Genomic DNA, 72,089 nt, shown 5'->3' with positions numbered 1-72,089 from the left:
TCACTGTTCCTGATCTAGTCCAGCCTGTGATGCAAGAGTTTGCAGATGTGTTCAAGGAACCCACTGACTTACCTCCTGCCAGAACATTAGATCATGCTATTCATTTGTTACCAGGAGCTGCACCAGTAAATTCTAAGCCCTATAGATACTCTCCTTTGCAAAAGGATGAAATTGAGAGACAAGTGGCTGATATGCTCAAAGCTGGTACTATAACTCCCAGTCTTAGTTCCTTTCTTCTCCTGTTCTATTGGTAAAAAAGAAGGATGGTTCTTGGAGATTTTGTGTGGACTATAGGAAGTTGAATTCCATTACAGTAAAGAGCAAATTTCCTATGCCAATAGTGGATGAACTGCTGGATGAGCTTAGTGGAACTAAATGGTTCTCTAAGTTGGACCTCAGGTCTGGTTATCATCAAATTAAGATGATACCAGAGGATGAATATAAAACTGCATTTAAAACCCAAAGTGGACATTATCAATTCAGAGTGATGCCCTTTGGTCTTACCAATGCACCCTCCACATTCCAATGCATTATGAATTGGATTTTTGCTAAGCATCTGAGAAAGTTTGTGCTGATTTTTATGGATGATATTTTGATATACAGTGAAAATTTAGAAGAGCATTTGGAACATCTCAGGATTGTGTTACAAATTCTCAGAGAGCATCAGTTTTTTGTCAAAGGCACCAAATGCAGTTTTGCTCAGCAGCAGTTGGAATATTTGGGGCATATTATTTCTGATAAAGGAGTGCAGACAGGCCTTGACAAGACTATGGCTATGGCTCAATGGCCTACTCCCCAAACCACTACTGAATTAAGAGGGTTCTTGGGACTCACAGGCTACTACAGAAAGTTTGTGCAAAGTTATGGCATTATTGCCAAGCCACTCACACAACTTCTGAAGAAGCAGGCCTTTGTGTGGACTCCAGAGGCACAACAAGCATTTGAGAAACTGAAAATTGCCATGATGACCACACCTGTATTGGTGCTGCCCAACTTTGATCAACAATTTTGCATTGAAACAGATGCTTGTGCTACAGGGATTGGGGCTGTACTGACTCAGGGAGGTCACCCTGTTGCTTTTTACAGCAAGGCTCTTGGTGTGAAAAATCAGTCCTTATCCATTTATGAGAAGGAGTTTTTAGCTATCATGATGGCCGTAGAGAAATGGAGAGCCTATTTACAAAGAGGTCCCTTTATCATCAAGACGGATCATCAAAGTTTGTGTCAATTGGAAGATCAGGTTCTCACCACTGATGTGCAAAAGAAAGCAATGACTAAGCTAGTGGGGCTCCAGTTCCAGTTCCAATACAAAAAAGGAAGTGAGAATTTAGCAGCTGATGCTCTCTCCAGAGTGGGACATTTGTTAGCAGTGACAACCACATCTAGCAGCCAGCCTGTGTGGCTACAAGAAGTGATCAATTCTTATGAAGTGGATTCACATGCTCAAGAATTGCTACAAAAATTAGCTATTTCTCCTGATGACACTTCAGAATATTCTCTGGCTAAAGGGGTGATCAAACAGCAAGGCAGAATTTGGATTGGAGCTAACCAAGCTTTAAAAACAAAACTTATTTCTGCATTCCATGCTAGTGCAGTGGGAGGTCATTCTGGCATTCAAGCCACTTACCAAAGAATCAGGAAATTGTTTGTGTGGACGGGGTTGAAACAAGACATTATAGATTTTGTTCACCAGTGTACCATTTGCCAACAGGCCAAACATGAGCACCTCAAATAACCAGGACTGCTCCAACCTCTTCCTGTTCTTGATGGGCCCTGGCAGGAAATTACAATGGATTTCATTGAAGCTCTTCCAAAATCTGAGGGTTACACAGTGATCTTGGTGGTAGTCGACAGATTTACTAAGTATGCTCACTTCATTCCTTTGAAACATCCTTTTTCTGCTCCTGTAGTGGCCAAGGCTTTCCTCCACACATTGGTCAATCTGCATGGACCCCCACACACCATTGTGTCTGATAGAGACAAGATATTCACTAGTCATTTTTGGAGAGATTTGTTCAAACTGTGGGACACTAAGTTGCTCATGAGTACTGCTTATCATCCTCAAACCGATGGACAGAGTGAGCGGGTGAACCGGTGTTTGGAGATGTTCCTCAGGTGTGCAGTTCATGATACGCCTACTAAGTGGCATGCTTGGCTGCCCTTGGCAGAATTCTGGTACAATACAAATTATCACTCATCTCTGGAGTGCTCTCCCTTCAAGGCCCTATATGGATATGAACCAACTTATGGAGTCTTTCCTAGTCTGCTACAGTCTGACAACATAGATGTGGCGCAATGGCTGCAGGAACATCAGGCCCATATTGTTGTACTGAAAGCACACTTGTTTAAAGCCCAAGCCAAGATGAAGCACTACGCAGACAAAAACAGAACACCCAGAATGTTTTCTGTGGGAGATGAAGTGTTTCTCAAGTTACAGCCCTATGCTCATACCACTGTGGCTAATCGCCCATGTGCCAAATTGTCCTACAAGTTTTATGGTCCCTTCCCAATTGTTGAGCAGATTGGACCAGCAGCATATAGATTGCAGTTACCACCAGCTGCACAAATTCATCCGGTCTTTCATGTCTCGCAACTCAAAGAGTTTGTTCCAGATCATACTCCTGTCTTCTCGATATTACCTGCTCCTGTGGACCTCTCCAGTCGCGATGTTCAACCTGGTGCTATCCTAGAAAGGAAACTGGTGAAGAAGGGTAACACGGCTCTCTTGCAGGTTTTGATACAATGGACAGGACTACCGGCGGAAGCTGCTACTTGGGAGAACTATGACACGCTCAAGCTGCGTTATCCCACTGCTCCAGCCTGGGGACAGTCTGAAGCTCAAGAGGGCGGCAATGTCAGTACTAGCGCTCTACTACTGATAAGAGATGTGCCAATGACAGTGCAGACGAAGTTGATCGACACAGAGTGGGTGAAAAGGCATGAAGACAAGTCAAGAGGCGATGGGCCATTGGGCCAGGTGGAGAGATTAGGCCTGTAGGAAGCCCATGCGGGTGAAGGGTTAAATACCCAGCAGGTAGCTAGCAGTGGAGGGCAGCGAATGTAATTGAGATCTGATCCCCCTTTTCTTCCTCGACTAGTCTTCTTCTTCTTCTTCCCCAAGCTGTACCTCTCCTCTATGATCCCCTTTCCCAAACTCCTCCAATTACTTGTATCCGGCATTATTAAGTGAAATTGTGAGCAGAGGGATCTGTCCATCACACCTAACTGAACCCAGCACTCTCAAGGTCGCATAGACACTTCGCCAGTGTTAATACTGTTTATACCACTGAAACATTCACCGTTTTATATTTTTTTTCTATGACTTGAAAGCTGTTTGTGGGAATTTAAAATTACAATCCAAATTGAAATGTTTTCTTTTAAGGTCTTTTGAGTTATGATTTTATTTTATATTAATTTGATTCTCATTTTCCCACTGAAATTCCTTCTCCTTTTTTGCGGAAATCCTCTGCAAATTCCTTAAAGAGACTGCTAAGGAGTTTTGAATCCAATTTGAATGACCTAAAATCATTAGAACTTAAAATAAACAATATACTTACCAAAAAATGGAGAAAATATTTTTGGTACCCTAAATTAGATTGTATGCAATAACTTTTAGATTTAATGAAGCAATCACAAAGACTATACACTTAAAACAGGTGAGATATGATCTATTTAGACAAAAACTGCATAGCTTTTTCCCATTAGTAAACGTGATGCAATTTTGTCTAAACAATTCTTTATTTATCGTACTTTAAAAGTTCGACTTGAGATCATGCTAGAATTTCAATTAATTTGGAGGCGGTAACGTAGGATTTGTACACCACATGGATGCATGCCTCGTCTCTTATATCCATAAAAATCATGAATTTTGATTTGCTTTTAAAATAAATTGAAAATATTTTAAATGATCTTTGAATAGTTAAGTACTCCCTCCGTCCCAAAATAAGTGACTCGAGTTTGTACTAACTTTGTACTAAAGTTAATACAAAATTGAGTCACTTATTTTGGGACGGAGGGAGTATTATTTAAGTTTCCTAAACAGGAGTGAGTTTTTCTCTTTTGGTTAAAAAGAGAAAAGACACCCCACCCCCAAGCCCCTCTCGCGCTGCTCTCGCGAGCGATCGAGAGGGTGAACCCTACCCGTCGCCGAACCACCTCCCAGCACTCCTTTCCCTCCCGTCGCCGCAGTCGGGGTGTAGTGGGACGAAGCCCGTTGGCTTCGGTAGCGGCGGGGCCTTCTCTCCCCTCCCCTTGTTGTACAACGGCGTGTGACAATACATCGTTCTCGCGCTTCCTCCTGGGTACGACAGTGCAACGGCGGGCTCCTGCGGCACGACCAGGGTGGCCTCCCAGTAGCGTGGATGGCTGGCGCGCGTCGGGCGCTCTCGTCTGAAGCGCGATCATGGCTATCAGGCGGCAGTGCATGCGAGGGCACGATGCGGTGGTGGTAGATGTAACATGCGACAGTTACTTGCTGCACGAGCTAGGAGCGGTGCAGCTTGCTGACCCCGGGGTTGTCGGATGGGGCTGCTGACGGCGGTGGTGTTTGGGCTCTTCTCACGGGCGTGGATGCAGGGCAGAGGTTAGTCGGTGGTGACCATGGTGTTGGACAGAGGTTACGAGACTTGCGTGGCAGAGCTGATGGGGGGCACGGCAGATCGGCGGCCGAAGTTGTCGGCTGCCATGAGCGACCCCCTTTTGGATCGAAAGTTGCCTCATCTGATGGGGTGCCGTCCGCCTTTTCTGGGTGCGTTTACTGGCAGTGGGCCGGTGACACACTGATGGAGTCCTGGATTAGGGGGTATCCGGACAGCCGGATTATATCCTTTGGCCGGACTGTTGGACTATGAAGATACAAGATTGAAGACTTCGTCCCGTGTCCAGATGGGACTCTACTTGGCGTGGAAGGCAAGCTAGGCAATACGGATATGTATATCTCCTTCTTTGTAACCGGCCTTGTGTAACCCTAGCCCCCTCCGGTGTCTATATAACCGGAGGGTTTTAGTCCGTAGGACAACATGCAATCATACCATAGACTAGCTTCTAGGGTTTAGCCTCTCTGATCTCGTGGTAGATCAACTCTTGTACTACTCATATTATCAAGAATAAATCAAGCAGGACGTAGGGTTTTACCTCCATCAAGAGGGCCCGAACCTGGGTAAAACATCGTGTCCCCTGCCTCCTGTTACCATCTGCCTTAGACACACAGTTCGGGACCCCCTACCCGAGATCCGCCGGTTTTGACACCGACACACACACTTGCCGCCATATCAGGAGTTTGACGTGGTTCCCCTACCCGAGGTGGCCGGGTTGCTCCTAACGTCAGTTCTGGCACGATGTTGCCTTGGAGTTAGGCTTCTCGGCTCTAGGTCACCATCAGTTAAGCCAAGGTGGGGAGCTTGTGGGTCGGTTGGGGAGGAGTCTTCATGTTGTGGTGTCGGTGAAGCTCCGTGGAGCTTGTGGACGGAACAACGTTGTGCCAACTGTCAGATCAGTTCTTCAACCCATGGACTTGGCGTCGTCTGAGTTAACTACTCAACGATGGCCGTCAGCAGTCATGGGTCATGCCCCCCCCCCTAATCCACCGGGACTAGAGGGGACTGTTGGCGTGGGTGCCCCTACAGTGGGGGTGCTGACCTTGGCTCAGTGACTGATGACGGGCTTTTCCTGGCACAGTTTGGGCGTTATGAAGCAGGCGGTCCTCTCCATGTCAGGGTTTCAAGTGAAAACCTTTATGTGGTGGACTCTGTAGCGGCGCCGCTTTGCGTCGTTCTTCCTCTTGAGGGTGTTGTCATGGAGCTTAGGGAGTTCTAGGGCTTAGCGGGCATTGTACTCTGATCTTCCTAAGTTACTTTAAATAGCGTAGTTACGTGCGTGCTACTTGATCTGATTACTCTAGGATAGGCTTTGTGAGAAGGTTGCATCATCACGTTATATCGTTCGGCCATGTATGTTATTCGGTTGTTGCTTCATATATAAATTGGTGTGTAAGCCTGTTTCGAAATTGTGGGGTTATTAGTCTATAAATCTAAGGACTCCTGCAAAACTTTTGTATAATCAAAGAAGATTTTCAAAAAACCTGCGGGATCAATTTAAAATAACATTAAATATAAATTATATAGTTTAAAAACACAAGTTTGATTCAAAGTAGGATTAGGGATCGGTGTCCCGCTGAGTCTACAAATCAGTTGACCACAGGTTACACGCAGCTCTACTACATGGTTAAGATCGACTGACTGCATCGTCGTAATTGTTCGATCGATGGAGTCCGTCGTCGTCGACGCATCGGAGCTCGCGTGTCCATGGGTCTTTCTCCCGACGGACCTGCTCCTCGAGGTCTCCGGCTGCCTGTACGACGCTCGCGACTTCGTACGCTTTCACGCCGTCTGCCGGCGGTGGCGGAACGCAGCACCGGCAGCGGCCCGCCACAAGTTCTTTCCATGGATGCTCTCGCAGCACGTCGGCCGCGGCGTGCTCATGCACATCCCCGTGTTCTACTCGGGGAGCGTCACTCCCGAAGCGATTTCGAGCTATCACCGCTGCTACGACGGCAACGTTCTCCAGTCGCTCGACGACACAGCTTGGGTGGCCGGCCCGAACGGCGAGGCCGTCTGGCGCTTCAGTTGGCATCCCAAGCCAACACTCCATGACATTGTCACCGGAGCCGTCTGCCCGTTGCCGCACTTTCCCGCTGACAACTATGAGATCGTGCGGCGGCTGCGGAACCCTCTTGGCATCTTGTATGGCGACGGCACGATTTTTCTGTAGAGCTTTGCCGAACTCAATATTTACATGACTCCCTTCACGGCGGCCATCCTGCGTCCGGGTGACACGGCATGGATGATCATGGAAAACAGGTTGTTGTATGGGTCGGCGACATACAATGATACAATAACAACTGTGCCGCATATCACGATGGCAAGGTCTTTGTGTGGACGCGCACACACTTCTACTGCTTCATGACACATGATTTAGCAAACAATGGTGGTCACATAGACGGCATCAGGCTCGAGATGACAGAGGATAGACCCGAGCACAAACGTTACATGCGCTACTACAACTACGTCTTCGAGTCTTGCGGCAAGCTGTTGTGGGCGTCCGTCTTACTCGAGCATGAATGGCACCATAAAAACATGGACACCTTGGCCACCAATGACCCCGTGGTACCAACGCTAGCGGTGATGGTGCATGAAGCGGAAGAAGAAGTGGACGGTGGCAAGATCAAGATGCGATGGGTGGAGAGAGATGGCCGGAGTTTGGGTGATCATGTCCTGTACCTTGGGTTGCCCACAAGTTTCGCTGCAGACTCCACCCAGATAAACATGGACGGTGGGTGTGCGTACTTTGTCTTTTTACATCGCTTGTACAGGTACAACTTCATCACCGGCGAAACCAAACTCGTGGAGTCGCCACGTACCGGATGGATTTCTCCTGATGCACACCTGTGGCTCCGGCCACGACCTGTGATTTCTCCTATTGAAGAAATTCAAGAAAGACTTAGGATCCGGCCAAACAGAAAAGAAGAGCAAAAAGGGAAAATGTCTGCAATTCAGTGGGTGTATAAGTGGTTTTCAGGAATTTCGTAGTACATGATGAATTTTATCTCCAAATTGTTTGCAGAGTTTCGACTGATTTTGATATTATCAAAACATAAACATTAGTTTCTTCGCAGTTTAACTTTTAGTATGGAATTGCAGTTAGGATGCGTGACATTCGTGGTAGAGAGAAACTGGATGCTTAGAGGAAGAACTGCAAGGGGCTTGTAGCCTGCTTATGTGGCATTTTGCCTATAAAAACGAGAGACATGAAAAAGTAATGCGAGTTGACTCTCATGCAAGAACCCACCTCTTTGTGTGCTCCTATGCTAATGCAGTCTCCCCTAAACTTACTTTTTTTTTAAATATCAAGAGAGGATAGTTTCATAGTTCGTCGTCCCCTCCCCCTGAATTTCAACGGGTGGGTTGTGTCCTCAGTGTATAAACCCAATATGAAACGACCGTAGATCTAGCTTTAGGGCATCTCAAAGGGAGACACTCAAAATTCCGGTATATGTCTAGATAGTGGTGTTTGATCCACTTTTGTGAACTTATATTATCCAATGGATACCCCAATCAGTCCGTGAAGTGGTCTGAACATCATTTTTCCCGTAAACCAAAAGCAAATTTGCGGCTAGTTTGAAAGTGTCTGGACATCCTCTTGACCAACAAAAATCAATCATGTGGTGCTTCTCTCGAGTCTCTCTCTCCTTTCAACCAGCCACCACACCACAATATCCACCAAAATCAACCACATACATGACCCTCCTCTCCTCTCTCTCATTCTAAACGGATAAATAATGTTAAATTTGTGAATAAGCGTTGGATGGCTCACTCCCACATCATGTCCGTGGATCACGTCCGCACATGAAAAATGACATTTGCGGTGCCTTATTTGGGGTCAGCCTCGGAGATGCCCTTACTCGTCTACATAACATGGCAGCTGCATATAGTCATAGCACACCTAGAGCTATCTGTAAGTTGTGATTTAGTAACTCAAATTTAGTTTTTTGTCTCAGAATTATTTTGGATGAAATTGTGATTTTAGTTTGGAACCATATAATTTTAGGTTGACAAAAATTTCATTTTCATTAAGTTGCCAACTTTTATTGTAAACTACTCCCTCTGTTGCCAAATATAAGTCTTTTTAGAGATTTTAATATAGACTATATACAGATCCGTATGTAGTTCATATTGAAATCTCTAGAAATGACTTATTTAAAAATGGAGTGAGTACATGTAACCCTTGTAAATTCGTTAAATGAAACGTGGAGTAAATGAAACACAGGAACGGAAGTTGTAAATCAGATGAGCTTTGACTCGTATCCAGCATGGTTTCCTTCTGGACGCCGAGGGTCTGGATGTGTCTATGAGTTAAATCTCAATTCCTCGTGCACGATCGAGACCCGCCGAGATCCATGTATGCGTTGCACTTGCTCCAAGCTTAACTGATCTGGACGCCTGAATCACCACCCATCGCCGGCCTCTCGCCCGACCTGCTCCTAGACATCTCCGGTGGTCTGCGCAAGCGCAACGTTAGAGCATCTACAGCCGGACGCCTTAAACCCTCCTCAAACGTCTGGACAAACCGCCCGATCATTGACCAGTCGCCGGCAAGAGATGGAGGCACAGCATGCCGTGGAGGAGGCGGAGATGCTCGCCTACATGTATGAGGTGGAGCAGGAGTAGGATGAGCCGGGGCCCTCCTACCCACCCGTCCAGTCGGCGCCCGGCATCGTCCTCGTGGACATCTCCGATGACGAAGAGTAGCTAGGGTAGTATGTAGGGTTTATTTTGCATGTTTTGTATGAATCTAAGGGATGAAATATGAGAGAGGAAGATGCAAAGTGGCTTATTTAAGGTGTGACCGATCACGATTAGGAGAAGAAATATGAGAAAGGCGTTTAAGGGACCAAATTTGCAAAGTCCATCTTTTTTTGGAAAAGGAGGAAGACCCCGGCCTCTGCATCTTGGCAATACATGCAGCCACTTTATTAATTATTCACAAAAGACCTTACAAAGTAATACACCAGTAAGACTGAAGCCACCATCTAGGCAACATCTGTCGCTTCTCCTATCCAGTTGATAAAGGGATGCTGATAGTCTGGGCCTAATACCAAACTGACCTCCTCAGCCAAACCTAACATCTAAGACCTGAGGCCCCAACCAAGCCAACTGCTGGGTATGGGGCACCCATCGGTCCGGCGCACATTCAGAGGCCGCTGCCGCCAACTGCCGCCAATCCATTTTCAGAGCTATACTGACGCATCAACCTTGCCTGATTTATTTGTCGTCCATCAACATACGCCCAGCAGCGAGACCCCACTAGTAGAAAACAGGGCTTTGGTCCAGGCCGGGGTCAGCCCATTAGTCACGGTTCAGTCCAGAACCGGGACCAATGGGGGCACTGGACCCGATTCGTGAGCCCAGGGGGCCGGCCGGGCCACGTGGGCCATTGGTCCCGGTTCATCCGGAACTTTTGGTCTCGGTTGGTGGGACGAACCGGGACCAATGGGCCTCGCTCCTGGCCCACCATCATTGGTCCCGGTTGGTGGCTTGAACCGGGACCAAAGGCTCCCCTTTAGTCCCGGTTCATGCCACCAACCGGGACCAATGAGGTGCCTATATATACCCCCTCGCGTAAGAGCAGAGCACACTGCTCTATTTTTTTCTGGCCGAGGGGGAGAGGGCTAGGTGGTGCTCTAGCTCACCTCCTATGCACACAAGGTGTTCGATGGAATGCCCGAGCCACACTACTTAAGCTTTCTCCACTCCAAGCTCGACCTACAAGCTCCATTTTCCTCAATATTTGTCTAGATTTAGCGGTCCGTCACGCCCCGTCCCCGTCTTCACCGCCGTCGATCACCCGCGCCGAGCTCATCGCCGGCTCCATTTTCCTCAATATATGTTGTTAGATGAGAACTATGTATGCACTTTGGTTTTAATGTGATGATGAACTTCTATTAATTTGGACACTTAATTATATATAATGCACGCAGATGAACCTGCAATGGATGTACGGTGACAGACACACCTCCGAGTACATTAAGGGCGTGCATGAGTTTCTCGATGCGGCTGAGGCAAACAAGCAGAATGGTTTTATGTGTTGTCCATGCACTGAATGTGGGAATACGAGGTCTTACTCTAACCGGAAAATCCTTCACTCCCGCCTGCTTTACAAGGGTTTCATGCCACACTATAATGTTTGGACGAGGCACGGAGAAATAGGGGTTATGATGGAAGACGGCGAAGAAGAAGAGTACGATGACAACTATGTGCCCCCTGAATACGGTGATGCTGCAACGGGGGGAGCTGGTGAAGATCAAGAGGAACCAGACGATGTGCCCGATGATGATGATCTCCGCCGGGTCATTGTCGATGCAAGGACGCAATGCGAAAGTCAAAAGGAGAAGCTGAAGTTCGATCGCATGTTAGAGGATCACAAAAAAGGGTTGTACCCCAATTGCGAAGATGGCAATACAAAGATCGGTACCGTACTGGAATTGCTGTAGTGGAAGGCAAATGCTGTGGCTGACAAAGGATTTGAGAAGCTACTGAAAATATTGAAGAAGAAGCTTCCAAAGGATAACGAATTGCCCGACAGTACATACGCAGCAAAGAAGGTCGTATGCCCTCTAGGATTGGAGGTGGAGAAGATACATGCGCCTTAATGACTGCATCCTCTACCGCGGTGCATACAAGGATCTGAACACATGCCCGGTATGCGATGCATTGCGGTATAAGATCAGACGAGATGACCCTGGTGATGTTGACGGCGAGCCCCCCAGGAAGAGGGTTCCTGCGAAGGTGATGTGGTATGCTCCTATAATACCACGGTTGAAACGTCTGTTCAGAAACGAAGAGCATGCCAAGTTGATGTGATGGCACAGTGAGAACCGAAAGAAAGATGAGAAGTTGAGAGCACCCGCTGATGGGTCGCAGTGGAGAAAAATCGAGAGAAAGTACTGTGATGAGTTTGCAAAGGACCCAAGGAATGTATGGTTTGCTTTAAGCGCGGATGGCATTAATCCTTTCGGGGAGCAGAGCAGCAATCACATCACCTGGCCCGCGACTCTATGTATGTATAACCTTCCTCCTTGGATGTGCATGAAGCGGAAGTTCATTATGATGTCAGTTCTCATCCAAGGCCCTAAGCAACCCGGCAACGACATTGATGTGTACCTAAGGCCATTAGTTGAAGAACTTTTACAGTTGTGGAATGGAAACGGTGTACGTACGTGGGATGATCACAGACAGGAGGAATTTAACCTAAAGGCGTTGCTGTTCGTGACCATCAACGATTGGCCCGCTCTCAGTAACCTTTCAGGACAGACAAACAAAGGATACCACGCATGCACGCACTATTTAGATGACACTGAAAGTATATACCTGGACAAATGCAGGAAGAATGTGTACCTAGGCCATCGTCGATTTCTTCCGACCAACCATCAATGTCGAAAGAAAGGCAAGCATTTCAAAGGCGAGGCAGATCACCGGAAGAAGCCCGCCATGCGTACCGGTGATCACGTACTTGCTATGGTCAATGATTTACACGTAATGTTTGGAAAGGGTCCCGGCGGACTAGCTGTTTCGAATGACGCTGAGGGACACGCACCCATGTGGAAGAAGAAATCTATATTTTGGAACCTACCCTACTGGAAAGACCTAGAGGTCCGCTCTTCAATCGACGTAATGCACGTGACGAAGAACCTTTGCGTGAACCTGCTAGGCTTCTTGGGCATGTATGGGAAGACAAAAGATACACCTGAGGCACGGGAGGACCTGCAACGTTTGCACGAAAAAGACGGCATTTCTCCGAAGCAGTATAAAGGTCCTGCCAGCTACGCTCTTACGAAAGAAGAGAAAGAAATCTTCTTTGAATGCCTGCTCAGTATGAAGGTCACGACTGGCTTCTCGTTGAATATAAAGGGAATAATAAATATGCCAGAGAAAAAGTTTCAGAACCTAATTAGAGTCTCATGACTGCCACGTGATTATGACGCAACTGCTTCCGGTTGCATTGAGGGGGCTTCTACCGGAAAACGTTCGATTAGCTATTGTGAAGCTATGTGCATTCCTCAATGCAATCTCTCAGAAGGTGATCGATCTAGAAATCGTACCAAGGCTAAGGAGTGATGTGGCGCAATGTCTTGTCAGTTTCGAGCTGGTGTTCCCACCATCCTTCTTCAATATCATGACGCACGTCCTAGTTCATCTAGTCGACGAGATTGTCATCCTGGGGCCCGTATTTCTACACAATATGTTCCCCTTTGAGAGGTTCATGGGAGTCCTAAAGAAATATGTCCGTAACCGTGCTAGGCCAGAAGGAAGCATCTCCATGGGCCATCAAACAGAGGATGTTATCAGGTTTTGTGTTGACTTCATTCCTGGCCTTAAGAAGATAGGTCTCCCTAAATCGCGGTATGAGGGGAGATTGACTGGAAATGGCACTCTTGGAAGTGACTCAATAATATGCAGGGATGGATATTCTTGGTCTCAAGCACACTACACAGTTCTACAGAACTCTACCTTGGTGACCCCGTATGTTGATGAACACAAGAACAGTCTGCGCTCCAAACACCCGGAGCAGTGCGACGACTGGATTACATGTGAACACATCAGGTCTTTCAGCAGTTGGTTGGAAACACGTCTTAGAGGTGACAACACTGTTTGTGATGAGTTGTACTTGTTGTCCAGGGGACCATCTTTGACTGTATTGACTTACAAAGGATACGAGATAAATGGGAATACATTTTACACGATCGCCCAAGATCAAAAGAGCACCAACCAAAACAGTGGTGTCCGCTTTGATGCAGCAACCGAGAGCGGAAAGGACACATATTATGGTTACATAGTGGACATATGGGAACTTGACTACGGACATGATTTTAAGGTCCCCTTGTTTAAGTGCAAATGGGTTAATCTGTCAGGCGGCGGGGTACAGGTAGACCCACAGAACGGAATGACAACAGTGGATCTAAAAAATCTTGGGTACACTAACGAACCGTTCGTCCTAGCCAATGATGTGACACAGGTTATCTATGTGAAGGACATGTCTACCAAACCGAGAAAAAGAAAAGATAAGGAAGCGAATACATCATACGATGAGCCAAAGGGCCACATAGTTCTTTCAGGAAAAAGGGACATCCTGGGAGTGGACGGCAAGACAGACATGTCTGAAGATTATGAAAAGTTTCATGAAATTCCTCCCTTCAATGTCAAGGCTGACCCAAGCATCCTGATAAACGATGAAGATTATCCATGGTTACGGCGCATTAAGCAAATGACACAAGCGAAGAAAAAGTGAAGACTTTCTCCCGCAACTATTATGATGATACCATGCCAACTTTGTAACACACGAGTATGCTATGCCAACTTTTTCAGAGTTCATTTGAAAACTATGAATTTTGGGTCGAATTTTCTCTATAGGTGCATCTATGTTCATTTTTTAGTAACGTTAATCACAAACTTGTGATTCACACAAATTTCAAACAATTCAAATTTTAACTATTCAAATTTAAAAACTAATGGCACTAACAGAAAGTTTATAATTTTTCTAAAACTAATGGCACTAACAGAAAGTTTATAATATTGCTGACCTAAAAGCAAAAAGAAATAATAAATAAAGCAAAAAACAAAAGAAAATAAATAATGTAGAAAACAAAATAAAAAATCTGGAAAAAAATAGCAACAATAAGTATTTTTTTGTAAATAGAAACAAAATAAAATAAATAAAGCAACAAAGAAAACAAAGAAACTAAAAAAGTGTTTTCAAATTTGAAAACTAATGGCACTAACAGAAAGTTTATAATTTTTCTAAAACTAAAAGCAAAAAGAATAAAAAAAATAAAGCAAAAAACAAAAGAAAATAAATAATGCAGAAAACAAAAAAACTGGAAAAAAATAGCAACAATAAGTATTTTGTTGTAAGTAGAAACAAAATAAAATAAATAAAGCAACAAAGAAAACAAAAAAACTAAAAAAGTGTTTTCAAATTTGAAAACTAATGGCACTAACAGAAAGTTCATAATTTTTCTAAAACTAAAAGCAAAAAAGAATTAAAATATAAAGCAAAAAACAAAAGAAAATAAATAATGCAGAAAATAAAACAAAAAAATTGGAAAAAATAGCAACAATAAGTATTTTGTTGTAAGTAGAAACAAAATAAAATAAATAAAGCAACAAAGAAAAAAAAGTGCCACCTACTAGGCCCCCACGGCCTGAATACGACTAGAAACCCTACCATGGGCCAGGATTCAGGCCCGCAGGAGGCCCAGTAGGCCCACAGGCACACAGCGCAGGGTTAGGCCTGAAAGCCTGCATTTGAGAGGAGCTCGAGAGGGAAGGCGCAGTAGCGCTTATAAACCACTCTCGAGCTCTCTCAGCTAGTGAGATGGGACTAAAGTTTTGGTGCGGGGCAGCACAAGGCCTTTGGTCCTGGTTGGTGCCAGCAACCGGGACTGAAGGGGGCATTGGTCACGGTTCGTGGCACCAACCGTGACCAATGCCCCCCTTTAGTCCCGGTTGGTGCTACCAACCGGGACCAAAGGCCGCCGCTTCCCGCCCTTTGGGCTGCTGAAAAGAGGCCTTTGGTCCCGGTTGGTGGCACTAACCGGGACTAAAGGGGGGCATTGGTCACGGTTTGTGCCACGAACCGTGACCAATGCCTTTGGTATATAACCAGGACTTGTTAAATTTTCAGATTTCCCTCGCCAGTTGCCCCCGACGACGCCGACCTCCTCGACGCCGCCAGGCTGCCCCCACGCCGCATGCCGCCCCCGCCGTCGCCGTCGCCCGCACCTATCGTCGCCGTCGCCCGCACCCTCGCCGGCTGTCACCGGCGCCCGTCGTCGCCGTCGCCCGCGCCCTCGTCGCCCGCGCCCGTCGTCGCCGTCGCACGCGCCCATCGTCGCCGTCGCCCTCGTCGCCCACGCCCTCACCGGCCGTCCCCTGCCCCGACGCGTCGCCGCCTCTGTGAGCACCGCGCGTCTGCCGCCCCCGCCGCCGCCGCCGTGCATTTTTTTAATTATACATGTTTTTTACATGTTTTTAGATTTTCATATATATATGTATGTATGTATCTTTTAGATATATGTTTTTGTATGTATTTCATATATGTTTTTTTATGTATGTTCATATAGGTATATATGTATGTATTTTTTAATTGTAATGATGTTTTAAAAATACATATATGCAAAAGTTAGATTTTTTTATTAGAAAAGTTTTATCTATATATGTTCTCTGATTTAGTACATTTTAGGTTAGTTTCATTTTAAAAAAAGTTTTATATATTTAGGAAGAAGGAATAGAAGGAAGAAGAAGGAAGAAAATGTTTTATATATGAGGGTCGAGAGGGGGTCGACGGTCGAGAGGGGGTCGTTGAACACGAGAGGAAGAAAAGGATAAAAAAAGAAGAGGAAGAAGAAAAAAAGAGGAGAAGAAAGAATAGATCTTCTCCGCTATTCTTTCTTCTCCTCTTTTTTTTCTTCTTCTTCCTCTTTTTTTTATCAGGAACGAGGGTCGTCGAGGGTCGCCGAACATGAGAGGAAGAAGATGATAAAAAAAGAAGAGGAAAAAGAAAAAAAAGAGGAGAAGAAAGAATAGAGGAGTTCCTCTCCTCTGTTCTTTCTTCTCCTCTTTTTTTTTCTTCTTCTTCCTCTTTTTTTATCGGGAACGAGGGTCGTCGAGGGTCCCCGAGGGGTCGAGGGTCGAGAGGGGGTCGATGGTCGCCGAGGGATCGAGGGTCGAGAGGGGGTCTAGGGTCGCCGAGGGGTCGAGGGTCGTCGAACATGAGAGGAAGAAGAGGATAAAAAAAGAAGAGGAAGAAGAAAAAAAGAGGAGAAGAAAGAATAGAGGAGTTCTTCTCCTCTTTTTTTCTTCTTCTTCCTCTTTTTTATCGGGAACGAGGGTCGTCGAGGGTCGCCGGGTAGTAGAGGAAACCCTAAATAGCAAGTATCGTCGGTGTGAGATACATGTGGCCGTCAGTGTCGGACAGTACATCCACGTCCCACAAGTGACGCGGGCTTCGACGCCCACGTCACTTGTGGGACGTGGATGTAGTGTCCGACACCGACGGCCACATGTATCTCACACCCACGATACTTGCTATTTAGGGTTTCCTCTACCGTTCGGCGACACTCGACGACCCTCGTTTCCGATAATAAAAAGAGGAAGAAGAAGAAAAAAAGAGGAGAAGAAAGATTTATTCTTCTCTTTTTTTTCTTCTTCTTCTTTATTTTATCGGGAACGAGGGTCGTCAAGGGTCAGGGTCGCCGAGCGGTAGAGGAAACCCTAAATAGCAAGTATCGTCGATGTGAGATACATGTGGCCGTCGGTGTCGGACACTACATCCATGTCCCACAAGTGACGCGAGCTTCGACGCCCATGTCACTTGTGGGAGGTGGATGTAGTGTTCGACACCGACGGCCACATGTATCTCACATCCACGATACTTGCTATTTAGGGTTTCCTCTACCGCTCAGTGACCCTCGACGACCCTCGTTCCCGATAAAAAGAAGAGGAAGAAGTAGAAAAAAAGAGGAGAAGAAATAATAGAGGAGTAAGAACTCCTCTATTATTTCTTCTCCTCTTTTTTTCTTCTTCTTCCTCTTCTTTTTTTATCCTTGAAGCCACCCCAAACCCTAGAGAAGCAGCGTTGAGGCCACCCCAAACCCTAGAGAAGCAGCGTCGAGGCCACTAATTAATATTAGTTCTACGTTTGCCACTAATATATCCATCTGTCATGTTTGAATAATAATTGCCATGTTGTAAATATTTGTAGAAACTATGGACACCGCCCGAGATGAAGTACAACAAGAGTTGTTGGGGGACATAATCGCACGAGGAAGTGATGCCGTCTGCTTGTTGTTTCTCAACGACACCGATGGTCTGGAAGCAGATGGATATGATTATGATGGCTCCGGTGACCTAATGCCGGTGCAAGAAGGAGACCGTGAGGACGGCTCCGGTGACCCAATGCCAGTGCAAGAAGGAGATCTTGATGACGTCTCCGATGACCGAACCGAGTCCGACCAGGTATATATATTAGTTAAGCTTCTGCTAACTAGCTAATTGATGCATTCATTGTTTTGGTATGTACACATATTAATTAAGTCTTTGTTCTTTTTTCTAGCCCTCCGGATCGAGCACAACTTCGGTAAAGAGACGAGGCCCGAAGAAAAAGTTGAGCTCGGATGAAAAGTTTGAGATCATAGCAATTGCGCCCGACGGCCAACCGATTGAACCCCTCCAGACAAAGAGCGCATTTGTTGCTCAGTGCGGGGTTTTAGTTAGGGACAAGATCCCGATCAGCATCCAGCAATGGTTAAAGCCGGCTACAGAAGACCCTGAGGTGTCTTATGTCAATGATATGCAGAAAAATGATCTTTGGACTGAGCTGAAGTCAAATTTCACCCTATCGCAAGAGGATGATCCGGAGAAGCTAGTTAAAGAGCAATTAATCAAGTCTTTTGCTCTTAAGAGGATGGCAGAACTATTCAGGAGGTGGAAGAAAGAGCTGAATAAGTTTGTCAAAAATAAAGAGACACCAGAATTCAAGGGCAGATATGGGAAGATCAGAGATCACTGGCCCGCATTTGTGGCCCACAAGACATCGGAAAAGAGTAAGAAGATTTCGGCGGCAAACAAGCAAAATGCTGCGAAGAAGAAGCATCACCATCGCACGTGGTCAGGTGGCTACCTCATAGCCCGGCCTAAGTGGGCCAAGACTGAGAATGATCTGGATGATAAAGGGATCGAACCAGAGACAATTAACTGGCCAGACCGTTGCCGGACTTGGTTCTTCGGGGCTGGCGGAACCTTGGACCCTGTATCAGGGAAGTGCATTTGGACGAACGATCAAATGGACATACCAGTCAAGAAGCTTCACTAGTATATCGAAGCAGCGCAGCAAGGGACGTTCGTTGCAGACAGAGAGAACGACAAGCTCACAATGGCCCTCAGGAATCCTGAGCACCCTGGACAGACACGAGGCACGCCAGGCTCCATTCCGTGGAAGGTTGGGTTTCCGGACGCAGGCGGTTACAAATGCCAGGAGAGGAGGAAAAAGTGCAGCAGACCCAAATGCAGGCGCTGCAAGCAAGGGTACAAGCGATAGAGGAACGACAAGCAAATCGCAGCAAACGAACTGCCGAAGCTTCCCCCGAAGCTACCCCGCCATCTCAGCGGAGAAGCAGCGTGGCTTCCACCGAGCTGCTTCAGCCGGAGCATGTCTTAACGGCTCTTGCCAGCTATCCCATGGATGCTATCGCAGAGTCTCAAAATTGCCACCTTATGACGCAATGGATTAATATGAAGGTCAAGGCGGCTGTTGGCTCTGTTTTTCCTACTGAACCCGCACTAGTAGAAAAAGGGTCAAACATGAAGCACATTAGTGTCGGTTTGTATTTGAGCCGGCACTAATGTATACATTAGTGTCGGTTCCAACGGCTAGTTGGGCCACTCTCATTAGTACCGGTTCATGGCGAACCTTTAGCACCGGTTCGTGCCACGAACCGGTACTAATAAGAGTGGTGGCAGGATGTTGTCAGACTGGGGCCCCTCCAGCCCCTTTAGTACCGGTTCTTGGCACGAACCGGTACTAAAGGTCGTCCTACATAAACCCTTCGTCCACCCGAGCTCGCTCTGTTCTTCCCCTTTCCCCTCTCCTCTATGTTCTTCCCCTCTTCCTCTCAAGCTCATCACACATTTTGCCCAAAAATTTTCAAGATTTGAAGGCCCCCATCCATTCAAATGATCACAAAGGTTAGCAACTTTGTCCTTTCATCTCTCATTGCTAGATTAGCTCTTGCAATGCTTTATATAGTGATTAATTTGTGAGTTTAGTAATTTGGGAGGATATATATATATGTGTGCTAGTATTTGATTTATATGCAATTTGAGGTCAAAAATAACACTTAGTTTGCATATGTAGGTGTGGTTTACTTAGTGCCTTCTAAATCTCCGTCGTAACCACCGTCGATCGCCCGCACCGTCCCGTCACCGGCACCACCTTGTGGTGAGCCTCTTGTTCATGAAATTTTATATAAAAATTGATGTTTGTGTGATTTGTATATATAGTTACTCATATAATTATCTTACCCCGTACGTTGTTTGTTATACGTATAATGCCATGGTTTTGATATCCGTCCCCGTCGGCCCTCGTCCTTGTTATGATTCGGATGTGGTATATATATTCTCTTTTAAAACTAGTTGCATTTCGTGTTTATGACAAATTATGCCCATCAAGTTGACATAGAAAATTTTTCTAGGAGGTATGTGAACCGGATATTCCAACCGACCCTATTGTCGAGAGGTTAAATTTAGTTGAAAGAGAAAACGAGTACTTGAAAGAAAAATTGAAAAGAATTGAGGGGGAGAAGATGGAATTGGAGTTGCATGTTGCCGATGTCGTCGATGATCACAAGATCAAGATGGAGAAAATGCGCTTGAAGATTAGAAAGATTAGAAAATATGCCATCGATAGTGAGGCTTGGTATCATTATGCTGTTGGATCCATTGTTACCTTAGTTGCGATCTTGATCGTATTTGTTGTTGCATTTAAATGCTTTAGCTAGAGAGTTATTTGTTTGTTGCATTTAAGTGTTGTATGAACTTTATGTATGAACTTGTATTAATTTGGTCTATTCGGTGTTGTATAATGAAGATGAGCCAGCAATGGATGTACGATGACCGATGCTCTCCCCAGTTTGTTGAGGGCATGCATACTTTTCTGCTTGCGGCTGAGGCAAACAAGCGGGCGGATGGTTTTATGCCTTGTCCATGTGCTCGCTGTAATAATGGTCACAATTACTCTACGTCAAGAACCATTCACGTCCACCTGTTTAAGTCCGGTTTCATGCCCCACTATAATGTTTGGACCAAGCACGGAGAAAGAGGGGTTATGATGGAAGACAATGAAGAAGAAGAGGACGACGACAGCTATCCTGGCCATGGGTTCCCTGAATATGATGATACAACAATGGGGGAAGAAGCTGAGTCGGTAATGCGGGAAGAAGCTGAGCCGGCAATGCAAGAAGAAGCTGAAGAAGAGGCATCAAATGAGCCCGTTGATGATCTAGGTCGGGCCATTGCCGATGCAAAGAGAAACTGCGCAAGTGATTTGGAGAAGAAGAAGTTGCAGCGCATGTTAGAGGATCACAAAAAATTGTTGTACCCGAATTGCGTAGGTTACAAGAAAAAGCTGGGCACCACACTGGAATTGCTGCAATAGAAGGCAGAGAATGGTGTATCTGACAAGGGATTTGGAAAGTTGCTGGTAATGATAAAGGATATGCTTCCAAAGGACAACGAATTGCTCGAGAGTACGTACGAAGCAAAGAAGGCTGTCTGCCCTCTAGGGTTAGAGGTGCAGAAGATACATGCATGCCCTAATGATTGCATCCTCTACCGCGGTGAGTACGAGGATTTGAACGCTTGCCCGGTATGTGGTGCATTGCACTATAAGATCAGCCGCGATGACCCTGGTGATGTCGAGGGCGAGCGCCCCAGGAAGAAGATTCCTGCCAAGGTGATGTGGTATGCTCCTATAATACCACGGTTGAAACGTTTGTTCCAAAACAAAGAGCATGCCAAGGCGATGCAATGGCACAGAGAAGACCGTAAGAAAGACGGAAAGTTGAGAGTACCCGCTGACGGGTCGCAGTGGAGAAAAATCGAAAGAAAGTACGGGAAGGAGTTTGCAGATGACGCAAGGAGCGTATGGTTTGGTCTAAGCGCAGATGGCATTAATCCTTTTGGGGAGCAGAGCAGCAACCATAACACCTGGCCTCTGACTCTATGTTTGTATAACCTTCCTCCTTGGTTGTGCATGAAGCGGAAGTTCATTATGATGCCAGTGCTCATCCAAGGCCCTAAGCAACCCGGCAACGACATTGATGTGTACCTAAGGCCATTAGTTGAAGAACTCTTACAACTGTGGAATGGAACAGGTGTACGTGCGTGGGATGAGCACATGGGGGAAGAATTTGACCTAAAGGCGTTGCTGTTCGTGACCATCAATAATTGGCCTGCTGTCAGTAACCTTTCAGGATAGACAAACAAGGGATACCGCGCATGCACACACTGTTTGGACGATACCGACAGTATATATTTGGCTAATTGTAAGAAGAATGTGTACCTGGGACATCGTCGATTTCTTCCGAGCAGGCATCCCGTAAGAAAGAAAGGCAAGCATTTCAAAGGTGAGGCGGATCACCGGACAAAGCCTCGCCACCGTACTGGTGCTGATGTACATGATATAGTCAAGGATTTGAAGGTGGTCTTTGGAAAGGGTCCTGGTGGACAACCTGTTCCGAATGACGCTGACGGACACGCACCCATGTGGAAGAAGAAGTCTATATTTTGGGACCTGCCCTATTGGAAAGACCTAGAGGTCCGCTCCGCAATCGACGTGATGCACGTGACGAAGAATCTTTGTGTGACCCTGCTTGGCTTCTTGGGCGTGTATGGGAAGACAAAAGATACACCTGAGGCACGAGAGGACCAGCAACGTATGCACGGAAAAGACGACATACATCAGGGTCATGCAAGCTACGCTCTTACCAAAGAAGAGAAGGAAATCTTCTTTGAATGCCTGCTTAGTATTAAGGTACCGTCTGGCTTCTCGTCGAATATAAAGGGAATAATAAACATGGCAGAGAAAAAATTCCAGAACCTAAAGTCTCATGACTGCCACGTGATTATGACGCAACTGCTTCCGGTTGCATTGAGGGGGCTTCTACCGGAAAATGTTCGATTAGCCATTCTGAAGCTATGTGCATTTCTTAATGCAATCTCTCAGAAGGTAATCGATCCAGAAATCATACCAAGGTTAGAGAATGATTTGGTGCAATGTCTTTTCAGTTTCGAGTTGGTGTTCCCACCATCCTTCTTCAACATCATGACGCACGTCCTAGTTCACCTATGCGAAGAGATTAACATTTTGGGTCCTGTATTTCTACACAATATGTTCCCCTTTGAGAGGTTCATGGGAGTCTTAAAGAAATATGTTCATAACCGTGCTAGGCTAGAAGGAAGCATCTTCAAGGGCCGTCAAAATGAGGAGGTCATTGAGTTTTGTATTGACTTTATTCCTGACCTTAAGCCGATTGGTGTTCCTGAATCGCGGCATAAAGGCAGACTGGATGGAAAAGGCACGCTAGGAGGGGAACAAATAATATGTATGGACGGACATTCTCTCACTAAAGCACACTACACAGTTCTACAGAATTCCGCCTTGGTGGCTCCGTATATGGATGAACACAAGAATTTGCTACGCTCCAAACACCCAGAGCGGTCTGATGACTGGATTACACGTGAACAAACCAGGAGTTTCGCCAGCTGGTTGCAGACACGTACCATGCATGACACCTCTATTGAAGATGACCTGTACTTGCTGTCCCAGTTACCATCTTCGAATATAATGACTTTCAAAGGGTACGAGATAAATGGTAATACATTTTACACGATCGCCCAAGATAAGAAGAGCACCAACCAAAACAGTGGTGTCCGCTTTGATGCAGAAACCAAGACGGGAAAGGAAACATATTATGGTTATATACAGGACATATGGGAACTTGACTATCGACGTGGTTTGAAGGTCCCTTTGTTTTGGTGCAAATGGGTCAATATGACACGAGGCGGGGTAACGGAAGACCCGTAGTACGGAATGACAACAGTGGATCAACAATCTTGCGTATGCAGACGAACCATTCGTCCTAGCCAATGATGTGGCACAGGTTTTCTATGTGAAGGACATGTCTACCAAGCCAAGAAAAAGAAAAGATAAGGAAGCGAATGCATCGTACGATGAGCCAAAGCGGCACATAGTTCTTTCTGGGAAGAGAAACATCGTGGGAGTGGATGACAAGACAGACAAGTCAGGAGATTATGAAAAGTTTGATGAAATTGCTCCATTCACAGTGAATATTGACCCGAGCATCCCGTTAAATGATGAAGATTTTCCATGCTTACGGCGCAAAGGGACACACGCGAAGAAAAAGTTTCACACCCAAAGATCTGGGATGTGATCGGCTTCACTATCATCACTTTCTTCTGTGTTTCACACCCAGAAGGGAATCTCTGTAATAGTTAGGGTAGTTAATTTTGTGTTTTGGCATTTGAAACGCGAAGAAATTTCATGTGCAAACAAATTCTTTCATGCCTTTACTGATTTTTAAAGTTAAGTTATTCACAAACTAGTGATTCACACTAATTTCAAATAATTCAAAATTTGAACTATTCAAATTTGAAAACTACGGACACTAACAGAAAGTTTGTAATTTTTTGTACCTAAAGCAAAAATATTCACAAAGAAACTCTAAATACACAAAAAAAAACAACTCAAAAATAAATGAAGCAAAAAAATAAATAAGCCCGCCTACTAGGCCAAAGCGGCCGGCATACGACTAGAAACCCAACCTGTTGTTGGGCCAGGATGCAGGCCCGCAAAGGCCCAGTAGGCCAACAGGGCAGCACAGAACATGTAGGCCCAGTAGACCTGCTTTGTAGAGGAGCTCGAGAGAGCTACCGCACGGGGGTTTATAAACCAGTGCGGTCGCCCCTCGGCTAGCGAGGTCGGACTAAACTTGCCGCACCGCACCTGCGCCAGCGCACCCCCTTTAGTACCGGGTCGTGGCACCAACCGGTACTAAAGGGGGGGCCTTTAGTACCGGTTGGAGCCACCACCCGGTACTAAAGGGGGTCGCTTCCCGCCGCTTGGCCTGGCGAAAACAGGCCTTTAGTACCGGTTGGTGGCTCCAACCGGTACTAAAGGCCCCTCCTATATAAACAACACTTACGAAAATTTCAGTTTCTCATCTGCCTCTTCTCCTCTGCACCGTCGCCCGCCGCCCCCCCCCCCCCCCCCCCCCCCCCCCGTACGTCTCCATCCCTCGTCGCCGCCCCCGTCGCCGCCCCGTCCCCATCATTGCCGCCCCGTCGTCCCCGTCCCCGTCGTCACCGCCGCCCCGTCCTGGCCCATCCCGCGTCGTCCCCGTCCCCGTCGTCGCCGCCCCGTACGTCCCCGTCGTCGTCGCCGCCCCGGCCCGTACGTCCTCGTCCCCGTTGTCGCCGCGCCCGTCGCCGTCCCCGTCGCCGCCCCCCGTCGCCTCTCGCCTCGCCGGTGAGCGCGCGCGCACACACACATACATTTTTTGTTTTTTAGTTATACAAATAGTTAGAAATTTTTCTGTTTTTTAGAAATTGTTAGAAATTTTTCTGTTTTTTAGAAATAGTTAGAAATGTTAGAATTGTTAGAATAGTTTGAAATGTTAGAATTGTTAGAATAGTTAGAAATGTTAGAATTGTTAGAAATTTTTCTGTTTTTTAGTTATAAAAAAGTTAGAACTGTTAGAAATTTTTCTGTTTTTTAGAAATTGTTAGAAATTTTTCTGTTTTTTAGAAATAGTTAGAAATGTTAGAATTGTTAGAATAGTTAGAAATGTTAGAATTGTTAGAAATTTTTCTGTTTTTTAGTTATAGAAATAGTTATAAAAAAAGTTAGAATTGTTAGAAATTTTTCTGTTTTTTAAAAATTGTTAGAAATTTTTCTGTTTTTTTAGAAATAGTTAGAAATGTTAGAATTGTTAGAATAGTTAGAAATGTTAGAATTGTTAGAAATTTTTCTGTTTTTTAGTTATAGAAATAGTTATAAAAAAGTTAGAATTTTTTCTTTTTTTAGTTCTAGAAATATTAGAAATGTTATAGAAATGTTAGTTATATAGAAATGTTAGAAATTTTAGTTATCAAAATCCAATCATTAAAAAAATGTTACTTTTTGCGGGCATATAGCTAGTATTTGTTCTCGATGATGCCCCGGCCCGCATCCTCGCCGTCGACCCGTCCGCGACGACGTCCGACTGACCCATGTCCGGGACTGGGCTCCGCCGGGCTGGCACTGGGAGGTGCTGCCTGGAGGGGCGCGCCGCTTGATGAGGAACCCGACCCCGGGTCCCGTCGTCGACCCTGATCTCATTTGGTGGCGTTCGTGTGGGCCAGTTTCGGTGCGGAGGGAGCCGGCCCCGCCGGAGGTGGTACATCGCCGTGTCAGGGAGGAGGACGAGCACGTCCATCGCTACATGGTTGCGTTAGAGGGCGGCAGCTTCTCCAATACCTGGCAGTTTCTTCAGGGATCTCACTTCAGCTATGATCCTGTGAGGGTTCCTTCTCTTTGGGTGTCCACCGCCCGCGCCGCAGGAACCGCGAGTGTCCTAGATTCTTCTGTAGTATTCGATCTTTATTAGCTACCTAGCCAGTGATGTACTCGATATATAATATTCAAGATGATGTATTCGAGATTATATATTATTCGAGACGATGTATTCGAGATTATATCTATTATTCGAGATGATGTATTCGAGATTATATCTATTATTCGAGACGATGTATTCGAGATTATATTTATTATTCGAGATGATGTATTCGAGATTATATCTATTATTCGAGACGATGTAATTTGAATACTAAATTGTTTTATATTTCTTTTGGCATAGTTAAATAAAAGCTATGGCGGACAATACCAACAGAGAGGGAGAACAGATCATGTTCGATATAATACGTGGGCCAGATGATGATCAGAATGAAGAAGATTATGACGGCTCCGAATTTCTAAACAACACTGGAGAGGGTGGTATGATATTCGATTGCGACGACCGAATTGATGAAGTCATGAACTACGATTATGACAACACCGGAGAGGTATATATATTTATATAAGCAGGCATCTGGTGATCATCACATGTTTTAAATGAGTTGAAGATATATTAACGAATCGATCTTTCTTCTTTCAGCCATCCGGATCGAGCAAATCTTTAGGCAACAGGACGAAATGAGGCCCGAACAAAAAGTTGAAGGAGGGCGTAAAGTATAATATCGAGGCAATCAAACCTAATGGCGAACCATTAGCGCCTAAGAAGATTGCGGACAAGTTCGTTCGTTAGTGCGCAGTTCTTGTGAAGGACCAACTCCCGATCTCCCTTCAAGAATGGAGAAAGCCAGTAAAGCCACGTCCAGATCTTACTTTTGTCGACGACAGACAAAAAAGTCTGCTTTGGGATACTCTCATGGAACATTTCACCCTACCAGATCATTTCACAGAAGCAGATGTGCAGAAAGTCAAGGACGCTGCTCTTAGGAAGATGGCGGTTGCATTCAAGAACCACAAGAATCGTGAATGGGACAAGTACGTCAAGGGAGGAAGGAAGACTCCAGTATTCGAGGGAACACTAGAGAATCAAAGTGCTCATTGGGACGATTTCGTGAAATTCAAGGATTCAGAATTATCTAAGGAACGGTCAAGAATAAACAAGGCCAATGCCGCAAAAAAGGATAAGTTCCATAAGCTGGGGCCAGGTGGCTATGCGGTGGGAATGCCTAAGTGGGATAAGTCTAAGAAAGAGATGTTGGATGCAAGTGTCACTCCAGAAACATTGAGCTGGCCCCCCAGGTGCAGGACTTGGTTCTATGCGCATGGGGGGGAGTTGGAACCGAAGACAGGCAAAGTTTCTAAGAAGGCATGTCTGGACGGAGCCGAAGATAAGCTACTTGTTGCAATAGAATAGGCTCGATCCGGGTTGTTCGAGCCCAACAGAGAGAACGACGAGCTTACGCGTGCCCTGGGAAATCCTGAACACCCGGGAAGAACACGAGGCATGGGCGCTATTCCGTGGTATGAGGGGTTTTCGGACTGGAACACCGACTACAGAACCCGTGCGAGTAAGAAGATTGTGGAGAAGAAGAAGAGGAAGATGGAGGAGGAGCAGAGGAAGCTCGAGTATGAATGCCTTCAAGGCCTAGAATCAGCGCACGCGGACTTGGCAATCAAATTCCAGCGGCAGCAGGAGCAGATCGACTCACTTAGCCAGCAAATGGGGTCTCAGCAGCTGCAGCAGTTAGCGAATGATCCAGCATTGGATACCACCGCCCCATCCATGCCGAGAAGCAGTGTGGGTTCCGCCTCGTTTGACGCAATGCTGGATAGATACCCCGTGGATGATATCGCGGAGAACACTAACTGCGAGCTACACTTCAAAATTAAGAACATATCCTTGAAGGTGGCGGACGGCGTTGCTTATACAAATTCCCCCGATGCAACCTTCCATTGCAACCCGATTCCAGCAGGCTATGCTCGTGTTGTGGTTGATGAGGTGGTGGACCAATATTCGGGGCTAGAGCTTGACATTCCTGGAGGTGACGAGGAGCACACACTCGGAGATGCCAAACATCGTATCATCCTATGGAGAAAGGATTGCATCATCTTTCGAAGGCCACCGACACCGTGTCACCCGACTCCTCGTCGAAGTCCGCCACCGAGTCAGCAGACTCCCGCTCCTCCAAGTCCACCAACGCGTGAGGCCACTCCTCCTCCTCCAAGTCCGGCAAAGTGTCAGGCCACTCCTCCTCCAAGTCCGACACAGCGTCAGACGTCCACTCCTCCTCCAAGTCCGGCACAACCTCAGGCCACTGCAAGTCCGGCACAGCTTTAGGCCACTCCTCCTCGTCCAACTCAGCCCCGTCAGCCGTCTCCGCCGCCTCAGCAATCGCAGAAGAGACACCCCGCAGCTATGGTGCGTAGCGGTATGAGTCGAGGTCATAGTACAGGAAGTACAGGCGGAGGCAAGCGATATAAATATGGTCCAAACCTCACTACTCCTCTTCCTGAGAGGGCTTACGACAGGACCGAGGAGCAAACCAATGCCATAGTGTGAGCAGAAGTCGACGCCCATTTTGGACCGAAACCGCCACCGCCGCCAAGGGAGAAAGTGCCTGTGGAAGTAGTTGACCACTTCATTCGTATGGCTCAACCACCAGCTCCTAAGCCTGTTGACACAGACTATGAGCGCCACATCAGGAAGTTACATCGACAACGTCTACAGAAGAAGGCGAGCTCGAGCTCGAGCAAACAACAAGCAGCTATCAAAAAATGCGAGAAAACCGTTGCCCAGCTAGGAGAACAGGCGGCGCAATCGATCCCCCCACTTTTTGTGCCGCGAACAACACGTGACAGTACGCGCGCCCAATATTATTGTGGGCAAACAGTTTACGTTCCCAAGGTGGGCGATGTGGTAACAACCCAGGAGCATATAATGCAGGCTGAAACTCTCAAAATCATTGTTGGATAACTCCTCGAGATCGAGGACATGCCTGTGCTTATAGAGGAGGAAATAAAACAAAAATATGCCCGGGGCCAACCTTTGGTCAAGCTAGAAGAGGTCAAGAAGCTCCCAACGAGAATGTATGAATTGCATCAATGGTACATGGACATTACCAAGAGATTCGATCGGGAGTCCCTCAAGGCGCAAGTCAAGAAGGATCATTACTACCATGAGAATGCTGTGACCGTTGAGTATTCTGAACTGTTTCAGTTATACAATCAAGACGCACTCGACAAATCTATCGTCAGTTGCTATTGTCTGTAAGTGATTTCTTTCTGTAATTTAAGTCTCAAGCTAGCTGTAGTGATCCTTTTGATCAATCATTACCTGTAATTATCCTCACTATATTCTTTTCTGTGGTATTATGCAGGATGAAGATGTATGAAATGAGAAAAGGTGGACGCTATGGCATTGGGTTCATTGACCCAAACACCGTTAATGAATACACATGGAAAATAAACAAGCATTATGAAAAGCAGGTAGAGGACAGCATGCTAGAGTTCTTGAAGCGCCTCAAATACAATGAAGATATACTACTTCCTTACAACTTCCAGTGAGTCACACTTTCTTGTACTACAAATTCTCTGTTTTTGCCTACTAGCTAGCTACATGTTTTTGCTTACATATGCCCGCTTAATTAAGACATGCAAACGTGTGTGCATGCAGATTTCACTGGATCTTGTGTATCATTAAAGTTGACGCCGGAACAGTTCAAATACTGGACTCACTACTCAAAGCAAATAGTGACTATAACATCTTGTTTGGGATAGTCAACAGGTAATTTCAATCATTATTAACTATATATCTCGGCCTATTTAGTTCGTCATTTCATGCTATGAAGTATTTAATAACCCCTTTATTCATTTTCTTTGTCGGCGGGCAGGGCTTGGGCAAGGTTCATCAGCGTCACGGAAGGCGAATGGAAACGACAGCTGAAATGGTTTCGACCCAAGGTAAGTAATTAAGTAGTACTAGCTAGCTAGCTAGCTGCCATCTCTTTAATTATCATGTTTGATTAATTATTATCTGATCAAATTAAATTCCATTCTTGTAATAAAGGCCCTGAAGCAGGCGAAGGAAACTATCTGTGTGCATTTTGCGTTTGCGAGAACATTCGCATAATGGCGTCCGAAAGGAGCAGATCTCAAAGACAGGAATGAGTACGCTTGTCAGAACACTATTCACAATTTTTACACCATTATCGATATCTAGTCACACAACTAATACACATGCATATTGATCTCCTTCTTAACAGTTCAAAGAGGTGCGGGACAAGCTCCTAAAAACGGAGCGCGTAGAAGCACTTCAAGAGGAAATAGCGGGATTTTTGCTCGACCAGGTCATAAATCCGAATGGAGAATACTATTACCCGCTACCGCCCCCATCGACCAGGTCATGAACCACTTCCAATTGTCATCGTGCTCCGAAGGCACCAATTAGGCTAATGCCACTGGCTCCAAAGGCAACATGCATATGTAGGAGAAATTGTATATAGCTATACATGTGTGTATGTGTGAATTAATATGGTGGTTTGTGAGACATTGATGATATATATATGATTGGTTCTACTAGAAATTCTATATATATATATATATATATATATATATATGCATAACGTGTACAATGTGTAGTATCGTAAAATACCAGCAAACGAAAAAGAATTAAAATGGAAAACACAAAATAAATGAAAAAGAAATCATAAAACCAAAAAAACCCCAAACATGTTAGTACCGGTTGGTGTTACCAACCGGTACTAAAGGGCTCCTGGCCCCCGGAGCTGGCACGTGCCACGTGGTTGCCCTTTAGCACCGGTTCGTGCTGAACCGGTACTAAAAAAGGGGGGGCCTTTAGTGACCACACTTTAGTGCCGGTTATGGAACCGGCACTAAAGGGCCTTATGAACCGGTGCTATTGCCCGGTTCTGCACTAGTGCCGGCGCAACTTTTCACTGCCGGCCGATTCCAGAAGAATATGCTAGGGTGATGGTGGATGAAATAACAGAGGGATTTTAGGACCTCCAGCTTGACCATCCTACCAGTGAAGGGGAGACTCGGCTGGGTTCTGCTCTGAAGACTCCATGCCTATGGCGGAAGGAGCTCATCAACCTTCCGAACTGGACGCCTCCGCCTCCTCCTCCTCCTGCGGCGAGTCAGGGCACTCCGCCTCCTCCACCGCCTCCTCCACCGCCTCCTCCTCCGGCGCGTGACGATCAGGGCACTCGGCCGGCTCCTTCTCCGGCGCGTGGTGGCACTCCGCCTGCGCCCGCGCGCCCGAGCAGCCAGCCTCCTCCTTCTCCGCCTCGTCAGCAAGGGCGGAAGAGACCTGCCGCTGCTCCAGCTGCTCCGGCGCGTCTTAGTCCTTATCCTCCGCCTCGTAAGCAAGTAAAGAAGACAACCGCTTCGTCTGCTCTGCCGGCGTCTAGCAGTACAGCCAGAAGCGGGAGGACATACAGATTCTGTCCTTCTCTGAAGACTCCAGAGAAGTTACCATACGAGAGGACCCCGGAGGAGAATGCCGAGATCGCGCGAAAAGAAGTGAGGAACTTCTTTGAAGGGGTGAAAGCAAAGAAACATCCACCTTCGGAGGAGAAGGTAGATCCGGTGAAAGCGAAGCGCACTCTGGCTGCCCTGACAAAACCACCCAAGTCTCCGCCGAAAGGAAACTATGAGCGCATTATTGGAAAGGAATTTGCCGAAGCGGAGCGGTCGAGAAGTACTGTCAGTGATCAAAGGCTGAAAGAACGACGAGCTGGGAAACAAATTGCACAGCTCGGCGAACAAGCGAAGCAATCGTGCCCCCCGCTCAAGGTGCCTAGCGACATCGTCGCTAATGATCCGAGGATGGTGCCCGGTTATAGCAATCTTGGAGATTACCTGCCCGACGATGTACATTATAATTTCATGGAGGTGCAGATACAAAGATACGAGTACGGGAAGCCTCTCGTCAAAGATGAAAGATCTCTATCAACGATGGTGCGAAGATTGCATGATTGGTACTTGAAAATCTGCAGAGAGTCTGGGGGGAGGAGTACTTTGTATGTGAGAGTTAAAAAGGAGCATGACCTCGTTGGAATTGATCTATTGCCTGTTCCATTTGAGGAGTTCTTTCAGTTTTTCAATCAATTGGCCCTCGGTAAAGCAACGGTCACCTGCTACTGTCTGTAAGTAGTACTACTTCTGTCATTAAGTCTCTCTATATAGCTCAGCTCTTTCATTGCATGTATTTATAATTATCCTCACTATATTATGCAGATTGAAGATCGTCGAATTGAAGAAACGACAAATCGGTGATATTGGGTTCATTAACACAAATATCATAGATGCAACTCAGGTTAAATTTCATGCCGCAGATACCGAGGCCAACTTGCTACGATCGTTGGTAATAAATGAAAACAAAGATATAATACTATTTCCTTACAACTTCAAGTGAGTGTTACTGTCTTGTGCGTATTCCGTTTCCCTTATATATTAGTCAAGGTTATAGTAATGTAATTGATGAGTTATGCATGCGTGTGTAGTTTCCACTATATTCTCCTAGAGATTAAGCTTGAGCAGGGGCTAGTAACCGTCTTAGACTCAAGACGAAAAGATTCCCAAGACTATGCGGACATGACTCAAATGCCCGAGAAGTAAGTTAAATCGATCATTATCCACCATATCAGCAACTTTGTTCATTTCCTGATATATCAAGTAGTTTTCTTTGTCTGCCAGAGTTTGGAAAAATTCACCAAAAAAGCTCCGGGACTTCCGAAGAAGCTGCAATTTAGACACCCGAAAGTAAGTACTATAGTAGCATGTTCCGCGCATCTCCTATTGATTCAAGCGCTAGTTTCATCAATACCATTTGACATTCTTGCTTATCAGTTTAATTGACCTCTATTTCTTGTAAAGTGGTTGTGGCAGGAACAAGAGAATGATTTCTGTGGATACTACGTTTGCGAGTCCATCCGCCACACGACCTGTGAGCGGGGCTACTCTGACGAACAATATGAAGTGCGTAAATAACAATATTCACAATTTTATTTTATTACCATCATTTGTGTTGAGTTTCATTCATTCATTCATATATATATATATATATATATATATATATATATATATATAGGGTCGCGCTATTCGTCACCCTGGGTGAGGAATAGTTATTCTTCACCCCCCTTCTATTTTACCATCAATGCCCCGTAATTTTACGTTCCGTAAGTTGTCTTATTTCCGACGCAAAAAGGGACCGTAAGAAAATATATAATCACCGTAAAAAATATTTTATATTATGTAAAATTATAAACATAAAAACATAGACTAAAATACACATAAACTGTAAATTTTCTTGTCTTATGACCTATATTTTTATTTTCTTATGTCAAATTTTACGTAGTGAATCAATATGAATGTAACTATTTGAATTCGAAATGTAATTTAATTATGAAATGATCGTAAGATTACCTCAGATGAAGAATAACTTATTCTGCAGCCTGGGTGATGAATAGTAACATTATATATATATATATATATATATATATATATATATATATATATATATATATATATATATATATATATATATATATATATATATGTATTGACCCCCTTCTTCAAATTAGATGTTTCGGAAGCGGGATGAACTCCTAGCACCAGCTCGCATGCGAGCAATTCAAGAGGAATCGGCGGCATTCTTTCTTGACCATGTGATCGCTGAAGACGGATAATACTATGTGGACCATGAGTCCGTATGTTAGGAGATTATATTTGTAAGAGATAATTATTGAATATATGTAGCCGGTAGTGTTGGATAGATATACGAGAACTTGTTGTTCGACCAATCTCTCAGAGAAGGAGAGGTGGTCGATATCACTTCTCTCTGTATGCATATATGTTCATGAGGATCCTCTGTTTCCTTCGTTTGCTTACTAGCTAGCTAGCGTGTCTAGTCCTCTCTATACGTATGTATAGTACGTAACGTCGACCAAGCACGGACATAAAAGAGGACACTTCTCTCTATTAATTATAGCTAGCTAACACAATATATGAAACACCTAAATTAACCCCCCAAAACCCCCACCCCCCCCCCCCCCTTTTAAAAAAAAACAAAAATCCCAGCCACAGAAATGCTGACGCGTGGATGTCGATTGGTCCCGGTTGGTGCCACCAACCGGGACCAAAGGCCCTCCTGCCTGGGCTCCGCGCACAGGCCACGTGGAGGCCCATCTGTCCCGGTTCTGGATTGAACCGGGACTAAAGGGACAGGGCATTAGTACCGATCCTTTAGTCCCGGTTCAGGAACCAGGACAAAAGGCCCTTACGAACCGGGACAACAGGCCCTTTTTCTACTAGTGCCCTTCTGCTCCATGCCGCTGGGAACCGCCATTGTCGACGTGTCAAATGCAACGCCACACCTCCTTCGCAAACACCACCTGCCGCCATTGGTCCCATCCCCTCCACTTGCTGTTCCTCTGCACTCCCAACCGAGCCCCAAGACCCCTGACACCACCTCTAGGAAGGGGACGACGTGAAGCACTGCTGCTGCCAAATCCGAAGAGGATTGTAGGGTTTCACCCGACATAAGATCAGTGTGGGTAGATTGGGCCCTCAGATGCACCTTCATGATGGAAAGCGGCGCCCATGGACGTGGCCTCCGCTGGGCCGGTCAGACCGGCCAAGATTTCCACCGGACCCAAGGTACACCACCAGGGCTCACTATCATCAAAGCCTGCAGCCGCAAACCACCGGGATGACGAGAGAGGTAGCAGGAGGGAGGGGAACCAGCAGATCTGACGTCGCGACCACCGGAGGATCACCGGCTGCCCGATCCGATCCCTGTCGCGCCCGGACGAGGAGGCCGGCCTAGGGGCCGCCGCCCGGATCCAGCGGCCTCCGCCCCAGATCAGGCAGAGCATCGCCAAACTGCCGCCAGGGCCGCACCTAGGAACCGTCCGGCCACCACGCTACCGCACTCATGGAGACCGCCGTGGGCCAGATCAGCGCGGCTGCCATAGATCAGGGCCTCATCCTTAAGATCAGGGATCCCACGCATCCCTAGCCTGGAGTGAGAGGGCGATGCCTCCGCCGCCGTCGCACACACGGGGTTAGCCCGGCGCCGACCAACGACGGCGACAAAGGGGAGAGCAGGAAGAAGGAGGGGGCCGGCGGCGGAGGGTTGGGACCTCTCGGTCGCCCGCGCGGGGCGACGGAGCGGGAGGGAGAAGGGGGATTTGCACTTATTGCCTTCGTCCGCTTGCTCGCCGTCTGCAAGCCACGCCGAGTAATCAGCAGCAGCAACGCCATGCACAATAAACACTCGTAGCCAGCAGCAGCACGGCCGCGCGAAGTACAAACAGCAGCAGTATGCTAGGAGCCAGCAGCAGCAACACCATGCACGTGCAAGGAGACAGCTACAGTAGTGGTGCAATGCATACTACACCACGCATACGCATGAGGATAGGCTGGTGCGCGCCAGTTGCCAGGTGGCTTAAATTAAACGTAGACGGAGCCTATTTGGGGCACGCAGGTAGTGGAGGCACTGGCATTTTCACCTCGTGTCGTCATCTATTCACATGTGATAATGCACATTCTGCTGAACTTAAAGCACGCAAGGAGGGAATTGCGTTGGCACTGGAATGGAGGTCACTTCCGTTCATCATCGAAACAGATAGTGCTGAAGCTGCTGCAATGATCTCCAGCACCTCTGTGACAGGTCACAACATGCTGCCCTTGCCCAGGAAATCTCAGTTTTGATCAGTGAAAAAAATAGCATCAGTTTTGATCAGTGAAAAAAATAGCACGCTATAGTGTTTTGAGAAATGTCTCGCTAAAAAAATCTATGTACAATGTCTCGTTAATAGCACGCTATAGCGCGATATAGCACGCTAATAGCATATTTTTAGAGCGACACTATTTTGTCATACCATGCTATTCTTTTTCATTGGTTTTGATGAGAGGGGACAGAGAGATTAAATCCACACTATTAGGAGGGAGTGTAATCGTGTAAGCCATGAACTAGCTCAGATTAGGAGGGGTGAAATTAGGATGGACGGGTCCTAAAAGGGTTGTAAAACTGTGTGGACTATATCTTCTTGATCCAGATTAATTAATACAAGTTGGTGCACCTGCACGCGTGCGTGAGTCAGGGAGCGGGCAAATCGAAACGAACAGAGGAAGCGAGGGACCTTGACGAGTGAACATAATATAACACCCTAATCCATACAAATATGATCTGTGGGAGTGAGGGCGTACATGAAGATGTACGTGCGGGTGCTATCCATAAAAGAATTATGGGTTTGACGATTAACAAATCGATATTAATTAAGATGAATTGATTCCATTAACATGATGAATAATAATGGGAATGTGGCTCAGATGGTAGAGCACTATACGCCGAAGGCATAGAGGTCGGGGGATCGATACCTCCCATCTATTTTTCTCTTTGTTTTCCCTATGCAGATAAAATCAATTATTGGCTAATTAAAATACGTACGGATGTCGGAAACTGCATGCATGCATCCGGATTGGAATTGCACGCACGCACACGCACTCCCCTCACTCGGGACGGACCGCCTTTGATGAACCGTTAATTTTTATTTACTTTTTGCGGGGGAGATGAACCGTTAATTAATTACGCTTCTGCACGTCTCAACGCCCCATGACCTCTTGAGCTCGCCGCAGGCACACATTTGTTGGAAAAAGAAAAATCGGCCACCCACATAGTCACCGGAGCTGTCACCCCATTGCCTCCCTTCGCGGACGGGATCGAGCGGAGGGGGAAACCCCATGATGTCACGCATGGCGATGGCACTGTTTTTTGTACAGCTTCACGGCAGCCATCCTGTGTCGAGGTGACACGGCATGGATGACCATGGAAAAGAGGCTGTATGGGTCGGCGACATACAATAACAACTGTGCCGCATATCACGATTGGATGCGCAAACATTTCTACTCCTTCATGACACAGAATGTAGCAGGTGACATAGACAGCATCAGGCTCGAGACACGGAGGATAGACCCGAGCACAAACGTTACATGCGCTATTACAACTACATCTTCAAGTCCCGCGGCAAGCTATTGTGGAGGTCCGTTTACTCGAGCATGAATGGTACGATAAAAACATGGACACCAATGACCCCGTGGTACCGGCGCTAGCAGTGATGGTGCATGCAGTGGAAGAAGAAGTGGGCGGTGGCAAGATCAAGATGCAAATGGGTGGAGAGAGATGGCCGGAGTTTGGGTGATCATGTCATGTTCTTTGGGTTCCCCATGAGCTTCACTGCAGACTCCACCCAGCTAGACATGGACGGTGGGTGTGCCTGCTTTGTATTCTTACATTGCTTGTTAAAGTACAACTTCATCACCGGCGAAACTAAGGTCGTCGAGTTGCCACGTCCCAGGTGGATTTCCCGTGATGCACACCTGTGGCTCCAACCATAATCTGTGATTGTTCCGATCGAAGAAATTCAAAAAAGAATTAGGATCCAGCCAGAAAGAAAAGAAGGCCAAACAGGAAAAATGTGTGCAATTCAGTGGGTTCATAAGTGGTTTTTGGGATTTTCGTAGTACATGATGAAGTTTTGTCTCACAAATTGTTTGCAGAGTTTCACCTGATTTTGATATCATCGAAACAATAAACATTATTTCCTTTGCAGTTTAATTTCATAACTTTGAGTATAGAATTACGGTTAGAAGACGTGAAATTCATGGTAGAGACAAACTGGACACTTAGGGGAATTATAATAAGGGGTCCAACGTGGCATTTGGCCTATGAAAACGAGGGACATGAAAAACTGATGGAAGTTGACTCTCATGCAAAAACCCACCTCTTTGTGTGCTCGTATGCAAATGCAGTCTCCCCTGAAATTTTAAAATTGTTAAGTTAGGATCATTTCATAGTTCGTCATCTCTTCACACTTCCAGCTACCGCTAATATAAAAAAAGGGGCCTCCTCTGCGTGCTCCCATCACTAGCTCGAGGAATCCATCTCTCTTGCACGGCGGATGATAGCTCGAGGACCTGAGGCGTCTTGAGCGATGTGATATTTTTTTTTCACTCGTCACAATGCACAACCATATTTTCTAGTAAATAAGAAAAAAAGGATAGAGTGGAGGTTGCAAAAAGTACTGGTGATGATTATAGATACAAAACTGGTTACTTATAGATTGGCTGTTATAGTTTGCTGATATCTGTGGAGATTATATTGCCCCCCCCCCCCCCCCCCCCCCCCCAAAGGAGACTCTCAAAGCTCTCGTCTGGATAGTGGTGTTCGGATCACTTTTATTATACAATGGATACCCCTACCTGTCCGTGAAACGGTTTAAACCTCTTTTTTCCCGCAAACCGGAAGCAAACTTGTGGCTGGTTTGGGAGTGTTCGGACATCTGCTTGACCAACAAAAAACAACCATGTGCTCCTCCTCTCTCTTATCTCTCTCCACATGCATGGTGGTCCTCTTCCCTCTTTCCTTCTAACTGGACTCCACACCACATGAATGACCCCCCCCCCCCCCTCTCTCCACCAACAGGACAAAAAAGTATAAATTTGTGAATAAGTGTTCACTACTAGAAAAAACCTTATACACAGAAGTTTATTAGTAGCGCAGTTTAAAAGTGGGCGCTACTGCTAATTAGTAGTAGCGAGGGATATAAAAACCGCGCTACTACTAAGTTGATAATAGTAGCGAGGGGTATAAACCCGCGCTGCTACTAAGTTGTCTCGAACAATGCCCCTGGAATAAATCATAGTAGTAGCGAGGGGTGTAAAACCGTTGCTACTACTAAGTAAGTAATAGTAGCGCAGGTAGACTCCCACGCTACTACTAAGCGCGTCCACCCAGGCCCGGTCCACTCCCACCCCCACCACTCTCTCTCTCTCTCATCCCTAAAAAAACTCTCTCACGAACTCACCTCCGTCCACCCCACACCGGCTCGGCTCCTCTCCCCACGATCTCCTCGCCGCCGCCACCACCCACGCCGGCCGGTTCCGGCGAGCACCGGCCGCGCGCAACACTCCCCCAAGCTCCCGCCTTCCTCCGCTCCGATCCCCATGGAAGCCACCGCCGCCGCCTCCCTCGCGCGGACCCTCGCCTCCTCGCTGCTCCCCCGCAGCTCCCGCCGTAGCCGCGTGCGCGTGGCCGTGGCACCGGAGCGGCGGATGAGGGGTAGGGCGGTGCTTGGTCAGTGATCCGTCGCCGCCGTTGGCTTTCCTCCTCCCCTCTCCTCTGCCGCCGCCGCTGGCTTTCTTTCCTGCGAGCGGGGATCGTCCGTGATCCGTCCGGAGCTCACTCCCCGCCTCCTACATGCGTACGTGCTCGACCCCCTCACCTCAATCGTCCGTGATCCGTCCGGGATTCATGCTCGGACATGGCCAGACCCCCTGTTCTTGATATGGCCTAGTAGATATCTAGTTCCTGGTGTTCAGGTCGCGTGGCTTAACGGCCTCCCCCTGAGCCTAGTTGGATTTGTTTCAGGTGCTGCGTTGATTAGGTCCTGGATGATTGGGTTGGGTACTGACCTCTGTCTGTATGTAGCAACAGATACAGGAGAAGTTTTCTGCCGGATTAGTTTACAGTGAATTTTCAGATGACCGAGTTTAAGATTTAGAATTTGGTCAAAGCTAGGCTTTAATCCTAGGGGAAAATCTACTAAAAATAAAAGGAAGAACAAATGAAAGCAGGGAACTAGACAGTCCCTACGCAGATGTAAGGCCACTTCAGATTCACACCTCCTCCTTCAATTCAGAATTCAGAAATTATGATTCCTCTGTTTTTTATTTGCCCATAAAAATTGCAGCCAATTCAAAATGCACATACTATCATCTTAATGGAACTATTCAGTGCCTTCTTGACCTGGTTGACCATCTATCCTTTGCCCTCGTCATCGATATAACATCCAGTGTGTTTTGTTTACGCTCGTCTAACATGCCATTGCTCGCCAAACTGAATGTGGGTGGGAGCAGCATCAATAAACTAAGTCTAGCATGCCATTGCTCTTATCGTCATACCACTGAACTGTGTTGTTGAATTGGATTGTGTAGATTCATTTATGGATGTTTATCCACCATGAACGAACAAACTCTAGGGGCAAATTTATCCTTTTTACCTTTTATTTCTTAATATATGCATTAAACCATGCCTCTTATGATTTTGGCTTCTCAAGTATATTTTTATTGTTTGTGCGTCGTGCATCTACGCTTGTGGAAATATTACAGCCCCACTGTTAGGAGTACAAGTTTAGTCCTGACAGACTGGGCGTAAGTGGATTGGTTTGCCTTTTGATTAGTATAAGTAGATGGTAGCAGACCTGGAGAAATAACATTGGATCTTAATATCTCATGACATTGAGTAGAGGACAAGAGATCGGATGAGTCTTGTTGTCACATGTGGTTCGGATGGTCAAAGTAGATGGTAGTTGGATCCGAGCACCCAGTCAGTGATGCTCTGCCGCCCGATTTAAAATGGTGCTCTCTGGAGAGCCAACGTCGACCCCGGCGCTGGTGCAGGAGGCGTCCATGGGCAACGTCCTCAGCGCAAAGCTCGGCTAGGCCCCGGCCAGGCAGGCCTCTCTCCGCGTCGCCTGCCCAGCACCGTACCCTGCACCACTGTCAACAAAGTCTGCTCGTCGGGGACGAAGGGTATCCATATTTCATCTCTTCACCTGCAATGTCTCCGTAGTTACTTGTCGCCGCTGCTAAAAAACTTATGTTGTTGCCTGTTGGCCTGCTCTTTGCTATCTGAAGTATGTATTTTTTTGTCTATCGCTCATTCGCTATCTGAAGAATTTTCTGAAGGTAATTTTAGTGTGCGTTTAGCTTTCAGTTTTTGCTTCTACTTCACAGAGTCGAAGATCGTAAGAAAACAATGGATGATCTTTAACAATTATTCTTAGAAGTAAACCTGAGCAGTATTTGATGATATATTGTGAGTCACTGTAAATGTATACTGTTTTTTCTTCAGGATATGGATGACTATCTGAAGGGATGCAAGTTTCTTCCCAAACTTAAGAATGAGATACCCGGTGAAAGAAATGCTCCCTAGTCCCTACAGGGAAAGTTTGAGCAGCCTAGAGAATTTAGTACTGATCATGGTAAGGCCGACAAAGCCTGAAATCTCAGTTTGATCCACGTTCAAAGATTACATGCTAGCATATATACTTGAAGTCGGCATGGAATATCAAAATTAAAAATAGACTTCGCCTATTCCCTGTTTTGAAGAGCACTGGGAATCAATTTTCTGATGTCCTTTGTTGGCGATTTCCCTATCCATGAAATGATAAATTTTGAACAGATGTTAACTGTCAAATATTTCAAGCATATGTAGCTCAAATACACTAGTATTTCTTGAATAAACCAAAACAAGAAGATAGCATGAACACGTATAGCTAGGGTATGCATTTAGTAGGTGTTTTCCGTTTTGAAGATTCATAATAGACTAAAAAAGACAGATAATTGAAGAAAATACCCTACTGGATCTGCATGAGGGCGCGAACTAACAAGTTTTCACTTTCTCGACTGGGTGCAGGGTGATCGACGAGGACTATTGCAGCCCGATGGGAGTCGTGCTCTTCAACTACTCGGAGGCAGACTTCACCGTGAAGCCCCACGACCGCGTCCTATAGATTATCGTCCAGGTGATTGCGGCACAGGAGGTCCCCGGGGTGGAGGACCTCGATGCCACCGTCCGGAGGTCACGAGGTGGAGGACGACACCACCGTCCGTAGTTCCTCAAGGTGTAGGACCTCGACGCTTTGTAGATACATCTAGAGAAGTGGTCTGGTTAGGTTGGTGGTGAAATGCTAGGGAAGGTACCAACCTTTTGATGATGGTTGCGTGCGTCCTCGTGATCTCTTCGAGTTGAGATGTTCAATGTTGCATCCATGAACACTGCAAGTGTTAAAATGGTTCTCTGAAATTTATTTTGCACTGGACGTGTCTCTGATCTCCATTCATGAATACTGCATCTATTTTTATTTTTTTAATTCCTAATTTGTTACTAGTAGCGTTGGGAAAAAAGTGCCCTACTAGTATTTAGGATACTAGTAGCGCTGGTATTATAGGCACGCTACTACTACTTCATTAGTAGTAGCGCAGGTCTGTAATAGCAGTAGCATGGGTGGCACACGCTATTACTAACTATTAGCTGTAGCGCGATACTAGTAGCGCGGGTACCCGTGCTGCTAGTAGCCTTTTTCCTAATAGTGGTTGGATGGCTCCCTCCCGCAGCATATCCATAAATCACGTCCGGACGTGAAAAAGGACATTTGCGGTGTCCGGTTTAGGGTTAGCATTGGAGATGCCTGTACTGTTCTAGATAACATGGTAGCTGTATAGCACGCCTAGAATTAAAATAAGGTGAAGCAAGAAGTTTAATGTAGTCCCTCACCGGATTCACGTGTAAACTTTAGAATACATTCAGTTGGATGCCGTTTTGAAGTGATATTATTTTTAAGTAGAACATATTTTTGTCACCGAAGCAAAATTTGATGTACTTAAATATAGCATCTAAGAGAACCTCTAGCGATCCCTTGTAATCAGTTAACTCCTTAAAAAATTATGTTTTATGGATTTAACCGAACCTAGCCAATCCCTTATTTGATTTTTTGGATCAAACTTGACCGATGTGGTGGTTTTTGAATGAACTATATGCATGTTTAATTTGAATTGTTTGATTGGATGAATTACATGCATGTTTATGGTTGATTTGTTGCATATGTTGAATTTGAATCATTCAAATGATTGATGAAATACTGTGCGCAATTCTTTGAAATATATGTGCCGCTACGCGTCCGCCGGCGGATAATATAAAAAGATCCGCCGCCTGCATGACCATTGGATGGAGCTGCGGATGGCGTCCGATCTACCTACGTGACAAGTCATCTTTGCAACAATTGTGTTGTTGCGGTATTTTCTGCAGATGAGATCTTGTTACAATTTTTTTTGCAACAGAGGTTTTGTTGCAGAATTTTTTCGCAACAAAGGTCTTGTTGCAAATCATTTTTATGAGTTTTTCTGCAACATAGGTCTCATTGTAAAAAAAATTCCAACAAAGGTCTTGTTATAGAATCATTTTAACGAGTTTTTCTGCAACAGAGGGCTCGTTGTAATAGATAATGTTGCAGAAACCTTTGTGATAGAGGATATGTTGTAGATATTTTTTGCAACAGAGAGCATGTTGCGGATATATTTTTTGCAACAAAGACCATGTTGCAGATATTTTTTTTTTGCAACAAGGACCATGTTGCAGGAACATATGTAGAATTTCTGGCAGCAAAGGTCATGTTGCAGAATAATTTTTTTATCAAAAATCGTGTTGCAGGATCTGTTGTTGCGTCTCAGCTTGGGAATGCGGCAACCATGGACGCCGGTGCTCCTCTAGGTCGGCGGCGGCATGGAACGACGAATGACGGCAGGCGCGGCTTCAGCGGCGGCGTGCCTCACATATGCGAGCGCACGCGAGGCCGATTCACATCACCGCATGGGGCGGCTTCCAGCATCTACGCCTACTCGCAGGCCGCTGCACCGGCCATCGGCCATGGCGTGCTCGTCGTCATGGACGAGGTCAATGTTTGGATGGAGAGACACATGTGTATCAGCATGCAAGTTAGGTGTGTAGAAGATGAATGAGTAAAGAAAGGAATGAGTGGCTCTCCCTCGTTAGCTGTGGAGACAAGAAAAAGGATGAGAGGTGATAGAAAGCCCACTGGGACGCGCGGCGCGCGTATGAGGTGGCGGACGGGTGAGCTCTAATCGGCCGGGTGACGGGAATCTTTTCCCATAGAATAATTAGTCACCAAAACTTTAAATACGGGTGGTTAGGCCCGGTCACTATTTAACTCATCAAAGTTTAAGAAGTTAAGCTTGACCAGGCTTTTAAAGAGTTAGATCGGCTAGAGATGCTCTAATATTGTGTGGTCTTTTTAGCACTAATTTATCTAGCATATAATATGAACATGAGAATGTTCTAAAGTTGATGGACACGATTAGCAGCCCTAATCGTGATAAGGTGATGGACACTTGAGAGGAAGGTAAAGACTACAGCAGAAGCGCCATGGTTGCCCTTCAAAGCATTATTATTGCCCTTTTTACCACTCCTTTCATTACCTACCACAAAGGAAATTCTTGATAAAAGAGGAGCCTCCCTCTCTGATTTCCGTTAATAGAAACCAGATTTCACTAGAAACAATCACCCACCACAAATAGAGGTCAAATATGGTATGCAAGCTTGTTTGGCCAGCGGTCCTCCTCTCCCCCACACTATTTTCACCCTTCTACCCACACCCGTGTCTCTAGCCAACACTATATATTATCGCAATCTCCGTGGTGGGACTGGAGCTGAATCGCCGCCACCAAGCTTGCCTCTAACAATCCCATCCCTCCCACTTGGCTTACGCTGCCGAATTTGATCCAAGCCGACGTTATTGTTTTTGCATCAACCTGTTAAGGTGACACCACCTGTCTGATATGCTTGAACACCACGTGGATGCGACTTCCCAAAATATTAGGAAGCTCGTGAACCGAAACAAGAAGAAGCAGAAGTTCCATTTTTTTACTTGACAATGCATCCATGGTGGAAATTCTTCTATAGCATAGCTTGGATGTAGTTTTGCGCCAAAGTTAGTCAAAGCTAATTACCAATTGTTTACATAATAGAAATTGGGAAGTTGGACATTGTAGATGATAATTGTGTTTTTTAAGACATCCTACCTCTGTGAGCACCTCTGAGTGACTGAGCCAACAGTTCTTGCTATTGAGGAAGTTAGTCCAGGTGCCTTGTAGTTGACGAGCATGTCATACTGCTGAAAGAGTATCACCGGAAAGCCTAGAATAAATACAGGAACAAACGACCACACATGCAAAGTCTAGAACTTGAAACTGGGTGGACAGGTTCTCGCACAAGGAACCAAGCCATCTGAGCGGTTCAATTTGAATTAAAATGTGAAGGTATATTTCAAATAGGTTTCACACACATTTTTCACCACAGCGCAATGATAGGATGGCGGTTAAGCTCATGGTGTTCGTGTTGGGGAACGTGGTAATTCTAAAAAATTTCCTACGCACACGCAAGATCATGGTGATGCATAGCAACGAGAGGGGAGAGTGTTGTCCACGTACCCTCGTACACCGAAAGCGGAAGCGTTAGCACAACGCGGTTGATGTAGTCGTACGTCTTCACGATCCGACCGATCCAAGTACCGAACACACGGCACCTCCAAGTTCAGCACACGTTCAACTCGATGACGTCCCGCGAACTCCGATCCAGCAGAGCTTCACGGGAGAGTTCCTCAGCACGACGGCGTGGTGACGGTGATGATGTTGCTACCGACGCAGGGCTTCGCCTAAGCACCGCTACGATATGACCGAGGTGGAATATGATGGAGGGGGGCACCGCACACGGTTTGGAGAGATCAACTGATCAACTTGTGTCTATGGGGTGCCCCCTAGCCACGTATATAAAAGAGTGGAGGAGGGGAGGGTCGGCCCTCTTTATGGCGCGCCCTAGCCCCTTTTCCTAGTAGAACTAGGATCCCTTCCTAGTAGTAAGAGTAGGAGAGAAGGAAAAGGAAGGGAAAAGGAGAAGGAAGGAAGGGGGCGCCCCCCTCCCTAGTCCAATTCGGACCAGCCCATGGGGAGGGGTGCGGCCACCCTTTGAGGCCTTTCCCTCCTTTCCTGTATGGCCCATTAAGGCCCAATACGAATTCCCGTAACTCCCCGGTACTCCCGAAAATACCCGAATTACTCGGAACCTTTACGATGTCCGAATATAGTCATCCAATATATCGATCTTTACGTCTCGACCATTTCGAGACTCCTCGTCATGTTCCCGATCTCATCCGGGACTCCGAACTCCTTCGGTACATCAAAACACATAAAGTCAAAATATAACCGTCATCGAACTTTAAGCGTGCGGACCCTACGCGTTCGAGAACTATGTAGACATGACCGAGACACGTCTCCGGTCAATAACCAATAGCGGAACCTGGATGCTCATATTGGCTCCCACATATTCTATGAAGATCTTTATCGGTCAGACCGCATAACAACATACGTTGTTCCCTTTGTCATCGGTATGTTACTTGCCCGAGATTTGATTGTCGGTATCTCAATACCTAGTTCAATCTCGTTACCGGCAAGTCTCTTTACTCGTTCCGTAACACATCATCCCGCAACTAACTCATTAGTTGCAATGCTTGCAAGGCTTATAGTGATGTGCATTACCGAGTGGGCCCAGAGATACCTCTCCGACAATCGGAGTGACAAATCCTAATCTCGAAATACGCCAACCCAACAAGTACCTTTGGAGACACCTGTAGAGCACCTTTATAATCACCCAGTTACGTTGTGACGTTTGGTAGCACACAAAGTGTTCCTCCGGTAAACGGGAGTTGCATAATCTCATAGTCATAGGAACATGTATAAGTTATGAAGAAAGCAATAGCAACAAACTAAATGATCAATTGTTATGCTAACGGAATGGGTCAAGTCAATCACATCATTCTCCTAATGATGTGATCCCGTTAATCAAATGACAACTCATGTCTATGGTTAGGAAACATAACCATCTTTGATCAACGAGCTAGTCAAGTAGAGACATACTAGTAACACTCTGTTTGTCTATGTATTCACACATGTATTATGTTTCCGGTTAATACAATTCTAGCATGAATAATAAACATTTATCATGATATAAGGAAATAAATAATAACTTTATTATTGCCTCTAGGGCATATTTCCTTCAGTCTCCCACTTGCACTAGAGTCAGTAATCTAGTTCACATCGCGATGTGATTTAATACCAATAGTTCACATCACCATGTGATTAACACCCATAGTTCACATCGACATGTGACCAACACCCAAAGGGTTTACTAGAGTCAATAATCTAGTTCACATTTCTATGTGATTAACACCCAAAGAGTACTGAGGTGTGATCATGTTTTGCTTGTGAGAGAAGTTTAGTTAACGGGTCTGCCACATTCAGATCCGTACGTATTTTGCAAATTTCTATGTCAACAATGCTTTGCACGGAGCTACTATAGCTAATTGCTCCCACTTTCATTATGTATCCAGATTGAGACTTAGAGTCATCTGGATCTATGTCAAAACTTGCATCGACGTAACCCTTTACGATGAACCTTTTGTCACCTCCATAATCGAGAAACATATCCTTATTCCACTAAGGATAATTTTGACCAATGTCCAGTGATCTACTCCTAGATCACTATTGTACTCCCTTGCCAAACTCAGGGCAGGGTATACAATAGGTATGGTACACAGCATGGCATACTTTATAGAACCTATGGCTGAGGCATAGGGAATGACTTTCATTCTCTCTCTATCTTCTGCCATGGTCGGGTTTTGAGTCTTACGCAACTTCACACCTTTGTAACATAGGCAAGAACTCCTTCTTTGACTGTTCCATTTTGAACTACTTCAAAATCTTGTCAAGGTATGTACTCATTGAAAAACTTATCAAAGCGTATATTCCAACTCCGAGATGCTTGCACCAGTCCATAGATGGATCGCTGGAGCTTGCATATTTTGTTAGTACCTTTAGGATCGACAAAACCTTCTAGTTGCATCATATACAACTCTTCTTTAATAAATCCTATTAAGGAATGCAGTTTTGTTTATCCATTTGCCAGATTCCATAAAATGCGGCAATAGCTAACATGATTCGGACAGACTTAAGCATAGATACAAGTGAGAAATTCTCATCGTGGTCAACACCTTGAACTTGTCGAAAACCTTTTTGCGACAATTCTAGCTTTGTAGATAGTAACACTACTATCAGCGTCCGTTTTCCTCTTGAAGATCTATTTAATCTCAATGGCTCGCCAATCAATGGGCAAGTCAATCAAAGTCCATACTTTGTTCTCATACATGGATCTCATCTCAGATTTCATGGCCTCACGCCATTTCGCGGAATCTGGGCTCATCATTGCTTCCTCATAGTTCGTAGGCTCGTCATGGTCAAGTAACATGACCTCTAGAACAGGATTACCGTACCACTCTGGTGCGGATATCACTCTGGTTTACCTACGAGGTTTGGTAGTAACTTGATCTGAAGTTACATGATCATCATCATTAGCTTCCTCACTAATTGGTGTAGTAGTCACAGAAACAGATTTCTGTGATGAACTACTTTCCAATACGGGAGCAGGTATAGTTACCTCATCAAGTTCTACTTTCCTCCCACTCACTTCTTTCGAGAGAAACTCCTTCTCTAGAAAGGATCCATTCTCAGCAACGAATATCTTGCCTTCGGATCTGTGATAGGAGGTGTACCCAACATTTTCTTTTGGGTATCCTATGAAGACGCACTTCTCCGATTTGGGTTTGAGCTTATCAGGTTGAAACTTTTGCACATAAGCATTGCAACCTCAAACTTTAAGAAACGACAGCTTAGGTTTCTTGCCAAACCATAGTTCATACGGCGTCGTCTCGACGGATTTAGATGGTGCCCTATTTAATGTGAATGTAGCTGTCTCTAATGCATAACCCCAAAACGATAGTGGTAAATCGGTAAGAGACATCATAGATCGCACCATATCTAATAAAGTACGGTTACGACGTTCGGACACACCACTACACTGTGGTGTTCCAGGTGGCGTGAGTAGTGAAACTATTTCACATTGTTTTAACTAAAGCCCAAACTCATAACTCAAATATTTTACTTCTGCGATCATATCGTAGAAACTTTTATTTTTGTTACGATGATTCTCCACTTCACTCTGAAATTCTTTGAACTTTTCAAATGTTTCAGACTTGTGTTTTATCAAGTAGATATACCCATATCTGCTCAAATCATCTGTGAAGGTCAGAAAATAACGATACCCGCCGCGAGCCTCAACACTCATTGGACTGCATACATCAGTATGTATTATTTCCAATCAAGTTTGTTGCTCGCTCCATTGTTCCGGAGAATGGAGTCTTAGTCATCTTGCCCATGAGCCATGGTTCGCAAGCATCAACTGATTCATAATCAAGTGATTCCAAAAGCCCATCAACATGGATTTTCTTCATGCGCTTTACACCAATACGACCTAAACGGTAGTGCCACAAATAAGTTGCACTATCATTATTAACTTTGCATCTTTTGGCTTCAATATTATGAAAATGTGTATCACCATGATCGAGATCCAACAAACCATTTTCATTGGGTGTATGACCATAGAAGGTTTTATTCATGTAAACAGAACAAGAATTATTCTCTAATTTACATGAATAACCGTATTGCAATAAACATGATCCAATCATATTTATGCTCAACACAAACACCAAATAACATTTATTTAGGTTCAACACTAATCCCGAAAGTATAGGGAGTGTGCGATGATGATCATATCAATCTTGGAACCACTTCCAACACACATCGTCACTTCACCCTTAACTAGTCTCTGTTTATTTTGCAACTCCCATTTCGAGTTACTACTCTTAGCAACTGAACCAGTATCAAATACCGAGGGGTTTCTATAAACACTAGTAAAGTACACATCAATAACATGTATATCAAATATAGCTCTGTTCATTTTGCCATCCTTCTTATCCACCAAATACTTGTGGTAGTTCCGCTTCTAGTGACTAGTTCCTTTGCAGTAGAAGCACTTAGTCTCAAGCTTAGATCCAGACTTGGGTTTCTTCACTTGAGCAGCAACTTGTTTGTCGTTCTTCTTGAAGTTCCCCTTCTTCCCTTTGCCCTTTCTCTTGAAACTAGTGGTCTTGTCAACCATCAACACTTGATGTTTTTCTACCTTCACCGATTTTTGAATCACGAAGAGCTTGGGAATCGTTTCTGTTATCCCTTGCATATTATAGTTCATCATGAAGTTCTACTAACTTGGTGATGGTGACTAGAGAATTCTGTCAATCACTATTTTATCTGGAAGATTAACTCCCACTTCATTCAAGTGATTGTAGTACCCAGACAATCTGAGCACATGCTCACTGCTTGAGCTATTCTCCTCCATCTTTTAGCTATAGAACTTGTTGGAGACTTCATATCTCTCAACTTGGGTTTTTACTTAAAATATTAACTTCAACTCCTGGAACATCTCATATGGTCCATGACGTTCAAAACGTCTTTGAGGTCCCGATTCTAAGCTGTTAAACATGGTGCACTAAACTATCAAGTAGTCATCATATTGAGCTAGCCAAATGTTCATAACATCTGTATCTGCTTCTGCAATAGGTCTGTCACCTAGCGGTGCATCAAGGACATAATTCTTCTGTGCAGCAATGAGGATAAACCTCAGATCACGGATCCAATCCGCATCATTGCTACTAACATCTTTCAACTTAGTTTTCTCTAGGAACATATAAAATTAAACGGGGAGCAACATCGTGAGCTATTGATCTATAACATAGATATGCTAATACTACCAGGACTAAGTTCATGATAAATTAAAGTTTAATAAATCATATTACTTAAGAACTCCCACTTAGATTGACATCCCTCTAATCATCTAAGTGATCACGTGATCCAAATCAACTAAACCATAACCGATCATCACGTGAAATGGAGTAGCTTTCAATGGTGAACATCATTATGTTGATCATATCTACTATATGATTCACGCTCGACCTTTAGGTCTTAGTGTTCCGAGGCCATATCTGCATATGCTAGGCTCGTCAAGTTTAACCTGAGTATTTTGCGTGTGCAAAACTGGCTTGCACCCGTTGTAGATGGACGTAGAGCTTATCACACCCGATCATCACGTGGTGTCTGGGCACGACGAACTTTGGCAACGGTGCATACTCAGGGAGAACACTTTTATCTTGAAATTTAGTGAGAGATCATCTTATAATGCTACCGTCAATCAAAGCAAGATAAGATGCATAAAAGATAAACATCACATGCAATCAAAATATGTGACATGATATGGCCATCATCATCTTGTGCCTTTGATCTCCATCTCCAAAACATCGTCATGATTTCCATCGTCACCAGCATGACACCATGATCTCCATCATCTTGATCTATATCAATGTGTCGTCACATGGTCGTCTCGCCAACTATTTCTCTTGCAACTATTGCTATCGCATAGCGATAATTGTAAAGCAATTATTTGGCGCTTGCATCTTATGCAATAAAGAGACAACCATAAGGCTTCTGCAGTTGCCGATAACTTCAACAAAACATGATCATCTTATACAACAACTTATATCTCATCACGTCTTGACCATATCACATCACAACATGCCCTGCAAAAACAAGTTAGACGTCCTCTACTTTGTTGTTGCAAGTTTTACATGGCTGCTACGGGCTTAAGCAAGAACCGTTCTTGTTGGGGAACGTAGTAGTTTCAAAAAAAATTCCTACGCACACGCAAGATCATGGTGATGCCTAGCAATGAGAGGGGAGAGTGTTGTCTATGTACCCTCGTAGACCGGCAACAGAAGTGTTGACACAACGTAGAGGAAGTAGTCGTACGTCTTCCCGATCCGACCGATCCAAGTACCGAACGTATGGCACCTCCGAGTTCTGCACACGTTCAACTCGGTGACGTCCCTCGAGTTCCGATCCAGCAAAATGTTGAGGGAGAGTTTCGTCAGCATGATGGCGTGATGACAGTGATGATGTTCTACCGACGCAGGGCTTCGCCTAAGCACCGCTACGATATGACCGAGGTGGAATATGGTGGAAGGGGGCACCGCACACGGCTAAGGAACGATCACGAGGATCAACTTGTGTGTCATGGGGTGCCCCTTGCCTCAGTATATAAAGGAGGGAGAGGGGGAGGTGCGGCCGGCCCTATGGGTGCGCCTGGAGGAGTCCTACTCCAACCGGGAGTAGGACTCCCCCCTCTTGCCTTGTTGGAAAAGGAAGGAGGAAGGGAGAAAGAGGAAAGGGGGGCGCCGCCCACCCCCTTCCTTGTCCTATTCGGACTAGGGGGGAGGGGGTGCGCGGCTTGCCCTGGCCGGCCCTCCTCTTCTCCCTTATGGACCATGTAGGCCCAATAACCCCGGGAGGGGGGGGGGTTCCGGTAACCCTCCGGTACTCCGGTAAAATCCCGATTTCACCCGGAACATTTCCGATATCCAAATATAGGCTTCCAATATATCAATCTTTATGTCTCAACCATTTCGAGACTCCTCGTCATGTCCGTGATCACATCCGGGACTCCGAACAACCTTCAGTACATCAAAACACAAAAACCCTAATTACGATCGTCACCGAACTTTAAGCGTGTGGACCCTACGGGTTCGAGAACTATGTAGACACGACCGAGACATGTCTCTGGTCAATAACCAATAGCAGAACCTGGATGCTCATATTGGTTCCTACATATTCTACGAAGATCTTTATCGGTCAGACCGCATAACAACATATGTTGTTCCCTTTGTCATCGGTATGTTACTTGCCCGAGATTCGATCGTCGGTATCTCAATACCTAGTTCAATCTCGTTACCGGCAAGTCTCTTTACTCGTTCCGTAATACATCATCCTGCAACTAATCTTATTAGTTGCAATGCTTGCAAGGCTTGAGTGATGTGCATTACCGAGAGGGCCTAGAGATACCTCTCCGACAATTGGAGTGACAAATCCTAATCTCGAAATACGCCAACCCAACAAGTACCTTCGGAGACACCTGTAGAGCACCTTTATAATCACCCAGTTACGTTGTGACGTTTGGTAGCACACAAAGTGTTCCTCCGGTAAACGGGAGTTGCATAATCTCATAGTCATAGGAACATGTATAAGTTATGAAGAAAGCAATAGCAACAAACTAAACGATCAAGTGCTAAGCTAACGGAATGGGTCAAGTCAATCACATCATTCTCCTAATGATGTGATCCCGTTAATGAAATGACAACTCATATCTATGGTTAGGAAACATAACCATCTTTGATTAACGAGCTAGTCAAGTAGAGGCATACTAGTGACTCTCTGTTTTTGTCTATGTATTCACATATGTATTACGTTTCCGGTTAATACAATTATAGAATGAATAATAAACATTTATCAAGATATAAGGAAATAAATAATAACTTTATTATTGCCTCTAGGACATATTTCCTTCAGTTCTTACCTACACATCAAAACCACAACGATAGTTTGTCAAGTTGGTGTTGTTTTAACCTTCGCAAGGACCGGGCGTAGCCACACTTGGTTCAACTAAAGTTGGAGAAACTGATACCCGCCAGCCACCTGTGTGCAAAGCACGTCGGTAGAACCAGTCTCGCGTAAGCGTACGCGTAATGTCGGTCCGGACCGCTTCATCCAACAATACCGCCGAACCAAAGTATGACATGCTGGTAAGCAGTATGACTTATATCGCCCACAACTCACTTGTGTTCTACTCGTGCATATGACATCTACGTATAAAACCTGGCTCGGATGCCACTGTTGGGGAACGTAGTAATTTCAAAAAAATTCCTACGCACACGCAAGATCATGGTGATGCATAGCAACGAGAGGGGAGAGTGTTGTCCACGTACCCTCGTAGACCGAAAGCGGAAGCGTTAGCACAACGCGGTTGATGTAGTCGTACGTCTTCACGATCCGACCGATCCAAGTACCGAACACACAACACCTCCGAGTTCAGCACACGTTCAACTCGATGATGTCCCGCGAACTCCGATCCAGCAGAGCTTCACGGGAGAGTTCCGTAAGCACGACGGCGTGGTGACCGTGATGATGTTGCTACCGACGCAGGGCTTTGCTAAGCCCCGCTACGATATGACCGAGGTAGAATATGGTGGAGGGGGGCACCGCACACGGCTGGGAGAGATCAACTGATCAACTTGTGTCTATGGGGTGCCCCCTGGCCACGTATATAAAGGAGTGGAGGAGGGGAGGGGTCGGCCCTCTCTATGGCGCGCCCGAGGGGAGTCCTACTCCCACCGGGAGTAAGATTCCCCTTTTCCTAGTAGAACTAGGATCCCTTCCAAGTAGTAGGAGTAGGAGAGAAGGAAAGGGAAGGGAAAAGGAGAAGGAAGGAAGGGGGCGCCCCCCCTCCCTAGTCCAATTCGGACCAGCCCATGGGGAGGGGTGCGGCCACCCTTTGAGGCCTTTCTCTCCTTTCCCGTATGGCCCATTAAGGCTAAAGGAAATATGCCCTAGAGGCAACAATAAATTATTATTTATTTCCTTATAATCATGATAAATGTTTATTATTCATGCTAGAATTGTATTAACCGGAAACATAATACATGTGTGAATACATAGACAAACAAAGTGTCACTAGTATGCCTCTACTTGACTAGATCGTTAATCAAAGATGGTTATGTTTCCTAACCATGAACAAAGAGTTGTTATTTGATTAACGGGATCACATCATTAAGAGAGTGATCTGATTGACATGACCCATACCATTAGCTTAGCACCCGATCATTTAGTATGTTGCTATTGCTTTCTTCATGACTTATACATGTTCCTATAACTATGAGATTATGCAACTCCCGTTTACCGGAGGAACATTTTGGGTACTACCAAACGTCACAACGTAACTGGGTGATTATAAAGGAGTACTACAGGTGTCTCCAAAGGTACATGTTGGGTTGGCGTATTTCGAGATTACGTTTTGTCACTCCGATTGTCGGAGAGGTATCTCTGGGCCCTCTCGGTAATGCACATCACTTAAGCCTTGCAAGCATTGCAACTAAATGAGTTAGTTGCGGGATGATGTATTATAGAACGAGTAAAGAGACTTGCCGGTAACGATATTGAACTAGGTATAGGAATACCGACGATCGAATCTCGGGCAAGTAACATACCGATGACAAAGGGAACAACATATGTTGTTATGCGGTCTGACCGATAAAGATCTTCGTAGAATATGTAGGAGCCAATATGGGCATCCAGGTACCGCTATTGGTTATTGACCGGAGACGTATCTCGGTCATGTCTACATTGTTCTCGAACCCGTAGGGTCCGCACGCTTAAGGTTACGATGACAGTTATATTATGAGTTTATGCATTTTGATGTACCGAAGGTTGTTCGGAGTCCCGGATGTGATCGCGGACATGACGAGGAGTCTCGAAATGGTCGAGACATAAAGATTGATATATTGGAAGCCTATGTTTGGATAGCGGGAGTGTTCCGGGTGAAATCGGGATTTTACCGGAGTACCGGGAAGGTTACCGGAACCCCCCGGGAGCTAAATGGGCCATGATGGGCCTTAGTGGAAAAGAGAAGAGGCAGCCCTACATGGGCTGCACGCCTCCCCCTTCCCCTAGTCCTATTAGTACTAGAAGAGGTGGCCGGCCCCCTCCTTCTCTTTTCCCCCTCCGCGAATCCTATTCCAACTAGGAATGGGGGGGGGGGGGAATCCGACTCCCATAGGGAGTAGGACTCTCCTGGCGCACCCCTTGTGGCCGGCCAGCCTCCCCCTTTGGTCCTTTATATACTGAGGTAGAGGCACCCTAGAACACACAAGTTGATCCACGTGATCTATTCCTTAGCCGTGTGCGGTGCCCCAGCCACCATATTCCTCGATAATACTGTAGCGGAGTTTAGGCGAAGCCCTGCTGCTGTAGTGCATCAAGATCGTCACCACGCCGTCGTGCTGACGGAACTCTTCCCCGACACTTTGCTGGATCGGAGTCCGGGGATCGTCATCGAGCTGAACGTGTGCTCGAACTCGGAGGTGCCGTAGTTTCGGTGCTTGATCGGTTGGATCGTGAAGACGTATGACTACTTCTTCTATGTTGCGTCAATGCTTCCGCAGTCGGTCTGCGTGGGTACATAGACAACACTCTCCCCTCTCGTTGTTGTGCATCACATGATCTTGCGTGTGCGTAGGAAATTTTTTGAAATTACTACGAAACCCAACAGTGGCATCCGAGCCTAGGTTATTTATGTTGATGTTATATGCATGAGTAGAACACAAGTGAGTTGTGGGCGATATAAGTCATACTGCCTACCAGCATGTCATACTTTGGTTCGGCGGCATTGTTGGACGAGACGACCCGGACCAACATTACGCGTACGCTTACGTGAGACCGGTTCCCCCGACGTGCTTTGCACATAGGTGGCTTGCGGGCGACAGTCTCTCCAACTTTAGTTGAACCAAGTGTGGCTACGCCCGGTCCTTGTGAAGGTTAAAACAGAGTCTATTTGACAAACTATCGTTGTGGTTTTGATGCGTAGGTGAGATTGGTTCTTGCTTAAGCCCGTAGCAGCCACGTAAAACTTGCAACAACAAAGTAGAGGACGTCTAACTTGTTTTTGCAGGGCTTGTTGTGATGTGATATGGTCGAGGCATGATGCTGAATTTTATTGTATGAGATGATCATGTTTTGTAACCGAGTTATCGGCAACTGGCAGGAGCCATATGGTTGTCGTTTTATTGTATGCAATGCAATCGTGATGTAATGCTTTACTTTTATCACTAAGTGGTAGCGATAGTCGTAGAAGCATAAACTTGGAGAGACGACAATGATGCTACGATGGAGATCAAGGTGTCACGCCGGTGACGATGGTGATCACGACGGTGCTTCGGAGATGGAGATCACAAGCACAAGATGATGATGGCCATATCATATCACTTATATTGATTGCATGTGATGTTTATCCTTTTATGCATCTTATCTTGCTTTGATTGACGGTAGCATTATAAGATGATCTCTCACTAAATTATCAAGAAGTGTTCTCCCTGAGTATGCACTGTTGCGAAAGTTCTTCGTGCTGAGACACCACGTGATGATCGGGTGTGATAGGTTCTACGTTCAAATACAACGGGTGCAAAACAGTTGCACACGCGGAATACTCAGGTTATACTTGACGAGCCAAGCATATACAGATATGGCCTCGGAACACGGAGACCGAAAGGTCGAGCGTGAATCATATAGTAGATATGATCAACATAACGATGTTCACCATTGAAAACTACTCCATATCACGTGATGATCAGTTATGGTTTAGTTGATTTGGATCACGTAATCACTTAGAGGATTAGAGGGATGTCTATCTAAGTGGGAGTTCTTTAATTAATTTGATTAACTGAACTTAAATTTATCATGAAACTTAGTACCTGATTAGTATCTTGCTTATTTATGTCTGGTTGTAGATAGATGGCTCGTGCTGTTGTTCCGTTGAATTTTAATGCGGTCCTTGAGAAAGCAAAGTTGAAAGATGATGGTAGCAATTACACGGACTGGGTCCGTAACTTGAGGATTATCCTCATTGCTGCACAGAAGAATTACGTCCTGGAAGCACCGCTGGGTGCCAGGCCTGCTGCAGGAGCAACGCCGGATGTTATGAACGTCTGGCAGAGCAAAGCTGATGACTACTCGATAGTTCAGTGTGCCATGCTTTACGGCTTAGAATCGGGACTTCAACGACGTTTTGAACGTCATGGAGCATATGAGATGTTCTAGGAGTTGAAGTTAATATTTCAAGCAAATGCCCGGATTGAGAGATATGAAGTCTCCAATAAGTTCTATAGCTGCAAGATGGAGGAGAACAGTTCTGTCAGTGAGCATATACTCAAAATGTCTGGGTATAATAATCACTTGATTCAATTGGGAGTTAATCTTCCAGATGATTGCGTCATTGATAGAATTCTTCAATCACTGCCACCAATCTACAAGAGCTTCGTGATGAACTATAATATGCAAGGGATGAACAAGACTATTCCCGAGCTCTTCGCGATGTTGAAAGCTGCGGAGGTAGAAATCAAGAAGGAGGATCAAGTGTTGATGGTCAACAAGACCACTAGTTTCAAGAAAAAGGGCAAAGGGAAGAAGAAAGGGAACTTCAAAAAGAACGGCACGCAAGTTGCTACTCAAGACAAGAAACCCAAACCTGGACCTAAGCCTGAAACTGAGTGCTTCTATTGCAAGCAGACTGGTCACTGGAAGCGGAACTGCCCCAAGTATTTGGCGGATAAGAAGGATGGCAAGGTGAACAAAGGTATATGTGATATACATGTTATTGATGTGTACCTTACTAATGCTTGCAGTAGCACCTGGGTATTTGATACTGGTTCTGTTGCTAATATTTGCAACTCGAAACAGGGACTACGGATTAAGCGAAGATTGGTTAAGGACGAGGTGACGATACGCGTGGGAAACGGTTCCAAAGTCGATGTGATCATGGTCGGCACGCTACCTCTACATCTACCTTCGGGATTAGTATTAGACCTAAATAATTGTTATTTGGTGCCAATGTTGAGCATGAACATTATATCTGGATCTTGTTTAATGCGAGACGGTTATTCATTTAAATCAGAGAATAATGGTTGTTCTATTTATATGAGTAATATCTTTTATGGTCATGCACCCTTGAAGAGTGGTCTATTCTTATTGAATCTTGATAGTAGTAATACACATATTCATAATGTTGAAGCCAAAAGATGCAGAGTTGATAATGATAGTGCAACTTATTTATGGCACTGCCGTTTAGGTCATATCAGTGTAAAGCGCATGAAGAAACTCCATACTGATGGACTTTTGGAACCACTTGATTATGAATCACTTGGTACTTGCGAATCGTGCCTCATGGGCAAGATGACCAAAACACCGTTCTCCGGTACTATGGAGAGAGCAACAGATTTGTTGGAAATCATACATACAGATGTATGTGGTCCGATGAATATTGAGGCTCGTGGCGGATATCGTTATTTTCTCACCTTCACAGATGATTTAAGCAGATATGGGTATATCTACTTAATGAAACATAAGTCTGAAACATTTGAAAAGTTCAAGGAATTTCAGAGTGAAGTTGAAAATCATCGTAACAAAAAAATAAAGTTTCTACGATCTGATCATGGAGGAGAATATTTGAGTTACGAGTTTGGTGTACATTTGAAAAATTGTGGAATAGTTTCACAACTCACGCCACCCGGAACACCTCAGCGTAATGGTGTGTCCGAACGTCGTAATCGTACTTTACTGGATATGGTGCGATCTATGATGTCTCTTACTGATTTACCGCTATCGTTTTGGGGATACGCTCTAGAGACGGCCGCATTCACGTTAAATAGGGCACCATCAAAATCCGTTGAGACGACACCTTATGAACTGTCGTTTGGCAAGAAACCAAAGTTGTCGTTTCTAAAAGTTTGGGGCTGCGATGCTTATGCGAAAAAGCTTCAACCTGATAAGCTCGAACCTAAATCGGAGAAATGTGTCTTCATAGGATATCCAAAGGAAACTATTGGATACACCTTCTATCAAAGATCCGAAGGCAAGACTTTTGTTGCTAAATTCAGAAACTTTCTAGAGAAGGAGTTTCTCTCGAAAGAAGTGAGTGGGAGGAAAGTAGAACTTGACGAGGTAACTGTACCTGCTCCCTTATTGGAAAGTAGTACATCACAGAAAACTGTTCCTGTGACACCTACACCAGTTAGTGAGGAAGATAATGATAATGATCATGAAACTTCAGAACAAGATACTACTGAACCTCGTAGATCAACCAGAGTAAGATCCACGCCAGAGTGGTACGGTAATCCCGTTCTGGAAGTCATGATGCTTGATCATGATGAACCTATGAACTATGAAGAAGCAATGGTGAGCCCAGATTCCGCAAAGTGGCTTGAAGCCATGAAATCTGAGATGGGATCCATGTATGAGAACAAAGTATGGACTTTGGTTGACTTGCCCGATCATCGGCAACCAATTGAGAATAAATGGATCTTCAAGAAGAAGACTGACGCTGACGGTAATATTACTGTCTACAAAGCTCGACTTGTCGCAAAAGGTTTTTGGCAAGTTCAAGGGATTGACTACGATGAGACCTTCTCACCCGTAGCGATGCTTAAGTCTGTCCAAATCATGTTAGCAATTGCCGCATTTTATGATTATGAAATTTGGCAGATGGATGTCAAAACTGCATTCCTGAATGGATTTCTGGAAGAAGAGTTGTATATGATGCAACCAGAAGGTTTTGTCGATCCAAAGGGAGCTAACAAAGTGTGCAAGCTCCAGCGATCCATTTATGGACTGGTGCAAGCCTCTCGGAGTTGGAATTAACGTTTTGATAGTGTGATCAAAGCATTTGGTTTTATACAGACTTTTGGAGAAGCCTGTATTTACAAGAAAGTGAGTGGGAGCTCTGTAGCATTTCTGATATTATATGTGGATGACATATTATTGATTGGAAATAATATAGAATTTCTGGATAGCATAAAGGGATACTTGAATAATAGTTTTTCAATGAAAGACCTCGGTGAAGCTGCTTACATATTAGGCATTAAGATCTATAGAGATAGATCAAGACACTTAATTGGACTTTCACAAACAACATACCTTGACAAAATTTTGAAGAAGTTCAAAATGGATCAAGCAAAGAAAGGATTCTTGCCTGTGTTACAAGGTGTGAAATTGAGTAAGACTCAATGCCCGACCACTGCAGAAGATAGAGAGAATATGAAAGATATTCCCTATGCATCAGCGATAGGATCTATCATGTATGCAATGCTGTGTACCAGACCTGATGTGTGCCTTGCTATAAGTTTAGCAGGAAGGTACCAAAGTAATCCAGGAGTGGATCACTGGACAGCGGTGAAGAACATCCTGAAATACCTGAAAAGGACTAAGGATATGTTTCTCGTATATGGAGGTGACAAAGAGCTCACCGTAAAAGGTTACGTTGATGCAAGCTTTGACACTGATCCGGACGATTCTAAATCGCAAACCGGATACGTGTTTACATTAAACGGGGGAGCTGTCAGTTGGTGCAGTTCTAAACAAAGCGTCGTAGCGGGATCTACATGTGAAGCGGAGTACATAGCTGCTTCGGAAGCAGCGAACGAAGGAGTCTGGATGAAGGAGTTCATATCCGATCTAGGTGTCATACCTAGTGCATCGGGTCCAATGAAAATCTTTTGTGACAATACTGGTGCAATTGCCTTGGCAAAGGAATCCAGATTTCACAAGAGAACCAAACACATCAAGAGACGCTTCAATTATATCCGGGATCTAGTCCAGGTGGGAGACATAGAGATTTGCAAGATACATACGGATCTGAATGTTGCAGACCCGTTGACTAAGCCTCTTCCACGAGCAAAACATGATCAGCACCAAGGCTCCATGGGTGTTAGAATCATTACTGTGTAATCTAGATTATTGACTCTAGTGCAAGTGGGAGACTGAAGGAAATATGCCCTAGAGGCAATAATAAAGTTATTATTTATTTCCTTATAATCATGATAAATGTTTATTATTCATGCTAGAATTGTATTAACCGGAAACATAATACATGTGTGAATACATAGACAAACAAAGTGTCACTAGTATGCCTCTACTTGACTAGCTCGTTAATCAAAGATGGTTATGTTTCCTAACCATGAACAAAGAGTTGTTATTTGATTAACGGGATCACATCATTAAGAGAATGATCTGATTAACATGACCCATACCATTAGCTTAGCACCCGATCGTTTAGTATGTTGCTATTGCTTTCTTCATGACTTATACATGTTCCTATAACTATGAGATTATGCAACTCTCGTTTACCGGAGGAACACTTTGGGTACTACCAAACGTCACAACGTAACTGGGTGATTATAAAGGAGTACTACAGGTGTCTCCAAAGGTACATGTTGGGTTGGCGTATTTCAAGATTAGGTTTTGTCACTCCGATTGTCGGAGAGGTATCTCTGGGCCCTCTCGGTAATGCACATCACTTAAGCCTTGCAAGCATTGCAACTAAATGAGTTAGTTGCGGGATGATGTATTACAGAACGAGTAAAGAGACTTGCCGGTAACGAGATTGAACTAGGTATAGGAATACCGACGATCGAATCTCGGGCAAGTAACATACCGATGACAAAGGGAACAACGTATGTTGTTATGCGGTCTGACCGATAAAGATCTTCGTAGATTATGTAGGAGCCAATATGGGCATCCAGGTCCCGCTATTGGTTATTGACAGGAGACGTATCTCGGTCATGTCTACATTGTTCTCGAACCCGTAGGGTCCGCACGCTTAAGGTTACGATGACAGTTATATTATGAGTTTATGCATTTTGATGTACCGAAGGTTGTTCAGAGTCCCGGATGTGATCACGGACATGACAAGGAGTCTCGAAATGGTCGAGACATAAAGATTGATATATTGGAAGCCTATGTTTGGATATCGGAAGTGTTCCGGATGAAATCGGGATTTTACCGGAGTACCGGGAAGGTTACCAGAACCCCCAGGGAGCTAAATGGGCCATGATGGGCCTTAGTGGAAAAGAGAAGAGGCAGCCCTACATGGGCTGCGTGCCTCCCCCTTCCCCTAGTCCTATTAGTACTAGGAGAGGTGGCCGGCCCCCTCCTTCTCTTTTCCCCCTCCGCGAATCCTATTCCAACTAGGATTAGGGGTGGGGGAATCCTACTCCCATAGGGAGTAGGACTCTCCTGGCGCACCCCTTGTGGCCGGCCAGCCTCCCCCCCTTTGGTCCTTTATATACTGAGGTAGAGGCACCCTAGAACACACAAGTTGATCCACGTGATCTATTCCTTAGCCGTGTGCGGTGCCCCAGCCACCATATTCCTCGATAATACTGTAGCGGAGTTTAGGCGAAGCCCTGCTGCTGTAGTGCATCAAGATCGTCACCACGCCGTCGTGCTGACGGAACTCTTCCCCGACACTTTGCTGTATCGGAGTCCGGGGATCGTCATCGAGCTGAACATGTGCTCGAACTCGGAGGTGCCGTAGTTTCGGTGCTTGATCGGTTGGATCGTGAAGACGTACGACTACTTCCTCTACGTTGCGTCAACGCTTCCGCAGTCGGTCTGCGTGGGTACGTAGACAACACTCTCCCCTCTCGTTGTTATGCATCACATGATCTTGCGTGTGCGTAGGAAATTTTTTGAAATTACTACGAAACCCAACAAAGGCCTAATACGAATTCCCGTAACTCCCCGGTACTCCCGAAAATACCCAAATCACTCGAAACCTTTCTGATGTCCGAATATAGTCGTCCAATATATCGATCTTTACGTCTCGACCATTTCGAGACTCCTCGTCATGTCCCGGATCTCATCCGGGACTCAGAACTCCTTCCGTAAATCAAAACACATAAACTCATAATATAACTGTCATCGAACTTTAAGCGTGCGGACTCTACGGGTTCGAGAACTATGTAGACATGACCGAGACACGTCTCCGGTCAATAACCAATAGCGGAACCTGGATGCTCATATTGGCTCCCACATATTCTATGAAGATCTTTATCGGTCAGACCGCATAACAACATACGTTGTTCCCTTTGTCATCGGTATGTTACTTGCCCGAGATTTGATCGTCGGTATCTCAATACCTAGTTCAATCTCGTTACCGGCAAGTCTCTTTACTCGTTCCGTAACACATCATCCTGCAACTAACTCATTAGTTGCAATGCTTGCAAGGCTTATAGTGATGTGCATTACCGAGTGGGCCCAGAGATACCTCTCCGACAATTGGAGTGACAAATCCTAATCTCGAAATACGCCAACCCAACAAGTACCTTTGGAGACACCTGTAGAGCACCTTTATAATCACCCAGTTACGTTGTGACGTTTGGTAGCACACAAAGTGTTCCCTCGGTAAACGGGAGTTGCATAATCTCATAGTCATAGGAACATGTATAAGTTATGAAGAAAGCAATAGCAACAAACTAAACGATCAAGTGATATGCTAACGGAATGGGTTAAGTCAATCACATCATTCTCCTAATGATGTGATCCTGTTAATCAAATGACAACTCATGTCTATGGTTAGGAAACATAACCATCTTTGATCAACGAGCTAGTCAAGTAGAGGCATACTAGTGACACTCTGTTTGTCTATGTATTCACACATGTATTATGTTTCCGGTTAATACAATTCTAGCATGAATAATAAACATTTATCATGATATAAGGAAATAAATAATAACTTTATTATTGCCTCTGGCGCATATTTCCTTCAGTTTGTCCATGAGGCACGGGATCGAGTCTTCTCGAGTTTAGGGTTTTAGGTTTTCATTGTTTAGGTGTCGTCACATGTGCCGCATGCTCTTCCTCATAAAAATTTCAAAAAAGGCTTAGGAGTAGGGATAGGAATCAAACCGAAAATTAAATTCAAAATTTATTTATATAAATTTAGATAGAATATCCATAGGATTTTGAGATTTTTTAAGGAACCGGTGTTTCCTACCCCTCATGAAAGAAAGGGGTTCTCTTGGAACCCGGCCAGTGATGCCGTTGTCGAGCTCGGTGAAAGCGTCATTGTTCCCAATCATGTGATTGATGCTCCCGTGTTGAGGTACCACAACTCATCATTTACATAGCGAACGTTTCCTAGCTTAGCCTTGGACCCTTCTTCATTGAGGAGAACTCTGTTGTCACTAGGACTCATTGCGCCATTTTGTTGTTCGGCACTGACGAAGGTGACAAGCGATGAGGAAGATGGGTTCTTCTTTATCATCGGCAGGGATGAGGTACGCCTCCTCTCTAATCGTCTTAAGTTAGATTCTTTTGAAGTTTGATCAAATTTGTTTAGAAAAATATTAATGTTAAAGGCTTCAATACAAAACAAAAATATACCTCATGTTAGATATGATGATGTTGACAAGGCATCATAGATGTTGATACTTTTCTCCACATATTTAATTAAATTAAAAAAGACTTGACTTAGGACAAACCCATTTTTTGAAAAGGTGGCTAAACCCCTGACATCTGCATCATTGCAATGCACTTAATCATTTTTTATTAATTATTAAGCGGACTAAGAAAACAAAGATAACAACGATCAAATCATATTACAAGATATGAAAGGGAGAGATAGCAGAGAGAGATACCTGGGTCAGAGCAGCGGCAGGGAGAGCGGCAGGAGGCAAAATTTCGTGTTTTGACCCTTCTGGCATAAAAATTCAGGATCTGACCCCAGTTGGGAAATTTTTTGGGACTTGACCCTTTTTCTTACCGCCAGGGGCCCTGGCGGTAGGGTTAGACAGCCTACCGCCAGGGTTCCTGGCGGTAGGGTACTAATCCACGTCAGCATGCGGAGATGACCGTCGTCCCCCTCCGTCGCACCCTACCGCCAGCGCCCCTGGCGGTAGGGTGCGAGCAGTTATTTCGCCCGATACACCGTGCCGCTGCCCATCTCCCCACCCCTCCCCCTCCCCCCATCGACAGTTTCTTTCTTTCTCCCCACTCGCCCCTCTCTCCCTCTCTCATCTCCTCCACTCTCCCCCTTGGATCTTCACCATTTCTTCATAGTTTTCGCGGATCGAGATGGCCCCGAAGAGAGAAACGTAAGCTCCTCCGATCCCTCCAAGTAGTTTTTGCAAACTTGCTTCCGATTCGACGCATTATTTGCTTGAAATCCCTCATATTTTTGAACTTAGATTGGATTTTTTTTTCACCTAGGATTGTTTTGGCTTGATTGCAGTTCTAGTTCTTACTTCTTTAGTAACTAGTGGTATTGAATATGAACTCTAATCAATAGTTCATATGTTAGTGTTAAGATGAACCCTAGTTCATAATTTTTTTTGTTAAAAACATTATGATGTAATGCATGTGGGAGGACTTGGATTGTAGTTTTATGATGCATGTTGATATGATGATATGAAGATGTTGTTTGGAGAAAATACATTCAAGATGAACTCTATTTAAATAAATTATTTAAAAAATGATGATATGATGCATGTTGGAGGATTTTATTTTGATACGATGCATGTTGATATGATTTGATCCATCATGTGTAGTAGATGTTGTTGGAGGAATATGCTTAAGATGAACCCTAGTTCATGTAACCAAGAAATTTCATTTTTTGTTTATGTATGCTTATGCTTATGATGCTTTTGTTTATGAAATTTTATTAAGGCGGGCACCTCTTGCGGACAACATCGGCCCACGGTACTCCATGCTTGACTATGCATTCAACAAGGGTCATCGTGCTCGTTTCATAGAGAATGGGGTGGTAAGTAATATGAAGGAAATATTGATCAAAGTTTTCAAATTGATGAAAATAAGTTCCTAACTTTTGTCGTCCACTTTTTGGCAGATGCTCCAGCCACTACGCATGAGGGGTCACGGGGTTCATGGGAATATGGACTACGACGAGCGGCTACGCGTCGTACTTCAAGAGAGCCCGACTGTTGGGTTTCATGTTGCAGTTCAAGCGTCGGCCGCCGACGCTTGTCCACACAGCTCTGACAGCTTTGATTGTCCGCTGGCGACCGGAGACCCATTCTTTCCATCTGCCATGCGGGGAGATGATGGTGACCCTTGAGGATTGGTCGATGATTACTGCCATGCCGATCGAGGGTCATGCACTCACCGGGCGAGTGGAGAGGACCAACTGGCAGCAGAGGGTTACCACCCTCATTGGCGAATGCCCCGGTGCTAAGGGTAACCGTACATCTGGTGTACCGTTGCCCTGGCTCTCGGAGCACCGGAAGACATGCCCCGAAGACGCCGATGAGGCGACTGTGGAGTGGTATGCGAGGGCCTACCTGTGGTATCTTCTCACGGAGGTCGTGTTTCCAGACAGGTCCGGGAACTCTGCCAACTGGTCGTATCTGTTCTTCCTAGCTGACTGGGATGCAGGGTACAGTTGGGGACCGCATCTCTCGCCTACCTATACTGTTAGGTAAGAGAGTATCTAATTGCCTACCTATACCGTTCGGTATGAAAGTATGTCCATGACATTTTGTTATATTTGATCCTCACTTGATGTTTTGCAGCTTGACGACGCAACCCAGAGGACGGGAGACAAGTCCAATATGGGTGGCTTTGTCTGGGCCCTCTCTATTCGGATGTGGGAGCGGCTGTCGGTGGGGCGTCCGGAGTAGATGCCAAGACGTCCATGGGGTGCCTATAGCGAAGACGGCGACGAGACTCGACACCCCACCATAGCTTATGAGTGGGACGTTGGCAAACTCTACACGGCCCTAAATAAGACTCCGTACAAGACCTACACCAACGAGTTGGACGCTTTGACGCATACGCGGGTATATGAACTCGTTCACCACCTTTCTCTTTGATTCTACTTTTGATCGAGAGTGGGAACTTATCAATGTATATGTAATAGGTAAACTAGTGGTTGTATCATGACCGAGAGTTGGACTTCGATCTGAACGTGATGTGTAATGCGGACAATGGTCTTTGGCGGTGCATCGTGCCCATGATCTGTGTGTACGCCGTTGAGTGGCACTTGCCACACCGCGTGGCCACGTAGTTTGGGATGTATTAGCACACCCCACCGGGCCTGCTAACCGATATCGGCGGCCACGCGCTCCACATGTGAGCACGCTTATTCCTCGCACCCATGATTTCATTGCGTTTGACTTTATTATGATGTTTCTTGTGGCCTGTGCCTTGCAGCATGAGCCGATAGAAGAATCATTCGATCACAGACTGAGGAGAGGAGCATAAAACTCATGTGACAGAGTGGAACCGACGGAGGTACCGTAAAGATGGGGAGAGGAAAGTGACTGACTGGGATGCTTACCTGGACCGACACATGAGGTGGTACAATGATGGCCAGAAGCACCATCTTCGTCTTAGGCCTCGGTGGACGGCAGAAGACATCGCGGAGCTAGAGAGGGATGACCCCGAGGAAGAGGCCTACCAGACTGGCATCAGAGACATGCATAGTGGATTTAGGGAGTTTGTACCCCTCATCAACAGAGTGGTAAGTTTGAACCACCGGTTGTATTTAAATTATTTTATTCGTCATCATGACTGACTTATGTTGTTACAGTCCGGTGAGCTGAACATATGCATCTTTGAAGCCTCAGATGCACTAGCTGATGCCCCCGGGAGCGTACAATCTGAGAACAGAGTGAGGGAGATGATGAAGGTACAACTTCAGCCTCCTCGGAACAGATGCATCTTGCTCACTTGCAATCATAAATTTGATACTTATTATGCCCTTGTTTCATTGTGAGTGCAGAAGTGCGTGAAGCATTGTGGCAAGGTGGTAGGGCTGCTTGGGTGTGCTGGAGCTGGGTCGGTTGAAGCTTATCAGCTTGTAGCCACACAGGGTCACATCGGCTCATTGAGCCATGTTCCCTCGTCGTCTAGGTTGGTTGAGGAGGAGGAGGAGGAGGATGAGGAGGTCACACATGAAGAAGGGGAGGAGGAGGATGAGAGCAATGGGAAGGAGGGGTACGATGAAGATTATGGACCTCCACCAACTCAATCATCTCAACCATTGCTACCTCTTGAGCATGCGTTGGTTTTTCCTTGAAGAGGAAAGGGTAATGCAGCAAAGTAGCGTAAGTATTTCCCTCAGTTTTCAGAACCAAGGTATCAATCCAGTAGGAGACAATGCACAAGTCACCTAGTAACTGCACAAACAATCAAGAACCTTGCAACCAAAGCAATAAATGGGTTGTCAATCCCTTCACGGTCACTCGCAAAAGTGAGATCTAATAAAGATAGTAAGATAAATATTTTTGGTATTTTTGTTGTATAGATTGGAAAGTAAAGATTGCAAAATAGTAAATGAGATGCGATGTAAATAAATGAGATCCAATATAATAAGAAAGAGACCCGAGGGCATAGGTTTCACTAGTGGCTTCTCTCAAGATAGCAAGTATTACGGTGGGTGAACAAATTACTGCCGAGCAATTGATAGAAAAGCACATAGTTATGAGAATATCTAAGGCAATGATCATGAATATAGGCATCACGTCCGTGTCAAGTAGATCAAAACGATTCTTCATCTACTACTATTACTCCGCACATCGACCGCCATCCAGCATGCATCTAGAGTATTAAGTTCATAAGAACAGAGTAACGCTTTAAGCAAGATGACATGATGTAGAGGGATAAACTCAAGCAATATGATATAAACCCCATCTTTTTATCCTCGATGGCAACAATACAATACATGCCTAGCTGCCCCTACTATCACTGGGAAAGGACACCGCAAGATTGAACCCAAAGCTAAGCACTTCTCCAATTGCAAGAAAGATCAATCTAGTAGGCCAAACTAAACCGATAATTCGAAGAGACTTGAAAAGATAACAAATCATGCATATAAGAATTCAGAGAAGAACCAAATAATATTTATAGATAATCTTGTTCATAAACCCACAATTCATCGGATCTCGGCAAACACACCGCAAAAGAGTATTACATCGAATAGATCTCCAAGAACATCAAGGAGAACTTTGTATTGAGAATCAAAGAGAGATAAGAAGACATCTAGCTAATAACTATGGACCCAAAGGTCTGTGGTAAACTACTCATGCTTCATCGGAGAGGCTATGGTGTTGATGTAGAAGCCCTCCGTGATCGATTCCCCCTCCGGCAGATCACCGGAAGAGGCCCCAAGATGGGATCTCACAGGTACAGAAGGTTGCGGCGATGGAAAAGTGGTTCCGTGGCTCTCTGGGATCGATCTAGGGCATAAGAGTATATATAGGCGAAAGAAGTACGTTGGTGGAGCTACGAGGGGCCCACGAGGGTGGGGGGCACGCCTATCCCCTGGGCGCGCCCTCCTGCCTCGTGAGTGCCTCGTTGTGTTCCAGACTTCAACTCCAAGTCACCTGGTTTGCTTTCGGTCCAAGAAAGATCATCGCGAAGGTTTCATTTCATTTGGTATTTGTTTTCTGTGAAACTCTAAAATAGGCAAAAAAACAGAAACTGGCACTGGTCCTCCGGTTAATAGGTTAGTCCCAAAAATAATATAAAAGAGCATATTAAAGCCCATTAAACATCAAAAATGAATAATATAATAGCATGAAACAATAAAAAAATATAGATACGTTGGAGAGGTATCAAGCATCCCCAAGCTTAATTCCTGCTCGTCCTGGAGTAGGTAAAAGATAAAAACTGAATTTTTTATGTGGAATGCTACCTAACATAATTATCAATGTAATTTTCTTTATTGTGGCATGAATGTTTAGATCCGAAAGATTCAAGCAAAAGTTTAATGTTGACATAAAAATAATAATACTTCAAGCATACTAACAAAGTAATCATGTCTTCTCAAAATAACATGGCCAAAGAAAGTTCATCCCTACAAAATCATATAGTTTGGCTATGCTCCATCTTCGTTACACAAAATATTCAAATCATGCACAACCCCGATGACAAGCCAAGCAATTGTTTCATACTTTAGTATTTTCAAACTTTTTCAACATTCAGGCAATACATGAGCGTGAGCCATGGACATAGCACTTATAGGTGGAATAGAATGGTGGTTGTGGAGAAGACAAAAAGGAGGGAGATGGTCTCACATCAACTAGGCGTATTAATGAGCTATGGAGATGCCCATCAATAGATATCAATGTGAGTGAGTAGGGATTGCCATGCAACGGATGCATTAGAGCTATAAATGTATGAAAGCTCAACAAAAGAAACTAAGTGAGTGTGCATCCAACTTGCTTGCTCATGAAGACCTAGGGCATTTTGAGGAAGCCCATTGTTGAAATATACAAGCCAAGTTATATAACAAAAATTCCAACTAGTATATGAAAGTGACAAAATAAGAGACTCTCTATCATGAAGATCATGGTGCTACTTTGAAGCACAACTGTGGAAAAAGGATAATAGCATTGTCCCTTCTCTTTTCTCTCTCTTTTTTTGGGCCTTATCTTTTTTCTTTGGCCTTAATCTTTTTTTCTTCACATGGGACAATGCTCTAATAATGATGATCATCACACTTTTATTTACTTACAACTCAAGAATTACAACTCGATACTTAGAACAAAATATGACTCTATATGAATGCCTCCGGCGGTGTACTGGAATGTGCAATGAATCAGGAGTGACATGTATGAAAAAATTATGAATGGTGGCTTTGCCACAAATACGATGTCAACTACATGATCGTGCAAAGCAATATGACAATGATGAAGCGTGTCATAATAAACAAAACGGTGGAAAGTTGCATGGCAATATATCTCAGAATGGCTATGAAAATGCCATAATATGTAGGTATGGTGGTTTTTTGAGGAAGGTAAATGGTGGGTTTATGGTACCGGCGAAAGTTATGCGGTACTACAGAGGCTAGGAACGGTGGAAGGGTGAGAGTGCGTATAATCGATTGACTTACACTAGTAGATATTAGGCCAATAACGACCAACAGCTAACAATCCTCGGTTGTTATTAGTACGGTGTGCTAGTCCCACGTCCAAACTAGGAATTCCTCCAAACTAACTCTACGAAACCTCCCTAACAAGAGTAGGTCTGCCCGTCGTTAGTTTTGTTATGCTTAGAGTAATTTATGTCCTTATCTGATAAAACAAACGATAAAAGAGGAAGATAATTACCAATCAAATCTAGATACCCTTCGCATGCGCTGATTTCCCTCGAGAGCTCTCCCTGCCGCCTCTCTTTCTTCCAGCCGCCGCCTCGTCCTCCTCTCCTTTCCGCTCTCCCACCTCCCTCCAGATCTTGCGTGCAGCGCCGGATTTCGGGCGGGCTGCAGGGGATGTCGGCCAGATTCCAGTTCCCGTGGACATCCTCCCCAGCGTTCCTCATGGGAGCGGGCCACGCGATGCTATCTCGGTGGTGGCGGCCGCGGACACCATGAGGAGGCACAGTTTGGAGATCTCGTAGCCGCGCTTTACACGACCAAAGGGCCTGCGCCGATGTCAACGTCACCTCTAGGAAAAATGGCGGCGAGATGCACAGGTAAGCATGATGTCGATGATGATGCACAGTACAACATGTTATAGCAGATTCTGAATTTGAATGGTCGTCTTTGTCATGCCATGAACAGAACAGATCTAGGCGTGAGCATTGCTGGGACGTCCACAAGCAGCCGTGCAACATGTGATTAACTAATTGTATTCTTCACTGCACCATTTTTGTTTGCATTTTTTCATTTTGAAAGTGTAGATGCAAACATGGATGCAGGGTCGTACAGGTGATAGATGATACCAGTCTTCTCAAGGGATTCTTGGAGATGGGTGTTGCACATGATCCAGGTAAGTGCCTACACTTGTGATCAACACATATTTACATTCTCTCTACTTGAAAGATCTTGAAGGAAGGACCGTGGGTTTGGCTACCTAAGTTCTTCTTATCGTGTACACGATTGAAAATTGTGTCTTGTCTTCTCAACTAAAAAGAATATTTAATGTGTCTGATGATTGCAGAATGACCTCTTCCATGGATGGCCTATTGACTCCAATTTCTGGAGATGGGTCGATGTAAGCATCGCTTGATTATTGAGCATCAATCTCTGAAAATATATTAGGTGTACATAATATATACTACTTATAACTAACACACTTTTGTGTACAATTTCCTCTTTTGATTTAATTTGGAAGAATCCCTAAGAGGTAAATATATCTGACTTACAAATCAATTATGTTTTTGTAGAACTGATGGTCCACCGTAATACAAGCATCAAGAGGTGCTATAGTAATTGGTGAAGAATGATATGCACTTAAGTACAAGGACTGATGATGGTGTGTCATGGCCGAAGATTATGAAAAGAAAATCTCTTTTCTAGTTGTTGCATGATTTCTTGTTAGAGATGAACAACTACAATGGTTGTCTAGAGAGTTTTGGGGTTCATAATTTCTGAATGGTATTTTATCTCCAGAAATGTATGTGAGGATCAT

The 72,089-nt window shown here is 45.1% G+C and overlaps 1 long non-coding RNA gene across 1 annotated transcript; it reads left to right on the top strand.

Moving 5' to 3' along the window:
* The first annotated feature begins 71,254 nt into the window (after window positions 1–71,254).
* Window positions 71,255–72,010, top strand: LOC123107747 (uncharacterized). Its single transcript, XR_006451743.1, has 3 exons — window positions 71,255–71,447; window positions 71,619–71,672; window positions 71,845–72,010. It is a non-coding gene; the product is annotated as an uncharacterized lncRNA (long non-coding RNA).
* Window positions 72,011–72,089: the final 79 nt, after the last annotated feature.

This window comes from Triticum aestivum, chromosome 5A (assembly GCF_018294505.1).
Source record: "Triticum aestivum cultivar Chinese Spring chromosome 5A, IWGSC CS RefSeq v2.1, whole genome shotgun sequence".
Taxonomy (NCBI): Eukaryota; Viridiplantae; Streptophyta; class Magnoliopsida; order Poales; family Poaceae; genus Triticum; species Triticum aestivum.
Note: the sequence above shows the minus strand (reverse complement) of the source record. Positions and strands in the feature narration are given on the sequence as shown.